Source organism: Eptesicus fuscus, chromosome 8 (assembly GCF_027574615.1).
Source record: "Eptesicus fuscus isolate TK198812 chromosome 8, DD_ASM_mEF_20220401, whole genome shotgun sequence".
Lineage (NCBI taxonomy): Eukaryota > Metazoa > Chordata > Mammalia > Chiroptera > Vespertilionidae > Eptesicus > Eptesicus fuscus.
In genome coordinates this window covers 68,763,670-68,835,758 of record NC_072480.1, presented here as the reverse complement: position 1 = coordinate 68,835,758, position 72,089 = coordinate 68,763,670, and positions in this window count along the sequence as shown.

The following is a 72,089-nucleotide window of genomic DNA, read 5'->3' as shown; positions in this document are numbered from 1 at the left end:
CTGCCTCGGAGATGGGAGAGGCTCCTGCCACCACCGCTACGCTTGCCAGCCCTGACCCTGGCTTCTCACCAGGGGGCAGCTCCTGCATTGAGCATCTGCCTCCTGGTGGTCAGTGTGCATCATAGCGACCAGTCGTTCTGGTTGTTCCACTGTAAAGGTCGCTCAGGCTTTTACTATATAGACTAGAGGCCCAGTGCATGAAATTCGTGTCCCTCAGCCCAGCCTGCACCCTCTCCAATCTGGGACCCCTTGAGTGATGTCCGACCGCCCACAGGGATCGGGCCTAAACAGGTGGTTGGACATCCCTCTCACAGTCCAGGACTGCTGGTTCCAAACCGCTCACCTGCCTCTGCCTGATTGCCCCTAACCGCTTCTGCCTGCCAACCTGATCACCCCCTAACCACTCCACTGCCAGCCTGATTGACACCTAACTGCTCCCCAGCCAGCCCAATTGCTCCTTACTGCCCTCCCCTGCAGGCCTGGTCCCCCCCAACTGTCCTCCCCTGATGGCCCAGTCACCCCTAACTGCCTTCCCCTGCTGGCCTGGTCACCTCTAACTGCCCTCCCCTGCAGGCCTGGGACCCCCCCACAACTGTCTTCCCCTGCAGGCCCAGTTCCCCCACAACTGCCCTCCCCTGATGGCCTGGTCTCCCCAACTGTCCTCCCCTACAGGCCTGGTCACCCCTAACTGCCCTCCCTGCTTGCCTTATTGCCCACAACTGCTCTCCCCTCCTGGCCTGATCTCCCCCAACTGCTCTCCTCTGCTGTCCCGGTCACCCCTAACTGCCCTCCCTGTTGGCCTGATCGCCCACAACTTCCCTCCCCTACAGGCCTGGTCCCCCCCCAACTGCCCTCCCCTGTAGGCCTGGCCCCCCCAACTGCCCTCCCTTGCTGGCCTGGTCACCCCCAACTGCCCACAACTGCCCTCCCCTGCCAGCCATCTTATGTCCACATGTGGGAAGCCATTTTTGACCACATGGGAGTGGCCATCTTGTGTCTTGGAGTGACAGTCAATTTACATATTACTCTTTTATTAGATAGGATACCTTATAAGTTAGCCTGGTGCACGAAACTCGTGCACTGGGGGTGGTGTCCCTCAGCCCAGCCTGCACCTTCTCACAGTTCGGGACCCCCCGTCCTTACCACCCGCCTCCTCGCTGCTCCTTACCACTTGGCACACTGCTCCTTAGTGCTGCCACAGAGGCAGGAGAGGCTCCCGCCACTGCCACTGTGCTCACCAGCCATGAGCCCTATCTTTCTGTGTAGTTGTCTGTGGGCCAACTGCTCTCTTCCTACTCATTTAGGGTGAGCAGCATGTGAGGGCAGAGTGTGCTATCTTGGAACACAGAGGGCTGCCTGGAGCTGAGGGGGGTGGCCGGGCCCTCAGGGTGAAAGGTAGATATAGAGGACTCTATCTCACCTAATTGTGGGACAGGCTGGCCGGCCTTCATCTGCCTGACCTGACCCCACCCAGGGAGGGACTGAGCAGGGTGTCTGCCTCTCCATCCTCCATCCTTCCATCTGTGACACCTGTCACCCTTGCCAGGCCTCCCCCAATGTGAGTTCAGCTCAATCCCTGAATGTAAAAGGGCATGGCGGGGGGCTCCACTCCAGTGCCCCCTGATTCCCAGTGACAGGACCTGATCTCAGGACGGTGGCCACAGCTGCAGAACATAGATCTATTTCAAGAAAAGTTGGGAATGCAGACTTTTGTATGAGCCCCTATTCCAAAAGGTGGCAGTTTATTCACATTGTGGCAAAGACACCTTCAAGAGTAACATAAGTGGGTAAAGTCAGGGCCAAACTGGGCCATTTCCTCATCCAATCTCTCTGAGGCACGTGGGCAGAACCAAGTCTCAGCTCTTCGCAGGACAGTTCTGTTTTTTTTTTTTTTTTAAGCCTAAAGGACAGTAGTCTGTCTCCATTCTCATTCTTTGAAATTTTTTCATCTTTGGATAAAAGGATAGGTACATTGGGGCAATCTTCTCGAGATACAATATTCCAGTTGCACCCATGTGATGACAACAGCAGCCCTCAGAGGGAGGGAACTGACAGATGGGGAACAGGGAATTCTGAAAACCAAAGCAAAGGTTCAGAACATGGAAGAAGTCCTTGGTGTTCTGCTGAGAAACTTGGACTCCTTCCTCTGTGGTCACACAACTGTCACATGCCAGGCAGTCACTCAGAAATATCTTCACATCAGCTAACTTATGGAATTCTCCCTTCTCTCCGTTCTCCTGTGCCAGACTCCGGACGTTGACTGTGGCACTCTCTTGGTCATCGTGTGTTGTTTTTTTTCAAAACGTTACAAAGTTTATATGAATATAACATACAAAGATGCAGCCTCTTTTGTAGGAATAGGGAAGGAAGGGGTGGTTAAGTAAGCCACATGGAGCTGCAGCAAGCACCAACTGTGGGGAGGGCTAAGGGGGAGAGGAGGTTGGTACTGGGACAAGGCCCTAGAGCCGTTGCTTGGGAAGTGGGGATCTGCTCTGATTGCCAAGTTCTGAGGCTGAACTAATTGGTCAAGCTGAGGCAGAGGTGGGTGGCCATATCAGCCATCTTTGGTGCTGTTTACCCTTTCCCACCCCAGCTCTGTTGTAAAACCCCAGAGCCCTGGATTCCAAAGGCTCCATTCAGAGCAGAGGCCCTGGAAGGGGTTGAGAGGAAGTGAGTAGGGCAAGTTTGAAAGCTGATATGCCGGTGTGCTGAGGGATGGCCGGAGACAGTGGTGAGAGGTAGCGGGAAAGGGCTCTCATACATACCCTTCTGTGTGGGCCACAGGTGAGGGAGGCCAAGGGAGTAGGATAGGGATGAGGCTTCATGGCCCCAGCCTCTTAGGCATCCCTGTCTGTCCTCTGCTGTGTACATGGAGGAAAGGGGCTGCCTTTGAGGAGGGGCCAGGCCAGGCCAGGTGACCATCTTGAGTTCTAGCTGAGGTGATGGTCCTCACCCTGAGATGCCTTCTAACTGGTGATGGACCCAGGCCTGACTCTAGCTGCCACAGCCAGGATCCAGGTGTTTGGTCGTCTGTCCAGTAGTGATGGCCCTAGGCTATTATTAGTATAGATACCTTATGAGTTAGAATATATTATTGCCCTTATTTGTCATGTAAGAAAGAGAGAGATTATGTAACTTGTCTATAGTCACAAAGCTAATGCATTACAGAGCCAGGGCCTCCCCTCAGGAAAACCAAATCTAATTCCAGTTCTTTACTTTTGTATTCAATTCTTTACTTTTCTGAAAATATCCTACCTAATGAAAAGGTAATATGCAAATTGACTGTACCATTGACACACCTACAAGCCACACCCACGAGCCACACCCACCAGCCAATCAGAGCAAATATGCAAATTAACCCAACCAAGATGGCTACAGCCACAGAGAGCAAGGTATCCCAGGTAACAGAGCAAGCCAAGCTTTCCGCGAGCTGTTGCAGGCCTAAGCCTCCACTCAAGCTACAGAGTTTCAATTATAGAAGGTAAACACATTCAAACAAATGGCGGCAGAATGGAGCTTGAGAGAGCAAGCCAGGGTTGCCGCCGGCAACAGGGGAAGCAAAGCTTTCCGCACACCCTGGCCGGGCCCAGCCTCCACTTAAGGCTACAAAGTTTCAATTATAGAAGGTGAATTAACTGCCACAGAAATGGCTGCCAGCCGCAGAGGGAGCAGCAGGCTTGGCTCCACTCCAGGCTACAAAGTTTCAATTGTAGAAGGAAAATAAATTCCAGATACCAGGGCCTCCGCTTGGGTTGCCAGGGGGCATGGCTGGCCTGCAAACCACCACAGGCCCCTCGCTCAGGCCACACCACGCCCCAAGGGAACCTCCACCCTGATCTGGGACACCCTTCAGGGCAAACCAGCTGGCCCCCATTCCTGCACCAGGCCTCTATCCTATCTAATAAAAGAGTAATATGCAGATTGACCATCACTCCAACACACAATATGTCTGCCCCCATGTGGTCAAAGATCCTGCCCCCTTGTGGACACAAGAGGGCCACTACAAGATGACCAGTTGGGAGGTACCCGGCCTGCAAGGGAGGACAGTTGGGAGGTACCCAGCCTGCAAGGGAGGGCAGTTGAGAGGGACCAGGCCTGCAAGAGAGGGCAGTTGCGGGTGATCAACCCTGCAGGAGAGGGCAGTTAGGGGTGACCAGGCCTGCAGAGGAGGGAAGTTGGGGGCAAACAGGCTGGCAGGGGAGCAGTTAAGCATCAACCAGGCTGGCAGTGGAGTGGTTAGGGGGTGATCAGGCTGGCAGGCAGAAGTGGTTAGGGGCAATCAGGAAGGCAGGCAGGCAAGCAGTTGGGAGCCAGCAGTCCTGGATTGTGAGAGGGATGTCCGATTGCCCGTTTAGGCCTGATCCTACCAGTATCAGGCCTAAATGGGCAGTCGGACATCCCTCGAGGGGTCCCAGATTGGAGAGGGTACAGGCTGGGCTGAGGGACAACCCACCTCTGTGCACAAATTTTGTGCACCGGGCTTCTAGTATGATTATATCAACATAACACTGGTCCATAGGCACTAAGATAATTATTTTTTATTTATTTTAATTATTATTTTTTATTTTTTTCCATTATCATTTATCTCCCCTATGCCCTGTCTCACCTCCACCCACCCGTCTTTCTTCTCAATCACTATACTGTTGTTCATGTCCTTGAGTTTTTTCTCCTCTTTTTTTCTTTTTTGCTCAATCCCTCCACTCCTCTCAATAACTCCAACCAGCACTGTCTGCTTGCTCTCTTTGAGTCTGTCTCTATTTTGCTTGTTAGTTAGGTTTGTTCATTAAGTTCCATATATGAGTGAAATCATATGGTTCTTATCTTTCTTTGACTGGCTTAATTTCACTTAGCATAATGTTCTCCAGATCCATTCTTTACTGAGTTTTATCATATCACTGAAGTGTTAGTCTAGCTAAAGTCTATATCCATTTCTGATTTACATTGAAATATCCATACAGACTAGCATAAGTTGCTTGTTGAATTAAAATTTTATTTTAAATAGAATAGTCACTACATTCATCCATAATCAGACTAGATTTTAAAATTATACATGTTTATTGATAAGCCATACTTATTTTTCATTTCTGCTCCACACTCTTGAACTATTTTAGCACAGGGTAGGGCAGGTCAATATTCATCATGTCAAAAGTTATCATAAAGATTATGAAACACACACAGGAAGATGACATAGACTTAATCATATAATAAAAATAAGAAGGACAATTTCAGTGTTAGGGTACAATTGGAATGCATTTAGAAAGTATTGATGAAACAGGGAAGGTGAGTTTGGCAGGTAATAGAGACAATCTATGACAATAGAAATTGAAGTGATGGAAATATGGTGGCCTGCTCCTGTCTTCCTAAAGCATTTATGTACACTAAATAAAATGGTCAGGTGATTTTGAGTTAGAAAAAAAATTAATAAGCACTTATAAAATTGAATAAGAAATAAAGCATTATTAACATTTCTTAATCTCATATAATCATGCAATTATCACACAACTATCTTAATTTGTTTATTACATATATATTTTATTTACCATTTAATATTTCTGTTAATATTACATATTGTTCTATTTAACTTTGTGTCCTTAATTTTCTTATATTTTCTGCATAATTTATTTTTATGTTCCTGTGTCATAATTTTCATGGTCATTCTATATTTTGTCATTTGTGTTGTTTGTGAAGTTGTACTGAGGAGTGTCATATTTGAATATATAGCAACTTACGACATTCAACTCTTAGAAAAGGAAGATCATATCTTTCTCCTGTTGAAACTTTCCATTGTTTCCTACAGCTTTCAAAATAAAAGCTAAAGTGCATTCCATGTCTTTTAGCCTTAAGTGGTGTGACTTGTGATTGCATCTTCAGCCACTTTCTCTTTGTTCACTCCATTGCAGTCCCACTGGCCACTTGCTTCCTCATTATTTTTCAATCACATCAAATGCCCTACAGCTTCAGGACCTCTACACTTGCTGTGTCCTGGTCCCACGATGCTCTCCCTCCAGGCATCTCATGACTTAATTCCTTCACTTGTTGAAGTCTCTTTGTCAATTTTATCATTTCAGGGATTGTTTCATTGCCACCCTTTCTAAACTGGCTTCGTGTCCCATTTTTTTTTTTATCTTCTTATTCTTCATTGGTCTTATTTATCTAGATGAAATATCCTAATGTATATTTTCTAATTGATTTCGTCCATCAGCATAATACTATCCCCATTCTAGTAGGCATTTTATCTTATACTAGAGGCCTGATGCACGAAATTTGTACAAGAGTAGGCCTTCACAGCCCCAGCTGCCTCAGCCCTGGCAGCCCCGGATTCGCCCGGAAGGTCGTCAGGATGATCGTTCCACTGTTCGGCCATTCAGTCTATTTGCATATTATGCTTTTATTATTATAGATTGATTGATCTAACCCTCACAGGTTAAATACAAACTTTATAAACAATAAGCAAAAATAGGTCATAAATGGATTAATCCAACCCTTATACCAATACCATTGTGGGGAATTCCCTTTCCTCTGTTATACGCCATCTTCTAGGAAAGCTTGTTAAAGTTGAAGTAGCAAGATTTGAGATCTTCACTCTTACTACTCCTTCCACTTTATAAAGCACTGTGTCCGTGGGCTTTGGATCTTGATCTACTTATGCAAAGTCGTAGTAGCAATGAGGTGTTTGTGATTCATTCAGGCTTCGGTACAGCCTGTGAAATGACAGTCCCTGCTCTGTGACAGCCAAAGGGATTGCTGTCTCTAGGCCTTTTGAAGCTCACCTGATTCTAACCACTTTAAAAGATTTGTAACATTCCTTCTGTGAGACTCCAAAGATACTTCCACTAAACTTCATTTTTTTTTTCTTAAAATAGGCAAGTGTGATTCAACCTCAATCTTAATAGTTAGCCTTAATCTGCTTGTCAGTTTCTCCATTAGCTTGTCTTACAAAGCTTCATCCTTTTAGGCACCATTATATCTAATAAGGGCAGTAATATAAGACTAAGGTATGCCATTTAGATTTAATGTTAATAGCTCACTAGTCACATAAATGTAGCTAAGGGTCCCAGTAAGTTGGAATGAATGCCTCCTAAGAGACTTTATATATTGAAATTCTTCCCATCAGCAGCAATTCGAATGTATAATTATTTTTGCACATGTGAAAAGTTACACCAATTAGTGATTATTGTGAAAAATATTAATTTTATACACAAAACAACTTTCAAGGGTTTTGAAAGATAATATAATGTAAAACTTGACAAATAATATGAAAGTTGGAAACTATGTAAGATAAATTTAGGATGCTTAAGGCAAGAGATGTTTGCAAAAGCTAAAGTGACAACATAAGGTATTATAATTGATATTAGATGATATTATTTTTTAATTATTTGGAATAGTAGCATTTACAACACTACATTGAATAATTTAAAGTACTGTACTGATTTTTTATTTATTGAATTCCATGTAGACTGTGAGTTATGGAAAAATAACTGTGCAATTTTTATATGAGTTAGGAAATAAAATGCACTGGCTATCTTAAAATTTTATAAAAATAAAAAACTACAAAAATCAAAATCCATTAATTTTAATCTAGAAATTTAAAAAGACATAAGACATAAAATATAGGTAGTAGGATAATTAAGTTATTTTACAATTTTTTTGAACTACTGATTTCAGCTGACTACAAACATCAGTGTTATAACACAAATTTTCAATATATTTAATTCAGGAAGAACTTAACTGCTAATAATTGCTGACTATTTGTGAACTAAGTTTTTTTTAACTTTGAGGAGTAAAATTGTAATAATAAAATGGCATTGCAATTAAATTTTCTCAAAAAGATTTTAGATTTTTTGTTTAATTCAAAGGTGATTTCATAAAGAAAGTTTTTATATTTAAACAGATATTAATTTCAGCACACAGCAATTTGTTAATTAGCCAAAATATGTGAAACACTTCACATTCAGCTTAAATACCTGGCTAAATATCCACAATCATAGATAATGTTAATAGCCACACTTAAGGAATATTTCTAACTTTCCTTTTTCATTTCTTTCTACAAAATACTGCATGAAAATGTCTTAAATATAAAATAACTGAATCATTTTTATGACAGACGTTTTTGTGGCTCTTGATATAAAGTGCAATATTGTTTTCCAAATGGTGCATGTTATATGCTACCTTCAGTATGTGATGTTCCAGCAGCTACACTACCACACTGTCAGCATTCAGCATTCCACTTATCCATTTTTGTGTTTGCCTAGTTGCTAATTTAGTAAGTTCATTAAAATAATCTCAATGTTGTTTTATGTTTCTTTATTAGCAAGAACAAATGTGTATTCAATAGTATCTTATATAATAAAAGGCTAAATGCAAATAGACTGAACTGCGGAACAACCGAACAACTGGTTCTTATGATGTGCGCTGATCACCAGGGGGCGCGTGCGGAACATGGTGGGCATCGGCCTTGGCAGGATGGTGGAGCAGGTGAGCGGGGGCACCCGACAAAGGCAGGGTGCCGGTCGCTCTCATCAGAGAGAGCCTCTGGTGGTTACTGAAAATTCTCTGCTACCGCACGCCATGGTCCGGCCCAGTGTTCAGATTTGCTGCTGGCGCTGGCCCTGCTTGCACCCACTGCCGACGCCCAGTGCTAGCCCTGATGGCTCAGTGCCATGAGTGGGTGCAAGCAGCGGCTGCCAGCCCTGATTGCACCTTAGGGCTTCTCCACCTCCCCCTGCTCCTGAGGGGCGATTGGGGCCAGCAGCCACCTCTCGCACCCACTACCGGCGACCAGGGCCAGTCCTGATTGCTCAGCACCATCAGTGGGTACGAGTGGCAGCTGCCTGCCCTGATCACTCCTTAGGGCTTCTCCACCTCCCCCTGCTCCTGAGGGATAATCGGGGCAGCAGCCTCTGCTTGCACCCGCTGCTGGTGCCGGTCCCAATCGCTCCACGAGGCTGCTGCCAGACAGGGGGTTGGGGTCCATGGTGGGAGGGGCTGGGCAGGGGCACAGAGGATGGGCTTAGACCTATCCCTGTGTCCACTGCATCCTTGTGTCCAACAGTTCCTTTCAAAGTGCACGAATTTGTGCACTGAGCCCCTAGTATGATATAATTCTTGAAAATTTAGGAATATATAATCCTAAAAATTAGATGTTTAAAATTTAAGTCCTCAATTGATATTTTTCTGATTGGCCAAACATACTAAAAATTCAATGTTTTATAACTTTTCTTTCTCCTGCTGTGTCTTTTATACATTCAGTTGCCTTTTATTTTGATTCAAATTTCATTTTTCTACGTTTTCAAAACTATTACTTAAAAATTATATGTCATCTGAGTTGGCTTATCTTATACAGGATGTCCCCCAAAAATGTATACACACTTTAAAAGCTGAAGAGAGCTCAATTTTGAAAGTGAAATATATTTTAATAAACCTTGCCTTTATAATTATTCAAAGTGTGTATGTACATTTTTGGGGACACCCTATATTTTCTCAGATATAATAAATCCTCTTCTAAGATATATTTGTATATATTCAAATTTATATCATTGTTCTTTATCTTTGTCACCTAAAAGTGTCTACAAGAGATAATTGATGAGCTCATTTGAGACTATTATGTAACTATAAAGTGTGTCATTGTTGTTGACCCAACCAGTTTCCCATAGATCCATATCATCTGTGAAGTTAAAACTAGTTAACTTGATATCATGTTGTACCTTAGTAACCATGCTAAGCCTACACATTTCACACAAACAGCAACAAGTCCCCAAAATAGTAGATTACTTTTATAAGTCAGTGTGTCTCTGAAATATCACCAGAGTTTGGTTTCATGGGACTTCCAATGTATATGTTGTAGAAAAAGTCCAAGTGTAGTAAACTAGGAAGGACATGAAAAATTGCACTTTTAAAAAAAATATATTTTATTTATTTTTTAGAGAGAGGAAGGGAGAGGGATAGAGAGCTAGAAACATCGATGAGAGAGAAACATCGACCAGCTGTCTCCTGCACACCCCCCTACTGGGGATGTGCCTGCAACCAAGGGACATGCCTTTGACCGGAATTGAACCTGGGACCTTTCAGTCCTCAGGCCAATGCTCTATCCACTGAGCCAAACTGGTTTCATCAAAAAATTGCACTTTATAACATATAGAGAGCCATTAGATATATTATTGAAAATGTATAATCTAGATCAGTAGTCAGCACATTTTTTCTATAAAGAACCGGATGGGAAATATTTTAAGTTTTGTTTGCCAAGAGGACAATATAAGTACCCTTTCAGTGGGTATTTTCACATGAAAAGAGAAAACAATTTTTTACAAATATTTAATTGACAAAATTTAAAATACAATAATGTTTTCCATTAGTTTTCTCCTTATGTCATAACACATTATCACATCTATAATAATAAAAGTATAATATGATAATTAGACCAGACATCCTTCCGGGCGTCCTTCTGTCCTTCAAGACGAAGCTGGGGCTGGGAGGGAAACCCAGGTCCCAGGTGCCAGAGGGAAGAAGGTGCCTGCAGCTGGGGGAAGGAAGGCCCACTCTTGCATGAATTTCGTGCATTGGGCCTCCAGTATTATCATAATAAAACACCTGCTTATTTCCTCACCAGGCAGTTCATCTGTTTCTCTGCCCTGAGAGTTAGGGCCAACAGCAAAACTTTGAGTATCAGCAAGACTATGTTCCTTTCTGAAAACTCTAGTGGAGAAATTTTACAAGTCATTCAGGGTGGTGATAGAATTTAGTTTCGTGTGATTGTTGAATAGAGGTCCCCATTTTCTTGCCATCTGTAGGCATTTTGGGTTTATTCTCAGCTGCTAGAGACCCTGGTGTCAATCTTTGGCTCAGATGTCCCTTCTTTCATCTTCAAATCCACCAATAAATGGCAAATTAAGTCCCTCTTATACTTAAAAATTTCTCTGACCTATTCTATCATTCTTAGCTTACAGAACTTACTAAAATAGGAATGAACAATAGTTTATAGATCCATGATCTGGAATAGTGTATAGGCATTGGAAATTCTGTTGATGAGTATTTAATCATATAAAATGTCTACAATAGATAGATAAACTAAAAGAGCATGTACTATTTTTCTAGTTTTATTTTTTTATTATTTTTTTAATATATTTTATTGATTTTTTACAGAGAGGAAGAGATAGGGATAGAGAGTTAGAAACATCGATGAGAGAGAAACATCGATCAGCTGCCTCTTGCACACCCCCTACTGGGGATGTGCCCGCAACCAAGGTACATGCCCTTGACCGGAATCGAACCTGGGACCCTTGAGTCTGCAAGCCGATGCTCTATCCACTGAGCCAAACCGGTTTTGGCTATTTTTCTAGTTTTATAAACAAAAATATTTGTAATACAAATTGATAGATTGATATCCCTATACAAACTGAAAAATATATAATGCATTGATAACAATAGCCATCTCTGATACAGAGTGACAGGTTAAGTTAATGTATTTTCATTATGCTTTTGTGTATTTGATAAAGATATGCAGTGTGTTTTTTCAGAAATCAGAAAAAAAATTTAAATGCTATAAAATAGTTCAGATTCAACAATATGGCATTATTTTTTTCACCATTAATTGCCTTACTTGAATAAGTAACATAGGAGATATCAAAATAGAATGGCATGTTTCACAGCAACTGTCTTAGGCAGCTAAATATGTAAAGAGCAGACCATTGTTAAACCCAACCAACAACACTACCCTGATTAAACAACAATGGGATGTGTTTGAACCATCTTGTATGGATGGTCCTGTGCTAGTTTTTACACCTCAGTTACCAAACCACTATAAAACCACCTTGCAAGTAGCATAATCTCTATATTGTAGTATTTTTTGTTTTCTTCTTACTATGAAACATGATTTTTTTAATGTATGAAAATATAAATGGAAACATGTTTCCTTGCACTGACAGAAAAAAAAAAAAATTTACTTCACTCTTAAAGCTGGGGATTCCTAACTCAGCCAGCCATCCACCTTGGTTCTGTAGCAATCAGATGATTATTTTTCACTTGGGAACCAAAAATGTCCCTGGTTCAGTTCCCTGTCAGGGCACATACCAAGGTTTCAGGTTTGAGCCCAGGTATAGTAGGCAACAGATCAATGTTTCTCTCTCACACTGATGTCTCTCTCTCTCTCTCTCTCTCTCTCTCTCTCTCTCTCTCTCTCTCTCTCTCTCTCTCTCTTTTCTCTCTTTCTCCACCCCCCTCTCCCTTCCTCTCTCTAAAATCATGAAAAACATATTTTAAAAAAGAAAGCCAAGAAAATAAAACAATAAAAAAACAATATTCTTGAAGAAAGACAGAAGTGAGAAAAGTAAAACCATGAAAAAGAACATCACCATACATGTGGGGATGCTTTGCAGGTGCTCGGAACTATGCACATGAAATTTGTTGGGAGGTCCATTTTGAAGATTAAGAATTAGAAAAGCTAATTGGTTAAACTGCAGACATGGGGTAGTTAGTTCTCAAAGACACAGAATATACTACAAAACAAGAAATAAGTTATTTACATAAACACAATTTATTACGTCAGGATGAATTTGTATACATTGTATACACACTAAACAATGTTGATGTGCAACAGATGTTGTAGAAAATAAATAGACTAGAAACAAACTGAAAAGTATCACAAGAAAACAAAATGGATGAAGACCTTAAAAATAGTTGTAAACAATATGTTGTAACTATTAAGTCCATGAAATCAATTGTAGTAGATTTACTTGTGAAGAAGCTGGTAAATGTTCTCAGAGAACATACCAGAATGTGAAGGGATTACATTGCATATAAAACTGTCTGCGATTATGGAACAGAGTCCTCATTTTCTTGCCAACCTCAGGTCAACTACAGGTCAGACCTGTAGTTCCTTTGAGAAGGAAGAATTGAGTTGTGACTTGTTCTATTCTATTCTAGGACACATTATTTGAGTTGGTATCTTGTGAAAATGCATAATATTTTGATTCTGGACCAATAGTTGATTCATTTTTTTAAATGAATTAATTTTATTTTTTATTGAATGTATTGGGGTGACATTGGTTAATAAAATTATATAGGTTTCAGATGTACAATTCTATAATACATCATCTGCATACTGTGTTATGTGTTCACCACCTCTACTCAAGTTTACTTTCATCATTATTACTCCCCATACTGTCTTTTACCTAACCCAATTCCCTTCCCCTCTGATAACCACCATACTATTGTCTGTGTCTGAGCTTTGTTGGTTTTTTTTTCTTAATCCCTTCACCTTAATCACCAGCCCAGTAACCCCCTCCACTCTGACAGCTCTCAGTCTGTTCTCTGTATCTGTGTCTATGAGTCTGCTTCCATTTTGTTTGTTAGTTTATCTTGTTCATTAGATTCCACATATAAGTGAAATCACATGGTACTTGTCTTCCTCTGGCTTATTTCACTTAGCATAAGTTCATTTTAAAATATGTCATATTTAGTCTTCAGATATTCATACGCAAGTACAGGGCTCAATATTCAGGTCAGGATTTGCAACAGGCAGACAGAGAGGTAACTGTAGGAGAGGAAGACTTGACATTTGGGCACCTTCTTGTTAGAAAAGGCTCAGGTAAAACCTTTACTAGTTAAGGAACTTCTAAAGTTGGTATAAGCTCCTCTGCAGTCCAGAAAAGTGCCTGGGGTTGAGGTCAGACAGCGGCTTGAAGGGAGAAAGGTGATGCTAACGGGGTTGCTTGGAGGGGACAAAGATATCTACCTTTTCTCAATATTTTGCCTAAGGCCATTCCAGTCCTGCCATTCAAAATCATCTTTTCTGTCATTTTGGCATTTTTGGTACACTGAAGAACCCATATGTAAGCTGGCAGGTAAATGTTTAATATTATACCTGACACTATGTTTTAACTTAGTAAAATACACAAATAAATAATTTATTATGTCAGATATTATAATCAAATAGCAAATAGCAAATGTAAATATATAACGTTATTTATTTTAAAATGAAATTTGCTCTAGCTCAATTGAATACAATTCAGGAATATACTTCATCTTGTGTAACCATAATTTTATTCAACTTTCAGGTTTCATCTGGAGAAATAAAATTTTGAATTTATGTCTCTATATACTCTCCAATGAGACAATCCAAAAATAAAAGTGCATCCTTAACATTCAATTCCATTGCTTTTAGCTGCACCAGAGCTTTCCCCCCATTTCAATGTAGCTTTTGTATGAACATGTGCAATAAAAAAGCTAATAAACTTAATAAATGGTTCAATTGCATGACTGCACCTGTGTGTTACCTTTATCCTCATTATCCATTTCCTCAAATGTTGTCCATTTCTTTGTCATCGTCACAGAACCCTATTGTAAGCCTAATAAATATTGCAATAAAAATAAATATTCTGAGAAAATATTACAGTGCAAACTGAAAATAGGTTTGTTGTAAATGTATGCACGTTTTTATCCACTCTGCCAACTACAAGTGTGCGGACGTTCTCCTGTTCACTTTAGATCTCCCATAGGAATAAGACCAACATTCTTATTTCTTATGAGCTTCATCCAAAAATATATTTGACTGGCTCAATGCCAGCAATTATTTTTTCTTCTCAATAGGATTGTTGAAAACTGATTCAGATAATACCATGTGCACACACACACACACACACACACACACACACACACATACATATTTTATATATATATTTGAGGCCCAGTGCATGAATTTGTGCACAGGTGCAGTCCCTCGACCTGGCCAGCAATCAAGGCCTATTGGGGGGCCAGCTGGCCAGGGAGAGGGACCCCAGGAGGTTGGTCAGCTGTGGAAGATTGGCTGTGGGAGCGCACTGACCACCAGGGAGCAGCTCCTGCATTGAGCATCTGGCCCCTGATGGTGAGTGCATGACATAGCGACTGGTTGACCAGTTGTTCTGGTTGTTCCAGTCACTTAGGCATATATATATACACACTAGAGGCCCAGTGCATGAAATTTGTGCACAGGGGTGTGTCCCTCAGCCCAGCCTGCACCCTCTCCAATCGGGGCCCCCTAATGCCTGATTGATGTCTAACTGCTTCCCTGCCAGCCTGTTTGCCCCCAACTTCCCTCCTCTGCTGGCCTGGTCACCCCTAACTGCCCTCCCCTGCAGGCTTGATCACCCCCAACTGCCCTCCCTTGCAGGCCTGGTCCCTCCCAACTGCCCTCTCCTGCTGGCCATCTTATGGCAGCCCTCTTGTGTCCACATGGGGGCAGCCATCTTTGACCACATGGGGCAGCCATCTTGTGTGTTGGAGTGATGGTCAATCTGCATATTACTCTTTAATTAGATAGGATAGAGGCCTGGTGCACAGGTGGGGGCCGGCTGGTTTGACCTGAAGGGTGTCCCGGATCAGGCTGGGGATTCCCTTGGGGTGTGGGGTGGCCTGGGCAAGGGGCCTGTGGTGGTTTGCTGGCCAGCCACACCCCCCAGTGACCCAAGAGGAGGCCCTGGTATCTGGGATTTATTTATCTTCTACAATTGAAACTTTGTAGCCTGAGTGGAGCCAATCCTTCTGCTCACTCCATGGTGGCAGCCATTTCTGTTAGGATTTATTTATCTTCTATAACTGAAACTTTGTAGCCTTAAGCGGAGGCCAAAGCAGGCCAGGGCTGCAGAAGCTAGGCTTCCTCCATCGCCGGGGGCAACCCTAGCCTCCTGCTCTTCCAGCTCCTGGCTGCCACCATTTTTGTTGGGATTTATTTATCTTCTATAATTGAAACTTTGTAGCTTTAAGCACAGGCCTGGGCCGGCCAGGGTGTGATGAAAGCTTGGCTTCCTCCATCACCAGGGAAACCCAAGCCTCCCTCCTGCTCTCTCTGTGGCCGCAGCCAACTTGATTGGGTTAATTTGCATACTCACTCCTGATTGGCTGGTGGGTGTGGTTTGTGGGTGTAGCAGAGTGATGGTTAATTTGCATATTACTCTTTTATTAGATAGGATATATCCTACATAATAAAAGCCTAATATGCTAAGTGTCCAGTCATCCAGTCATCTGTTCAACCAATCAAAGCATAATCCTATATAATAAAAGGCCAATATGCAAATCAACCAAATGGTGGAACGACCAGTCGTTATGATGCACACAGACCACCAGGGGGCAGATGCTCAACACAGGAGCTGCCCCCTGGTTGTCAGTGGTCAGTGAGCTCCCACAGGGGGAGTGTCGGGCTCACAGCTGATGAGTGCAGCGGCGGTGGCAGGAGCCTCTCTCGCCTCACAGTTGGACATTCCCAAAGGGCTCCCAGACTGTGACAGGACACAGGCTAGGCTGAGGGACCCTCTCCCAAGTGCACAAATTTCATGCATTGGGCCTCTAGTATATATTTATATATATATAAATATATATATATATATTTCTGAAACAATCCTCTGAAAGGATGTCTGCATGCTCAAAATAAAATATAAGATTAAGTTTTTATTGTCACAATTCAGGCATCAAAAATATTTTTTCTGACTTTCTATAGATATTGGCAAGCAATATTTTACTTTTAACTTTTAAACAATAAATATATTTTCAAACTGATATATATGTGTGGAGTCCAAATTTTGGTATGCTTAGAAAGGCAAAAATTTTCAATGACACTTAGTACTAAAACTCTATATCAGGCATTGGCAAGACATGAAAAATAACAGACTCATCCCCTCATATCTTATTAGTTTTGGTAAGAATAATTTAGATCCTTTTAGCTCAATAGAATTTTAAAACAAATGCACCATCTAGTTAGTCAATGCCACACTGTGTTTTCATTTAGTCTTTTACATGGGGCTGTTGGCAGCTGAATGATAGTGTACTCATTAACACTTTTGACAGTTCATACTGTCAGTCAAGGAAGATTTTCACTAGCTGCTTAAACGGCATGAGCAATGCGCAGTGAGGAAGAGGTGATCTCAGACTGACAGATCGTTTTGGAGAGCTTGTGTGGACTCTTTTCACTCTTTCCTGCTTTCCAAAAAAGGAGCTGAATTAATAAAGTTATTTGATGAAAATCTTGGCTAGATCTTATCTGGTCCTGCCAATAACCAATAGGGCACACTTACACTCTATATGTAGCATATATGAACATGAGGTTTAGTGTTTAGATTGGCTTGTGTAGAGAATAGGGTTGTTGTTGTGTTCTTTCCTTTTCAACACATTTTGTTCTGTTAACTAGAAACAAGACACCAAACAGCCAGATAATTTTAAGGATCTTAAAAGTAGGGAGTTGATTGATGTCTGTTCCTTTATATATAGTGAATAGTTTGTATATAGTAAAATTTCAAGCAAGGTGTATATAGAAATGTTCCACCATGTAAGTTTTATTTTCTTTCTACTTTAAGAGGTGACAAATTAATCTAACCATTTAAAAACTATATATCTCCAAAATTTCCTTCAGGATATCATTAAATTTCTCATTTATAATAAAAGTAGCCATCTATTTAGTGCTTGCTAAGTGCTAGCCCTTGTGCTGAGCACTGGACAAATGTGAATTCTTGCTTGTCTTTATAACTCCAGAACTTTATTTTCCTCAATTTTCAAATGAGGATATTTGTGCTTACACAAATTAAGTGACTTGACCAAATTTATAAAAATAGTACGTGGTAGGCACAGAGCAAGAGCCCTTGCTGTTGGGATCCCATAATATTACTATGCCTCCAGAGGGCATCTTTAGTCATGGTGGAATCCATTTGTTTATTTTTAAAAATTTAAATGTAAAATATATAAATATTTCAGAGAGGAAGGGAGGACAGAGTGATAGAAACATCAATGATGAGAAGAGAATAATTGATTGGCTGTCTCCTGCACACTCCCTACTGGGGATTGAGTCTGCAATCTGGGCATATGCCTGATCAGGAATCGAGTCCTAACCTGGAATCAAACCATGATCTCCTTGTTCCTAGGTGGATGCTCAACCAGTGAACCACACCAGCCAGGCTGTTTCTTTAATTTCTTGAGTGAATGCTCTTTTTGAGTGGTTTAGAGGCTATTGGTTTTTGCTCCCTTTGGTTCCTTTGTCCATCCCAACTGTTTATTCCTATGTTTCAGTTCCTATTTCATTTACTAAGTTAGAATACAGCCCTAATTGTAATAAAGACTACATCGATTTCACAATGTAAATGGAAACCTTATAAATACTTCTGACTTTAAATGATTCAAAGAATGGAATATAGTTCATTAGCTAAGTACTATGCAAAATTTATTATTAGACTGATGCCTGTCCTGAGAACATTTTTCAGAGCATATAACCTGCCAGAATTTTATTTAATGACTCTAATATGAATTTTCTAGAATAAGCTATGGTTTCTCCAGAATAGTTAGATAATGTAGTGACCTATGTTATTAAATATTTAAGTTAATTTGGAGAGATAATTCCCATATGTAGATTAATTATTTTATTTAACCTTTTGTATTAATAGATATCCTATATAATAAAACCCTAATATGCAAATCAACTAAAAGGCGGAATAACCAGCGAATGACCAGTTGCTGTGACATGGACTGACCACCAGGGGGCAGATGATCAATGCAGGAGCTGCCCCTGGTCAGGGCTGGCGAGCGGGCGGCGCCAGGCCACCAGCCAAAGCAGGTGCCAGTAGGGGCCCCCCAATTGCCCCGCCTGCCGGTCGTCCCACAGATAGGCCCTGATTGCCGGCCAGACCTAGGGTCCCTACCCTATATATTGGGGACAGTCTTTTAAATTTAAAAATTAAAACTTGGCAAGGCTATTCTAACACTGAAAAAATAGGATGATACGGCAATGACATGCATGGACTCTGGCTTGCACATTTTGTGGTCAGCCCTGATTCTGACACTTAAAACTGTGTGACAAAGCCAATTACTTAACTTCTCTCTGCTTCAGTTTTCCACCCATAAGATGGGGAAAATGGTACCACTGCCTTAGAAGGATCATGTTATGTACTACTTTTTATAATCAGGGCAAAAAATGTAGCTGCCCACACAACAGCAAGATGTTTTTCACCTGTATGAAAAGTATGGTCCCTGGTGCATGCAGTGCCTAAACCAGCAGTCGGACATCCCCTGAGGGGTCCTGGATTGTGAGAGGGCGCAGGCTGGGCTGAGGGACCCTTACCCCCCGTGCATGTATTTCGTGCACTGGGCCTCTAGTTTTGTATATAAAATAATTATACTTTTATGAAACATGTAATTATAAGTTAGTAAACAATAAATACTTCCAGTAGATACTTCTATTACTATAATCAGAACAAATATAAATATAATGGAATAATGTCAATGTGTTTGGAACAAAGTCTCCAAAATAGCATTTTCAAAAGTTATTTCCTTACAGGGGGACCTGAAAGTATGAGTCCCATAATCACATACATTGGTGATGCATCTATTAGTATACTGTAATACCCTGGAAATTTTTAAAGTGTTAGTTTATTTGACGTCCAATAAATTTTATAATAAAGGAACCCCTCCCTTTAATTTATAAATTTATTTTCCGTGCAAAATTGACCAAAGTAACTATTTTTTCTACTCTTAAAATCTACCAGAACTAGCAGCTAGCTTTCCCAGTAACTCAGTATAACAATTGTTCAAGGTGTTATTTCCTTAAACCAAAAGTTCTTAATATTACTTTATGCAAATATATCTCTATATATAAAAGATTATAACTTTTAATAATAGCTTATATTTAGGTTTCTGTTATTTGTATTTGTAGTTTTGATACCAGAATTTTATAGTTTTATTAAAAAAGGATATAAATGTTATTTGAAGATATTCCAGTTTTTGTAATATCATCATGACTAAGTTTCAGTATGGTACCTTCAATAATAGATAACAGTGTTTAAGGTGAAAATGATATGAAAATTTATTTTTTTATAAATTTTGAAAATTTTCTTAAGTCACAGATTGAAAATATCATACTTTTTGCAATGGATCAGAATTACATTCCTTTACTCACTCATTTAATGCTTCTTTTTATTACTTTTTTTTAATTCCCTGTTTTTTTAATATAATACCAAAACTAGCAATTGCTATAAATTACTCATGATGAAATTGTTTCTTAGTTTAATTTATTCTCATCCTAAAAAGTTTAGGTAAGAAACTCAAGCTTATATTAATTGTAACAGTGTTTTTAAATGTTCCTTTAACACACTAGAAAGTCATACATTAGGGGTATTCCTTTCTGAGTATGACTAAGAGGCAGAACCATGGATTGGAATGGTATATGTGGTTTTTGCAATCCCTGGGTTTGAATCTTAGATTTGGCACAGAAAAGTCATGAACCTTAGGTTAGTTATTTCATATCACTGAACCTCATTTTATAAATCTTTAAATTGGTTATGAAACCTAGATATATGTTGAGGCTTCTTTATCTTTTGAGAGTAAAAATATTTGATAATATTACAATCTTATCTCCTACAGAAAGCACAATACCAATTTTAAGCTTTCCATTAATCCCTGTTATAGGCTGAATTGTGTCCCCTTCCAAAAAAAATTGACATGTTAGTCCTAATTTGCATTGCCTAAAAATGTGAGCATAGATGGAGAGAGAATCATTAAAGATTTAAGTTAAAATGAAATCCTTGCGATGCACCCTAATCAAATATGACCAGTATCCTTATAGAAGAAGACATTTAGAAACAAACACACACAGAAGGAAGGCAATGTGAGGACATGCGAGAAGATAACAATCAATAGTTCAACCAAAGAGGCCTGGAACATATCCTTCCCTCCCACCCTCAGAAGGAACCAACCCTGCCAACACCTTCACCTTGGACTTCTAGCCTCCAGAACTGTGAGAAAGTAAAGCTCTGTTGTTTAAGACACCCAGACTGTGTACTTTGTTATGATAACCCTAGTAAACTCATACAATCCATGGTATTCAACATATAATGGTCACTTGGGGCAATTTCTATATACCACTGAATTCTGTCATCTATGTCTCTGTTTAAATGTTGTGAGGGAACTAGGTGGTAGACAGACTTGTTCTCAATTTTCTGTTTCATTTATCTACAGAAGGAAATAGTCTATATTCCTTGGTTTCTATAAAACCTACTCAGACAGCTTTTGAGATAATTTCAAGGTTAACATGGCAATATCAACAACCCAAAATTATGTCACATAAGTAGAAAAGGTAAGGATAAAATTTTATTTTATAACTATTATAAACCATTATCTTTTATGTTTTAATAGCTTTGTTTCTTCTCTACTACAAATTCATTCATGGGTTGTTGTGAGGACTAAAGATATGTGAAGTTGGTGATATATGAAGGGTTGATAATACATGCCCAAAGAATAAATAAATAGTTTATTGACTAACTATATAAGACATGCCTTGTCAGTTAATAATATTTTTATAATAAAATGATATTTGAATCACCATTGAAGGATGCACAGGAGAGGTTCTAGAAGAGAAAACATTGTACACAGTGATAATTCCACAGCAGGAAATGAAAAGTGCATGGGTATTAAGAAATTATGAGAAGTTAAGGGTATATTATGCACAGAAGTGTTGTTGATTGTATTAAACTGCTCATGCTGGCATAATAAAATACTATAGACTAGGTGGCTTAAACATCAGAAATTTATTTCTCACAGTTCTGGAGGCTGAAAGTCCAAAATGGGTCTTGACCAATTTGGTTCCTGGTGAGATATCTTTTCCTTGTCCTCATATGACAGAGAAAGGAAGCTCTGGCATCTTTGCCTTTTGTAATAAGGGCACTAGCCCTGTAAGATTGGGGCACCACCCTTATGGCCTCATTAACCTTTATCACTTCACAGGGCATGTGTCACATAAAGTCACACTGAGGGTTAGAGTTTCAACATGAATTTGGAGGACACAATTCAATTCATAGTACTCCCCACCTCTGACCCTTCAGATTTCATGTTCTTCTTAAGTGCAAAGTACATTCATTCCATCCCAAAATCCCAAAAGCATTAACTCATTTCAAGATCAATTCTCAAGTTCAAAGTCTCATTTAATGTCAATTAAATCAGATATGGGCGAGGCTCAAGTTACAGTAAGTCTGGAAGCAATAGTCCTCTCCAGTTAGGAGCTTGGAAATCATGTAAATTATGTTTTGCCAAAATACAATAGTAGAAAAGGCATAGGATAGACATTTTCCTTCCAAAAGGTATAAATAGGAATGAAGGAAGAGGTGATGGGTCCCAAACAAGACCAAACTTAGTAAGGAAAATGCCACAGGGAAGTCCTATATCCTAAGTGTGATATAGGATAACATCCTTTAACTTATATTTAGATTGTTTGCAAAATAATTTAACATTTGCGAAAAAAGGCAATTTAATAAGTACTTAACAATAGCTGAAGCTGAATGTCATAGTATCACATACTTACAATATGAAAGGCAGCATGGAGGCCCTGAAAATCTATCTTAATGGAATAATTGTCCAATTACTACCAAACAAGACTTGAGTAGGTTGGGCCAGCATATTCTGAATCCAGTGGAGAATCAAGTAGCTACTTCCCAAGCTGGAACCTTCTGTAACTTCTCTAATGTTCGCAGTTTCTTGTCACCAGTGATCCTGAGACAGGAACTGTGTAGCTTCTGAGACACAGAATGAGGTTGAGAGCCGGTGGCAATAAAAATCATTAGATGGATACTTAAATGAGCACATAATGCAAGAGACAAAAGTTCAAGATGAAGCAAGGGAAAACTGCCTCAAGTTGGAGCTATGAGAAGTTGAGTAGAAATAAGCCAAAAAAGGGAAACAAATATATGTCAGCAGGAGGAGATGAGGGAGAGCCAGGCAAAAAAGGATAGGCAGGGGGAGAGGAAGAAATACTCCGTAATTCAACTTAATTCTGTGAGATACCATGTCTCTGGGTTAGCGATTTCTCCCACTGGGGTTCGTACAGAACTCATAATGTGTTAGCTTAAGACTGCAACTGGATACGTAGAAACCTGACCCTGTCACAGGACTCTTTTCTGTTTTCCTGGCTTGCCAACTGTCCTAAAAAGCTGTGGCTCTTTATCGTTCATGGTTCCTCTGGTTTCTGCTGTTCTGCCTTGCAAGACAGCTGAGCCCCTGTCTAATCCGTTTGACCAGCCAGTCTCTGCTCTGTGTCCTGGACCCTTCTGTTCACTAGTAACAATTTACCACAGATACAGCCAACGTCCACCACTTACCAGTGCTTCCTTCACATTGAACTTGGCATTTTTTTATTAGCAGGTACATTTTTAATTGTTAATAATCATGAAACTTTTTATTATTCACAAGAATAATGCACACCCCTATGATGGCATTACATATTACACACAGTGCAAGACTAAGCAAGCATATACTCTAAAGTGTGCTCATCAATCCCCAGGCACAATGTGTTGCCAAAACTGCAGCTACTTTATCCTAGGATCCCTGGCCTCGGGCATGTGTGTAAGGTCACAGGGAAATGGAGGGAGAGAGGAACAGAACCAGGTGCAGCAAACGCCGTAGCATGCATTTTGTTTCACAGGGAGGGGGACATCAGCCAGCATTCCCTATCTCATATTTCCCTTCACTCCAACTTGGATTATCTCCCCAAAGGACATTTACAAATATCATGTCCTTGGCCTTAAATCTTTGAGCCCTTCCTATCCATATTCACATTTCTAACCAATAGCTCCCTAGGGAGAACTCCTCACCTGCAAAGGTTTTTCATATACCCCTTCCCACCCTAGCTGGCGCCCAGGTATGGTCCCTCTTTCATTTCCCCTCATAATCGTTGTGGCCACCTCTATCATAATCCTTAGGATGTTTTATGATTATTATATAGTTACCTGTCGGATTACCCAAGTTATGGTTAATCTCTAAGCATCTGCCGAAGAGGAGGCCTTCTGTAAAAATTTGCTGATTGAAGAAGTGAATAAAATAAACTAGCCCATAAAAAAGACAGTGTAACAATTATTTTATTCTGGTTCCTAATAATAAATAAGTTAGCATGGCATATTTTTAAAATATATTTTCATTTGTTTCAGAGAGGTATGGAGAGGAAGAGAGAGATAGACACATCAATGATGAGAGAGAATCATCTGCTGCTTCCTGCCTGCCCCCTATTGGGGATCGAGCCCACAACCCAGGCATGTGTCCTTGACCTGAATCAAACCTGGGACCCTTCAGTCCATAGGTGACCTTTCTACCCATTGAGCGAAACCGGCTAGGGCTAGCTTGGCATAATTTAACAGATTAATGTGTCATTACATATTTATATGAAGACTAATGTTTAACTCCAAAACCATAAAAGATTTGTAGGGTAACTGAAATAGAAAATGCTAATAAACAAGTGCAATTAAGCAAAAATCAAATAATCATGTCTCACTGGTAAAGTACTGTTATTTTTCATCTCTATTTTTTGTTTGTTTAAATAAGTTTGTAAACTGTTTTAAGCAGGGCGATTTCTTCCTTATTAAAATAATTTAACAAAATTTTGCACAGAGCCCATTATACAATAGAATAGTCATAAACCTATCTGGTACCCTACATACATATTCTTTCAGTTCTCCACCTCATGAAGGCCTCTGAGACTTGTAGTGAAAAGCAAGGGCTCCATCCAACACAACTGGAAAATAACCACCTACAATCTCTGAGGTCCTTTCTCATTCTCCATAGCTTTGAATCAAGAAAACTACATTTTGTCATAGGCAAATGTTCAATTGTTTATATATTGTATTACCCATCTACATTTCCAATGTTTTATTTTACTATTCTAAATAGTTAAGCTCACATTACTGGTAAGAATATAAATGGTAAAGCCAGTTTTCTTAGTTTATCTATGCCCAAACAAGTCTATTTGCTAACCCAGAGCTGTACAACTGATCACCCAGTAGCAGCTTCCAGCAATAGGCAACATTTCTCAAAGAACTAAAATAAAATTCTATAATATGTCCTCAAAACTTCATCCCATACCTGTGAAAAATACTTAGCCATACTAAAGCTTAGAAAAAGCCTAAAATATTTTAAATACTAAAATGCATTTCCCTTGTCACATCCAATCTAATTTCAGCTTTCATAAGCAAAGCTAGTCTATAATGGGGTGCTTATAGCAAAGTTGCCAGGTACTTCCATTCATTTTTATAGCTATTTGCAGTGTACTTTAATCACCTGAAGCACTAAACAATATGTCTGTGAAATGGAGTAAAATTTTGCATATACAGCCCCTTACAATATTCAAAATCATCCAACTTTGAAGCTTTTAGGGTTCATGTTGGAAACATTCTAGGATAAATGTGTTTGGAGCTTTACCAAATTCAATAACTTTCATAATGCTGTTTGAAACATTTGTTAAAGTCATAATGTGTGTAGGCATGCACATCCTTAAAATATATAGCAATGTTTTGTATTTATTGGATGTACAGAGATCAAAGCCTTTGTCATAAATGTTCTCAATAACACTCTCCTTGTTTGAAGCACTTTTTTGAGGTAGAAGTCCTAGCTTTCCTTTGTTTTCTTTTTTTCCTTTTAAGAGCATAAAAACACTTGCAAAAAGATTGACCTATGTTAATAGCATATTTAGAAACTTAACCAGTGCTTCTTAACATTAAATTTTACATGTACGGCTTTGATATAAACCATGTTCAAAATATTGAAGCTATTGTCTTACTTTATGAATGCAGTCTGCCAACATTTATTGCACACCTACCCTGTGAAGAATATTGCAGTAAATATAAAGCTTGCCAGAATATTAAATTTGCAGTTCAGTTTTCAGAATGTTTAGCAAAATCTTCATTTTTTCTTCCCAAATTTCACACTATGATTAGTAAGTATCTGTATATACATTATGTATTACAAAATATATCAAGCTTCACTGAGCTGAGAGTTTAAGTTCAATATTCTACACATTTTTGTTTGATGACTGTGTGTTGTAATGAATGAAATTCCAGGTCATAGTTGACTAAAAACCACACGGCCAAATGTTTAACACATAGGGTGTTAGTCCCTGTACAATGTAGAAAATTGAAAATCTTGACAATTTAGCCTTTATTTTGGCCAAGATAATTAACTAAAAGTTTCCCAAAGCTTTTAAACGGTCAGTGTTTCAAATGTGTAGAACCAATGAGAATGCATTTGCACAAAGCCAAGTCAGAGATCTACCCTCAAAACAATAGTTGATCTACCATAAGGTCATTGCAGATATTAAGATCTAAAGGTCTAATGAATAATGAATGTCTATAGTCACAAAACATTCTGTATAATGGGGTAAAGGGTATTTTTTATATTTTGCATCAATTAATTCTGATTCATTGTGTTGTCTATGGAAAAAGGGTTGAAATGCCTCACATAAATAAAGGTTAGGCTCCTTTATTCCACTCCATGACCTCCCACCAAAGAGGAATGTAGGTGCACAGTGAAAGGAAGGGTCTGTGCATATTGAAAAGAACCTGGTTGGGAACCAAAGGCAGGACTTCTCCAAGTTTGGACTAAAAGAGAGGATTTGGTTTTGAATTGTTTTGTGTGGCTCCCACTTAACCAGAAACAACTCTTGCTCAAAGACCAAAGATGAGACAGAGCAAGTTGGAAGATTGAAATGAGATGTTCTGATAAAGATATTTCAAGCACCAAATATGGAATCTCAGACGATTTGCAATTAATGGCTTTTTGTCAGAGAAGGAAAATTTCAGTCTAGTATGAATAGTTAAGAAATGTTCATTGAATTGGTATGAATATTCATTTAAAATATTGTACAGATGTCCTGAATTTAATTACATTTTAGGAGAAAAAGGAGAATCTCACAGAAGTCATAAGTGGTTGTTGAAATGTCCCACAGTAGAGTGTGTGCCTTTGCTGAGAAATGAAAGTTATATTATGTGCTACCTTTTCATCTGTTGCACGTCTTTACCAGCTGTGAAGACATGTCAGATGCCATTATTCTGTGAATTTTACTCTTTCTCAATTGCTAACCTCTTGTTGACAGTAATCAGAACTTGATGGAGGGGCCGATGCAGGTGATATATGATAGTTAGTGCTAGTGTGATGTAGTATGTGACAGCTTTAGTATTACATCCTGTAGGATGATACATCATCAAATAATATTTCAGATGATCCTTAGTCTTTCAGCAGAAATGTAATTGTTACTCATCTAATAATATTTCCAGATGGCATAGAGGTATGGGCTAAAAATAAAAACTAGGCTGAAAAAGTGAAGCCAAAGCAAAATGTGAAATAAAGAAAATTACCAGGGGTTGTGCAGAAGTGCAAAACTCTTTTCAAAATTAGGGTGGCAGAATATTGGTCATAGTGAACAAGTAAGCAAAAAGAAACATGTTTAGTGTTGTGGGGTAACATTTTGATACAATGGAAGGATAATTTCAAATGATTCCCTTGCAAGGTTTGTTTCTAAAAGGCAAGCACTGCAGTAAAGGTAAATAATGTTTTTCTTCATAAATTTCAGGATGGGGTACCCGGTTTGTGTAAATGGCATTGCTGCAGATGGCGTCTTATGATTAATGTCCGAATAATGCAATACACTATAAACTATTCTATTGTTTTTCACAAAATTTGGTATGTTAAAGAGCAAAATTCACACTTGTCATTGTAAAATAGCATATCTTTTTATTAACTGGCAATACAACTTCAACAGAGCATACCAATATATATATATATATTTTATTTATTCACCAATTTACTAACTCTTTTGGAAGATTCAGTGCATGGACACAACCTTCGATAATAGAGGGCATGGCCTTTTAAAGTATTAGACCTCTCTGTAATTACAGTGCTGCTTGATAACCAAGCCCATGACACCTACAAGATTCAATTTTCTAACTTACACACAAAGCTTAACAAGCAGATATTCTATGACAAATTCTGAATTACTAATCAGTGAAATAATTTCTTTTATGTTTTGAAGAATAAAAATAGTGAAGAAAAAATATTCTAAAATTTTTACAATCTCCAGAATCAATATTTACATTAAAACTTTCATAACTTAAGTTTATACTATATGACTAAAGAGAACTTATTTCTTACAAATTGGCAGATATTTTTTTTAATCCTCACCTGAGAATATTTTTCCATTGATTTTTAGGGAGAGTAGGAGAGAGAGGAAAAGACAGAGAGAAATATCGATGTGAGAGAAACACATCGATTGGTTGCCTTCTGCATGAACCCTAACCGAGAAACATGCCCTTGACCGGAATTGAACCCGGGATCCTTCAGACCACAGGCCGATGCTCTATCCACTGAGCCAAACAAGCTAGGGTAAATTTGCAGACTTTTTATTTCATTTCTTGGGAGACATATTCTCTTTGCTATTGTTCTTTTGTGGTGGTGGTGAGTGTTTTATTTGTTTTCTCAACTCAGTGAAACAGGACAATCACAGGTCTGAGACACCAACTCTAGATAATTTTCATAAAAAAAAAAAAAACAGCAGTAACTCAAAATTCTTATCATTTATATGGGAAATAAAAGTTATGAATATATAGTTTGACAAAATTTCTTTATTTAGATATTTTTTTCAATACTTACCAATCCAGCATTATTCATGTCTATGTTTCTACTTGACACCAGTTTCAGAGTAATCCTGGACTATGAGTAGCTTCAAAATATTATACATAGTTTTGTTTTTTTGTTTTCCACCTGAAAAATATACAACTAACATTGCTATCTTAGTTGCTATTTAATTCAAATTGGCTTCCAAAGACTTGTGTTGTACTTTTTCCTAAGTATTTGTCTATAATTACTCAATAGAAAGGAGTCAATTCAATCTAGCATTTTGACTTTAGGTTATATATATATATATATATATATATATATATATATATTATAATTACCTACTGATAATTAGTATCAAGAGAATCATTTTGGAATTCCAATTTTAGCCATTTTTTTCACTTGAAATTTACAGCAGAAATAATGCTAGAGGGTAACTTCAACTTGCAACTATTTTCTGAAAGACAGTATAACATTTTTACATGTCCAAGAGTAAAAATATATATGCAGGAAAACCGTATCTTAGCCCAATTAAGAATATATGGAATAATAACCTTTTATTCAAGAATGTACAAATATCCAGGGCAGGGAACTTAACCAAAACAAGATCTTCAGCTTCAAAAATAAGAGAGAAGAGAAAGAGACTGAGGGAAAGAGGAAGGGAGGGAAAGAGGGAGGGAATGAAAAGAAAGAAAGCAAAAAAGAAAGAAGAATAAATGAAGAAAGAGAAAGAAAGAAAGAAAGAAAGAAAGAAAGAAAAAAAGAAAGAAAGAAAGAAAGAAAGAAAGAAAGAAAGAAAGAAAGAAGGAAAGAAAGAAAGAAAGAAAGAAAGAAAGAAAGAAAGAAAGAAAGAAAGAAAGAAAGAAAGAAAGAAAGAAAGAGAAAGAGAAAAGAACTTTAACATCATTAGACGTCAAATATTGAAGTCTAGGAGTTTTATGGCTGGATAAAATTAGTGCCCCACTATGGATATTTCAGAATTTCATTCCAGGTGTGAATAACCTCAGAACAGGGAGACTTTCTGCAAAGTACATTAGCTCTAAATTACTAATAAAAAACAGATTTTATTCAAGGGCAGAGTTGGTTTGGGAATTGAAATTCCAAGACCGCACATTATTGTTCACTTAAGGATATTGTGTTAGGTAACAGTAAAGAAAAAGGGAGCAGTGGAAAGGCCAGTAGTCTTAACATCTAACACGAGAGCATGTTCTGAGTGTGAACCATAAAACCCAAAGGGACTGGAGTCTGGATGTCCGCCTGCTTGATCTAATCCCATAATGCAAGAAATGAAAGGCAGTTGACAGGAGCATGTCTATTTGTGTGTGTGTGTGTTTTTCCCTAAATTGCCCACTGTTTTCAGTTGTTCCGTGAGAGGTACGCATAGGCAGATTTATAGGTTGGGCTCCTATGTTTGTTTTCCTCCTCTAAAACAAAACAAAACTGATGAATTTTCATCTTCTTTCCTTTATGCCAGGATATTTTTCTGCTAATTTCACTGTCTTGAAGATATTGAAGCACATGAAAAGCAACACAGTATTTTACTTGATGTAGATTAGGAAACTGTTAATAAAATGAAAAAGAAGCCTTCTTGGAAAGCCTGCATCTACTCCAGACTTCCTTTCTGCTAACCAACCCCATCCAACGACCCAAGTTTATAACCATTTTTATGACATCATATCTTCTGACCTCATAACCAGAAAAATAATTCTTTGAACTCTGTGTAAAATATTGATGTCTTAAATAAAGATATCTTTTTCGAACACATTTCAAGGTTGTTGTTTTTTTTGTTTGTTTGTTTTTGTTTTGAAGTACAGAAACTTTACACAGAAGGTCAGAAACAGAAGAAATACTGAGACCTGTACAGGTTCTAAGTGTAGCCAATGAACTTCTAAGAAATCCAATTTAAAAATCATTGCATAAAGATGGGGTGGAGGAAGATGAGCTCCACAAGGAACATATTGAGGGTCTGGGTTTCTTTAGCACTTAAAATAGGGGTTTAATTGTTCCCAGCAATGGGCGCCTTTAGAGTTTGTGTGTTGACTAAGAATAGGGAGATATAAAATTAAACAAAGGAATGGAATTTTGATGTGAAAAAAATGATAGAAGTTCCTCATAATTCTGCTCTGGAATATGAAAACAAACAAACAACAAACACACATACAAAAATGCTTTCAAAACACACAATTTTGTCTGTGGCTTCAAGATAGTATAATACAACAGAAGTAATGCCACCTTCAGGAAGCTCTCCACTCCTGGATTTTATATACAGTCTAAGAGGGTTATTTAGCACCCAGGCATGAGTATATTAGTAATGTATACATTGCCTTTGTTTTTCAACTTCCTCTCTACAAATCTGCCCTCATGATTCTTTAGAGCGATTATCAAAATTTGGGACCAGGAATATTTGCATTTTTTTTAACATTCTTAAGCCTTTAAAAATACTTTGAAATAAAAAAATATATATATCATCCCTTATAGGTATTTAAAGACTACTGTTTTCTAGTCTAGAATATTGTGAGGCCTTTTTTTAAATTATTTTAGAATGTTGATGGAGATATAACTGATATATAGCATTATATTGTTTCAGGTATACAACATAATGATTTTATCTATGTATGTATTGTGAGATGGTTATGATAAGTCATAATAAGTTTAGTTAACATCTGTCACCAAACTCAACTTTTTTTCTTGTGATAAGAACTTTTAAGATCTGCTCTCAGTAATTTTGAAATATTCAATACAACATTATTAACTTTCATCATCATACTGTACATTATATTCCCAGGAATTACTTATTTAAGAGAGAGATGACCTAAGGGAGGATGGATAAAGATGAGAATAAATAATTTGAGCAAACCAGAAAACTAATAAGTGTCAGAAGAAGCATCTTCAAATTCATGTGAACTGGCCTAATGACCTTTTTTTCTCTGGCCAAAAAAAAAAAAAGGAATAAAAAAATCCCATGTATTGTTGCAAAGTGTGATAGAGATGAGGTGACTCAAGAGCAGACCTTCTTGCTCAAGCTCAGAAGATGAACTGAAGAGCTTTTAAGAAAGGTTGCAAATTCCATCAGGCTTAACATGTCTCACAAAATGTCTGCTTAGAGTTCCCCAAAAGACTGATGATAAATAAAACCAAGGATCATATACTTGCCAAAACCGGTTTGGCTCAGTGGATAGAGCGTCGGCCTTCGGACTGAAAGGTCCCAGGTTCGATTCCGGTCAAGGGCATGTACCGTGGTTGCGGGCACATCCCCAGTAGGGGGTGTGCAGGAGGCAGCTGATCGATGATTCTCTCTCATCGATGTTTCTAACTCTCTATCCCTCTCTCTTCCTCTCTGTAAAAATCAATAAAATATATTTTTAAAAAAAGGATCATATACTTAATAAGCTGTCAAATAAGAAGACTATGGATTGCCGCTTTTTTTTTAAGATAGGAATTATGAGGTATGCAAGATCATTAGCTCTTAGATCTAAATACATAATACTTGAGTATGAGACACTTTTAATGTCAGCTTACCATTGTTTATGAGTTTAAAAGTGATTCCAAGAGTGTGATTGAAGAATAAAACATGAGACAATGCATCTAACAGTGTATAATACTTTTACATAATTGATCCCAACAATTACTAGTTGTTCAATTGCTTAGAACATTGCCTGGTACCTTGAGAATTTCTGAAAATGTTATTAAATAAATAAAGTCTCCTTCTTCTCCATCTACTTAGAGTTCATGCTTCATGGACTTTGACGATATTTTTATCAATTCCTTAAACTCATTTTCTCACATTTTATTTTATCACACATATTTTAGAGTTTTGGGGGAAAAAGTATTTCTCTACCTGAGCCAGGACTTACACGCATTCCTGGGAACAATCACATAACCAGGTAGAGAGTGGTCAGTATAGAATTATGATCAGCAACCACAGATGAATTTTCAAACTGCCCAGCCTACCCACTTATTCTCTCACAATGTCTGCAGTGATTAGTTACAATGGTCCTCAATACTCATGTCTCTGGCCTCTCTTTTCTTTCATAGTAAACAGACTGCTTTGTTTCATACTTTACATCAGCATTTAAATATGCTTGGCTAATATTCGCATTCCCTTTTAGCAGTGAACAATAGCTTACTCTTCCTTTCAGAGACGAACTTCTAAAAATAATTTTCTAAACTTAACATTTCTATTTCCTCAGCTATAGTGACCTGACTATATTTTTTCTTAATCTGAACTGGATGTTGTTAAGCTTTGTTCTTCAGTCTTAATTTCCATTGATTTCTGTTTTCATGATATTCTTTTTTAATTTTTTTTTTTGTTTGAAGTATTACAAATAGTAGTACATATGTTTCCTTTTTTCCTCCATTGACCTGCCCCCGGCCTCCCCTACCCCCCAGTACATGCCCTTACCTGCTCCCCACCCCCAATGTCTTCTTGTATCCATTGGTTATGCTTATATGCATGCGTGCAAGTCCTTCGGTTGATCTCTTACAGCCGCCCCCTGCCCCCCCGCAAACTCCCCTGCCTTCCAACTGTAGTTAGTTTGACAGTCTGTTCAATGCTTCTTTGCCTCTGAATCTATTTTTCCCCCCATTTCTTTCCTTTAAAAAATCTTGCCTCTGCAGACTAGAAATAAACATATAATAACAAAAATAGTTTGAGTCCCAGTTTCAATGTCCAACAGTTCTGAGTCCCCATTTCAATGTCAAACAGTTCCTTATGTGTACATGTCAGCAATGATATCTGGATGGTGGGCACATGGTGGCAATGCAGGTCCGACCCTCTCTGGTTTGGTCCTAGGCAACCTGCAGTGATACACAGCTGCTGACTGCTAGCATGGCAAGGCATCATCAGCATCTTCCATCTCTGGACTGTTTCTCCTCTTGTCTTCGTGGTTGGAGCAGACCTGTCAATTCCTCTCTGTTGCAGGAATCCACATGGTATTGGAGTTGTTTTCTGAAAATATACAAACATATTATCGACCAAAAGTTAATAAAGGAATCTTTTCTATATAATTGATTTGGGATCCTTTTTATTTTTGCCCAAATGATTTTCCTTTGTCTTATTTAGACACCATGTTTGTTTTTCATGGGTGTCTTGCTGTTAGCATTAGAAATGAAAATTAATTTTGTAAAGTAAAAATTTTCTAGATGTAATTTACTTATAGGATATTCTTGCATTTTTATTTTGCCTTCAAATGCCTCTTCACAGTCCCTTTTCTTGGGATCATTGTTATGTAGTAAATTGTGTCCCCCTAATTCATATGTGGAAGCCCAATTCCCAGTGTTGCTGTATTTGGACATAAGACCTTTATAGAATCAATTAAGGTTAAATAAGGTCAGGAATAATAAAAAAAAGAAAAAAAAAGAAAACATCATTTTTTGTGTGTTTTTTGTTTGTTTGTTTTTTAAGTAGAAAAAAGAGAGAGAGAGAGCCAAGTTGCCAACACCTTAATATTGGACTTTCAACCTCCAGAACAGTGAGAAAATAAAGTTCTGCTCTTTAAGCCACCTGGTCTGTGTGGCAACCCCAGTAGATCACACAGTCATCTTCTTTGTATTTTTTAAATGTTACATTTTGCAATGTTCCACTTAAGACCATCTCTTCTCAATTTCTGCTTTTTCTCGATAGGTCTGATACTGTTGTAATAATCTGATTATTATATAAATGGTAATGAGTAAAGGGAAGACTAGATAATATAGGCATGCCATTTATACATCTTTCCTAATTTAGCACTCTCCAAGTCTGTTCCCTGCCAATCGATGGGGGAAGGAACTGGACAAAGGCAGTTTAGACACATGCCCAGTAAGGTCTGAGTGATGTCAGAGGGTGCCTACCTGTCTGTCAGTCACACCTGGGAGTGAGTCAGTGGCCAGAAAAGGCATGGCCGCTGCAAGGGTGTGAAACCTGAATATTTAAATTCTGAACAAAGGAATTTGCTCTCTTGGCTCTTGACTCTCCTACTTGCCTGCACTCCTGTGACTCTATTGCAGGGGGGAACACTCCCCTGCTTTTGCCCACATAGCTCATGGCCACGTGAAACCCACACAATGGACTGATGGACTTTAATTAACGTGAACTGGACCCAGCTGCAACATGGAACGGAAGCTCTGGATGCTGGCCTTGCTTTTGGCCCTGCTGAATCCTCTGCTACCTCTTTTTCAGGACTGGATTAAGAGGCATGGGACTTTGGAACCCAAGGAATGTAACTTTATGCAAATAAAGCCTTTTACCACATCTTCTCCAGGGAGCATCTGAAAATGCTTATTTTAGTGGTACCCCAAGAACCTCATACCTACTTGTGTCTGGGAAATCTGGCCCACTGATTTTTCTGGCAACAGATAGTTGCATACACTCTCCTGCCTTAAATTGTTATCTATGAAGATGACTTGTAAATTGGTATCTTCAACCTAATATTTATTTTAGCCTTCCAGCAGCCTACTGATTATCTTCACCCATGGGTGTTGAAAGTCCCTCAAGTTGAAAGTGTCTAAAAATGAATTTATCTCATACATTCTCTCCACAAAGTACTATTTCTCCCATTCTTTAAAATTATTATTAATTTTAGAGAAAGAGAGAGAAACACTGATTTATTTTTCCAGTTATTTATGCATTCATTGGTTGCTTCTTGTATCTGTCCTGACCAGTGATAGAACCCACAACCTTGGCATATGGTGATAACCTACTGAGTTACCTGGACAGGGCTATTTCCACCATTTCTGGTAATTTTATACCTGCACAAGCAAGAGACCTTTAAGGCAAACCTCTTCTCACATTCTCACTATGCTCCTATAACTGACAGAAAATCAAGCATCCAAGTCCTTAATTTCTACCTGGAAATCTTTCTCAAAACTGATTACTTCTTTCAGTTCATACTACCAATATCCAGCCATTTCTCCTACTATCAATTCTCATCTTGGCAACAGGTACAAATCCCTACCCTGTTTCACTTTCTCCATCATTCTCCTCCTTTCCTTCCCCACTGGTAAATATAAACCTGATAATGTCTAACTCCAGCTTAAAATGCTTTAAATCCTTTCCAATATCTCAGAGCTTACCTGCTTTATATGACTCCATTTGATGTACCTCTTTTCTGCAAAACTTCCTTTTTTAATTCATATCCCATCAGTTCTTTTTCCCATCTATTTTTCTTATTTAAAGAAGGAATTCTCTTAACCTGTAAAATAAGTGAATTTTAAACAATAAACAAGTTTATCTAGGTAATATGTTTTAAAAACTCATATTATATAGATTTGAAATATAAAGTTTATAAAATATGGATATCTATAACAACCTAGGCACTAGAGATATAAAGATAGTGGCACAGCCTTAACTGGTTTGGCTCAGTGGATAGAGCTGCAGACTGAAAGGTCCCAGGTTTGATTCCGGTCAAGGGCATGTACCTTGGTTGTGGGCACATCCCCAGTAGGAGGTTGCAGGAGGCAGCTGATTGATGTTTCTCTCCCATCAATGTTTCTAACTCTCTATCCTTCTCCCTTCCTCTCTGTAAAAAAATCAATAAAATGTATTTTTTAAAAAGATAGTGGCACAAAATAAGGACAAGTATATATTAGTTTATATATTAGTGATGTTTTCTTGGTTGCAAGCAAAAAAAAAAAAGAGAGAGAGAGAGACTCATTAATTTTTGAGGAAAGAGGGCTGTCAGGAGCCAAGAGTTGGTCAAAGGATTAACTCTGACCTTACTTCAGTAAGTTACTGAAACTAGGCCCACCTCCTCTTGCCTGAGGACAAAGCATTCTTTCCATAGTTGCCCTTCAACCGCCATATTCTTTATCTATAGTCAGCACCCTTTATGACCTTAGTCAATTATCTAAGTCCACATGACCCGTTCAGCCCCCACCCCTCCTAGGCATCTCCCCTTCTAGAAACCACATATAAGGAACGCTGTAAAAAATAAAATTTGGAGTCTTGATCAGAAACCCTTTTGTCTTGCCTCCATTCTTCTGCGTCCCTTGTCTGTCTCTCATTCTCTTAGGTGTGCCGCCTCGGTACCCCCGTTAGAAGACCCCGCTGGCCGGGGCAGAGGGCACTGTAGTAGCACACACAATTAGAATAAGGACTTAACAGTGAAGCCAGAGAGTTGGGGAAAACATCAGAATAACACTAGAAAATACAGCAAGGAGTTTGTAGATTTTGCCTTGAGAATTCTGCCTTAGGTGTGGCTTAGCATAGTGACTCCAGGCTGTGTGTCTCTGCAGTAGTTGGGGATGAGAACTCAAGTATCGGCCCTGAATCAAATATTTCTTAGTGCTGTGGAGCACAGGACATTGACACTGGGGCCATTCCTCCCTGTTTATAACACAGTCATTTCTAGAGAACAAGGACTCATTTTCATTTAGCAATACCCTGATTGGGTCTACTACACTAGTTGGTATTTGGGCAAGTGTTGTGTTTTGTTTTTTTTTTTTGTTTCTTATAATAAGTACCAGACAATTTTGGTCTTTCATATTTGGGGATTTAATGAATAAGTGACCTCTTTAGAGTAGAATTTAGCAAGTAATGTTGGGAAGGGTATCATATTAAAAGAGTTTAATTAATTATTCTAATTATAAGCTACAAAAGAAGAAAAGTGTGAAAGCTTGCTTCGTGGTACAACATAATTCTTTCTATGTTTATTCAAGATGATTTATAATAAAGCTTGTGCAGAAAGAGGAGCCCACTTTTTCTATATTTATAATTGTATTGAGCACCTAAATATTTCATTTTCTAAATAGGTATTTGAAGAGGAACTGTAGATTGTTTTGTCTTCCTAGACATGGATTTTGGCCTAGCCCTAATACATGCCCACCTGCTGGGGCAGCAGTCATCAGCATGCCATGAAAATGCAAGACTGCTGAGTTATGATATTGCATGCCCTTGCCTCCAAGCCCACCCTCCCACTCCCCTCTACCTCTCCACACACCCTTACCTGGAAGCTCCATGGGAGCCTTTTATTATTGAAAGGGCTCTGAGAATATAAACCATATGGTCATGCTTAATATCTTAAAGATGTACACATGCTCCCTTCTTGTTTAATGTCCTCTTGGTAATTTGGGCAGACACTTGCTGTGATGCAACATGAGTCATCTGAAAGGTATGGATCTCAATACCTCAGTACCTCTCAAAAATATCATAGAACATTTACATAACACACTTATAGATCTCTGTGAAGAAAACAAACATATTTCACCTAAAATCAAGTGATTGGTGAATATGTGCCTGATGTCTTTGTCTTTCCTAGCAGGATTTGTTGATTTTTATTCAAACAGGGAAAAGTTATTTTAACTATGCAAATGAGATGTCCTCAAATCTAATCAATTTGCAATGTGATAAAATAATCTGTTGCCTTGTCAATTTACCAAGGTGTTTTTGCCATTTGAGGACTGCAAATTGTTTAATTTATTATCATTTAAGCTGAATTAGATGGAATGTGATTAAATGGTCTAAAATATAATAAAAATATACTGAGCTAAATAAATTAAAACAAGAGGAATTTTTAAATTTTTCCATTTTATTTTTTTAATGAGCTCAGTACCAACAACATTAAATTTTAATGTCAGGTCTGTGCCCTTGACCAGAATTGAACACAGGACCCTTCAGTCAGTGGGCCGATGCTCTATCCATTGAGCCAAACAATCTAGGGTTTATATACTCATTTATCACATGTCTGTCATGACCTAGATTTTGGCATTGCCTCACTAATTTTGACATTGCCTTTCCCTTCATTTAAAATGCTGACATTATTAAAGATTTCTTATTGCTTATGGCTTCTGGGATCACAGTTATAAATACCAATTGCTTCAAGAGAAAGAATCAGAAATATAATCATGATTACAAACTTTGATTCTTTTTTTTTTTTTACATTTGTTCTATGCTAGGGTTCTTGTCCCAGCCTTACAAAGGGTTCAGCAATCTGAAGAAAGGAGCTGATGCGTAGATTTAAGGAGTCCAAGGATGAAAGATAATTTTGAGAGGCATTGGGGGTCAGAGGATCTTCAGCTAAAGGAGTTGAAAGACTACCCCTTGACTAAGGACCCCTTGCTATTTATGAACATAATTTGTCTTAAGGCAAGGTGGAGATAATATACTTCAAAGGGTAGGGTTTACAGAAATTGGGGAATACCCTACAGCTGTTCAGGTGTTTGGCCAACAGGAGGCAATAAAATGCCCTGAGCTGTCTGGCAGCAGACAATCCTATTCAGGTTTGGAGGAAGTGCTGTTTAGCCATTTCCAACAAGTAAAATACATATTTGACTCAGCCCTTGTTGAGTCTCCCAAGTCCCATCAACCTTTTGATGGAACTCTTGTAATTATTACATGCTGGAATTGGTTCCTGGCAGTTCTATATCTATGTCCACATAAATATATCTGAATAATGCAGATTTAAAATAAATAATCACATATCACCCAATTGGAGAAGGCATAATTTAGGATTCGATGTATCTACAAGTGACATAAAAATCAACACTGAGTTTAAACAAGATAGAAGATTTAGTTTATTTTCCCTGTCACACTAACAGAGTTCAGAGAGCCATCCAAAGATGCTGAGGCACTGCCCACAGCAGAGACCTTACTTTCTCTGACCTTGTTGCTCTGTTATGCATCATTTTATTCCCAAGATCATTTCATGGTGAGAGGTGGCAGATGGAGTTTGAGCCATTTGACCTACAGTAGTCAGCAAAAGTTACTGAGAAGTGCTTACTCTCTTCCAAAAGAGCACAACGTGGCTTTATCCCCAATGGACAGACTAGTCATGGCACACAAAGCTCCAAGAACATATAGGCAATGTACCCAAATACATGTATAGGGATATGTTTTTGCACAGAAAAGTGTAAGAGATAATAATCAGAATCTTCCCAATTTTTCAAATTTTATATCATCTATTAGTGAGAATGCAAAATTGCTATGGAAAACAGTATGGAGGTTCCTCAAAGTAGTAAAAATAGAATTACCATATGATCCAACATCTAGATGTTTATCCAAAAGAATTGAAATCAGTATCAAAGAGATATTAACATCTCCATGTTTATTGGGGCACTAATCACAGTAGACAAGATGTAGAAACAACCTCAATATTCAATGAACTAATGAATGACTAAAAAAATGTGCTATAGACATACAATGGGATACTATTCAGCCTTAAAGAAAAAGAAATCCTGCATTATGAGACAATATGGATAAAGCTTGAGACTATTATGCTAAGAGAAATAAGTAAATCACTAAAAAATAAGACAAATTTAAAATATAAAAATGAGTAAGTGCAAAAAAATGAGAGGATGGAGTATTATATCTATTTTTGTCAAGCCTAGTACACAGTTTCTAAGGTTTGAATTAAAAAGACCTCTGTTGTGTTTTGAAGCATCAACTTCAAATACTAAGGGAAGATTTTTGTCCCCTTGATTCATGATGTAGCAATGAACAAAGGTTATGCTTCCATGAGTGACACTTTCAACTGCTTTATTCCCTAAAGAATTTTCCAAATGATGGACATGAATAAATGAATAAATGAAACTTAAGTGAAAGGTACTATCTTCTCAGACAAAGAGACAGAAGTACTTCAGGTCTGACAAAATGTCATGAACTGAAGAGTAGGAAATATAAGAAAAGCAACATAGCCCTAGCCAGTTTGGCTCAGTGGATAGAGCATCAGCCTGCGGACTGAAGGGTCTCAGGTTCGATTCCGGTCAAGGACATGTACCTTGGTTGCAGGCACATCCCCAAGTAGGGGGTGTGCAAGAGGCAGCTGATCGATGTTTCTCTCTCATTGATGTTTCCAACTCTCTATCCCTCTCCCTTTCTCTATGTAAAAAATCAATAAAATATATTTTTAAGAAAAGAAAAGCAACATAAAAACCTGGATATAAATATTCCTCAAATTGTTGATTTACCCCTAAACTGGAAATGTACTCACTGGATTTGAAGAAACCCAGCATAAATCAACAACTAGAAAGCCAAAGAGCAGAAAGCAATTTTAGCAATTTATCACTCTTGATGTTCGCTACCAGCCAAAAGGATGGTGTCTTGGTCAATATTTCAGGACTAAGAGGAAGGACTGTACATAGGAAGCATCTATGCCCTAAGTGAAAACAAACCTAAAGTGATCAGTCCTAATAAAACCAAATCTGCCACACATAAAGTCTCAATGATGGTAAGCACAATTGAAAAAAAAAAAAAAGCCATCATGAGAAAAAATTTAAATTTCATTTAAAAATGATTGTATATAATCAGACTAAAAAATGCAGGTTTTGGAACCATTAGATATAGAACAAAATAGAAATTGTCAGCACTCAGTACATGCTGGGTGAATTTGTGGTAACAGACAATAAAACCAAACTTTAAGAGGATCAAGGTGACCCACTAGTTTTCTTGCTGCCAGAAAGATATTTAAAAATAAAAGTGAATATATTTGTTTAAATTTACATGTATGTATTTAGCATTATATTTTTGTCACACTAAAGCCACTTAAGTTTATTTTATTGCAGGTGAAAAACAAACTGGTTTTCCTGCTCTTTGTACACAGAAGTGGTGTAATACTATTGAATACTGACTAAACTATTCATCAAAAATTGCAGGAATCAACACCTAGTAGATTTTAACAATAATGGAAAGTTTAAGGACAAAACATTTGAAAGGGCTGCTTACACTGTTTCTTCAAAATAAAAAATAAAATAAAAAAAGAAAGTTCACCATAAATGAAAGTCTTTAGTTGAATATAGACTCCACTTATATTAGGAGTGATTGTGGGAAAATGTATAAAACTTGGACAAATAGGATACATGTTAATTGCTTATTATTTTGAATGAATTGCCAGATTCCCAGCCACATTATGCTGTCACCTGGAAAATAAACATTTCTGATTTCAGTGATTATGTACTTAAATATCTTTCAAATAAAATAAACATGGTTTGTTAAGTACATCATATTTTATAAGTTGTTTGTTAAAAGAAAAAGGATGTTTCTAGGTTTAAGGATGATAGATCAATCCATTGTGATTTATGAACTTACCACTCTGATTCAAAATTCAGTCTGAAGATAGCTATGTGATAATTACACATTGTTTTTCTGAAATATTTCAGATGAGATTTCTCTTTATGCACCTATTATCTACAACTTTATGTCTCATTCTGATTGTAAAACAATGTAAATTTTTTATGCAGTATAAAGTGGAACTTGGAAAATATCAAAGTAGTTTAATCAATGAAGACCCCAAACTGATTATTTTAGATTGGGGCAGGGCGGGGAGGGGGGTCCCTCAGCCCGGATTGTGAGAGGGTGCAGGCCAGACTAAGGGATCCCACCAGGGCCCAGGAGGGACGCGTGAGGTTAACCAGCCAGGGAGGGACCGCAGGAGGGCTCCAGGGCATGTCCAGACCATCTCGCTCAGTCCTGATCACCTGACCCCAGCAGCAAGCTAACCTACCAGTCCAAGTGTCTGCTCCCTGGCGGTCAGTGCACATCATAGCAAGCAGTTGAGTGGCCTTAGCATATCATTAGCATATTACACTTTGATTGGTTGAACAGCTGACCAGACAACCAGACACTTAGCATACTAAGCTTTTATAATATAGGATTATAAAATAAAACTAATCTTGAATTATAGATTTTACTAACTTAATTGTCAATATTGGTAAAAAGCTACCTTCTGCTCCACATAGTGTATAAGTATGAAAAGGAAGCTGCTATTTTGTGGCTATAAGGCCAAAAATTGTTTATAATATTCTGTCAATCTACTACTATATATAACTATATCTTATAAAATGTTCAGAGTAGGATCAATTAACTTATTATAATAGGCCTGTATTTTCCTCATCAAAAGAATATGTTAGACAATCATCCAAATAGATTAGATTACTAATATATTCTCTTTATATGTTTTAGATAAATGTTTAAAATTTTTGCAATTCACTTACTGGATATGAACAGCTTCAAAGACCCCATGCACTTGTGTTATTGAATTCTAAGTTAAGTGTGTACACCAAGACAGGTTCAGTGCTTATGTATTTTGGGCATGTAATGAATGTTTTCTGTTTATCAAAATAAGAAATGGATGACATAAAATTAATAAAACAAAATAGTTCCATATCTCCTTGAAATTCTCCCCATTTATTCAGATCATTTTTTAACCCTCACCTGAGGATATTTTGTAGAGAGAGTGGAAGGGAAGGAGGAGGGGGAGAGATAGAGAGATAAATATCTATGTGAGAGGGACACATCAATTGGTTGCCTCCCCCACATGACCTGACCAGGGAGAATCGAAACTACAACAGAGGTATGTGCCCTTCAGGGGGAATGGAAATTGAGACACTTCGGTGTGTAAGCTGATGCTCTAACCACTTAGATAACTGGTCATTCCCCATTTATTTATTCAGTAAAAGTTTCAGCTACTATGTGCCAGACATTGTTGTACTCCCTAATGAATACAGACAGAAATTCTTTGCATGGGAGAGAAAAACAGTAGGAAAAATGTTAACTCTACTTTAGCTTAGAAATTGATTATTACAATGGAGGAAAGTAAAGTAGAGAAGGGACACCAGGTGGCCATTGGGGATTTAAGTTTTACTGTAAAATGCCATCTCAATGAGGCTTCCCCAAGTCACTCACTGTAAATTCAAACCTCACTCAAGCCAATCCGCTGAGTGAGGCTTGAATTTACAGTGAGTGACTTGGGGAAGCCTCATTGAGATGGCATTTTACAGTAAAACTTAAAAGTGGAACTGCCTTATGACTTATATATTACACTTCTGGGATCTGAAGAAATCCAAAACACTAATTCAAAAGAATATATGCCCCAGTATGTTTATTATTTACAATAGCCATGATATGGAAGCAAAAGAAGTGTCCATCAATAGATAATCAGATAAAGAAAATGTAGTGCAAATATACAATGGAATATAACTCAGCCATAAAAAAGAATAAATTTGGCATTTGCTACAGCATAGATGGACCTAAAGGGCAATAAGTCAGACTGAGCAAGACAAAGCACATATTATTTCATTTATATGTGGAATCTAAAAAACAAGATTAACATACAAACAAAATTTAAGTAGACGCATAAATACAGAGAACAGAGGGGAGGGTGGTTGGGAAACTGAGCGAAAAAGATGAAGGGGTTAAGACATACAAATTAGCAGTTACAAAATAGTTACAGTGATGTAAAATACAGCACAGAGAATATCCAATATAATAAAAGCTTAATATGCTAAGTGTCCGACTGTTCAACCTTTCGACCAGTCGCTATGATGTACACTAACCACCAGGGGCAGACCCTCTGACCTGTAGGTTAACTTGCTGATAGCACTGCAGAGGCCCCTTCTGTGCTTCACCAGTCTGGCCAATTGGGACTGGGTGAGATGACCATGGAGCCCTCCCATGGTCCCTGCTCGCCCTTATCATGCACCAATAGGGTCCCTAGGCTTGGCCTGTGTCCTCTGGCAATCCAGGACACCTCGGGGGATGTCTGAGAGCTGGTTTCAGCCCGATCCCCACAGGCCAGGCCGAGGGACCTCACTGGTGCATGAATCCATGCACCAGGCTTGTAGTAGTCAATAATCTTGCAATCCCTACGTATGGTGCCAGGTGGGGACCACTTCACCTATGACTATCCAACCACTATGCTTTACACCTGAATCTAATGAAAACTAATATCAAATGTAAACTGTAATTAAAAAAAAAAAAACAACTTAAAGGAAGAAGAGGCAGTGAACTAGCCGGGGATTTGGGAAGACGGATTTACAGGCAGGAGGAAAGGCAAGTGGGAAGGCCCTGAGCTGAGTCTGTCTGGCATGTCAGAACTGCAGGGTGGAGTATAAAGAGAGCAGGATAAAGGAGCACTAAATCAGAAGGAGATGAAGTCAGAGATTATGGAGAATCAGAAGTAAGGCCTGACAGGGCAGCATAAAGTCTTCGTTTTTTACTCTGAGATGAGAAACTACAGGTAGACTTTTATGCAGAAGAAGACCCAGGCACTCTTAAGCAATCAGACTATATTTCTGTAGTCCTTCATTCTCCTAGTTTCCCAGATGACTATTTCATGCTTTATTTTCTTTTTTATCCTTAAAACTTTTTTTTTTGTCTTCGCTATAATCATTGGTGCCCCACCTTCATTCTAAAGAAATGACTTATTTCATGAAAAAAGCCAGAAAGTCCCAAGAAAGATCTCACACACACCCAAGTATGGCCACATCTGCCCATCTTCTGTCTCCACTGTCACTATGAGGGAAGTAGCCTTGCTCCTCTCCAAGGCCAACCCCTCCACAAGTGTGTCAGGCTCTACCCTCTCTTGAGGGCAGATCCACCGTGTCTCTTCCTTCTTCTTCCTAGACCATTTGTGGTTTCTTATTTTCTTGTGTATTCTCTCTACTTTGGGACAGGGAGAGGCTGTGCAAAGCCATAGATAAGGTAATGAAAGTGAGAATAATGACAGTGATCTGAGAGCCTGGGGTTTCCTGTGGTGATGACCATAAATCAGGGTTCAGGGCATAATAGGGCTCATTTGATTGTCTTCTGGTGCTAGTTTTGAGAAGATGCAGAGTTTAGAGGGCAGGGAGGATGGATTGGGGTTTTGGGTTTCACTCCTTTCAGCATAGATTCAAAGACAAGCAGAGGGGAGACAACAGACAAGGAGACCATGGGCTTCAGTAATGATCACCGGGTGTTACCTTGAACTTTCTAATTCTGAGTTATCATTGCAGTGTCTTCTATAGTGTTTACTGACCCAGAGTAATAATAGAGAAAAACTACTACCCCTTCTCATGGCTTGGTCCAGGAATAAAGGTAGCAGTCCTTGGCCAAGTAAAACACTCTGGGCCTCACCATAGAGAAGATGGATAAAGGCAGAGTTTTTCCAGGTGAAGCACAGAAGGGGCCTCTGCAGTGCTATCTCCCAATTTCCACTCAGGAGGAATTTTTGGAGGTGCCAGGGACTCTCAGAAATTGCTTGGGAACCTCTCAAATAAATGAATTGGTGACAGGAAAACAGACACATGGCTATGAGTTGATAGAAATGCTGTTGTAATATTTACATAACAAAGGTACATAATATTATTAATACATATGCATATAATCCTGTAATTGGAAATGTTGATGGTTTCCTCCTTCCAAATAGAGAATAGTGGAAATATCTGCTGGGACAAATAGTGCAGTAAAGGCACTAAAAATGAAGGGTGACATTTTCTGCAAAAATAAGTACTCTAGGGTAAAATACTGAAATAGGAAGAGGATCTAATGCTGAAATTCTCTCCACCATTCCCTAAAGACACATGTGTTTTGAACCTTGGTATAAGAGACAGATAAATGTGAGAAGAGAGAAAACACTTACTCCTGGGATTCACTACTTTTCGGGTTATAGTGACTGAATTCCATGGAGGTCAGAGCAGCAAAATCATTCTTGTCTCTGATATAGTGGGAATCATGTTTCTTACTTAAGATCTGTAAAAACAGTAGGTCTCAGACATCACCATTCAGAAATGGACGACATGATGAAAAATTCAAAACAACTATGTAAATATAGCACAATATAATTGTAAAATAACGATATAAGTTAAAAAACTTAGAATTGCCTAATAACATGAATTCAACAAAGTAAGAAAACATATAAAAATAGATACTAGGGGATGTTGTAGGTGAAGGTCCCAAGCTGATTACTGCAAACAACTAGAAAACAGCTATATAGATTTACTAAATACTGAGTTAAAATACTGAATAGTGATTCTCAAATTCCAACATTCTCCAGAATTACCCAGAGGTATGGTTATATAACACAGAATGCTAATAAATTAAAATACACACACACACACACAAACTGTGGGTCCCACCCTTATTTTACCTGATTCAGTAGATCTGAGGCAAGCCATGAATTCATTTCTACTTTGAACAAGTTCCTAGATGATGCTGATCCTGGTGTGGTGACCATTTTCTGAACTCTATTCATACAGGGGTTAAAGAAAATTACAGGAAATGCTATTGAAATGAAAAATAATCAATGTAAACACCTAACAACATACAGGGACCCCTCAGGGGATGTCGGACTACCGGTTTCAGCCTGATCCCCACAGGCCAGGCCGAGGGACCCTACCGGTGCACAAAACTGTGCACTGGGCCTCTAGTATGCATATAAGATCTTTGGTTAATCTCTTACTGCCATCTCTCCTCCCCACTTCCCTCTGAGATTCATCAGCCTGTTCCATGTTTCTATGCCTGTGCACTAAGCATCTGCCCCCTAGTGGTCAGTGTGCGTCATAGTTACTGGTTGAACAGTTGAATGGTCGAATGGTCGCTTAGGCTTTTACATATACTAGAGGCCCAGTGCATGAAATGTGTGCATGGAGGGGGGTTCCTCAGCCCGGCCTGCACCCTCTCCAATCTGGGAATCCTCAGGGGATGTCTGACTGCCAGTTTAGGCCTGATCCCACAGTTAGACATCCCTCTCGAAATCTGGGATGACTGGCTCCTAACCACTCACCTGCCTGCCTGCCTGATCACCCCTAACCCTCTGCCTGCCTGCCTGCCTGATCACCCCTAACCCCTCTGCCGGCCAGCCTGATCACCTTTACCTTGTCCTCCTGCCGGCCTGACCACTCCTACCTTGTCCCCCTGCCTGCCTGATCGCCCCTAACCTCTCTGCCTGTCTGCCTGATCGCCCCCAACTGCTTCTGCCTGCCTGATTGCCCCCAAATGCCCTCCCCTGCCAGCCTGATCGCCCCTAACTGCCTCTGCCTCTGCCCCCACCACCATGGCTTTTTCTGGAAGGAAGTCAGACGTCTGGAAGATGGCCGGTTGACCCTGTCTAATTAGCATATACCCTTTTATTAGTATAGATATATTATGTAGAATAGGATTGCTTAAATGGGGTGGGGGGAGCCTTTTTCAGCAGGAGGAGATGCTTTTGGCAGACAAAAACACATAATCCCTATATCTGGACTGATAGCCAGCCATATGCACTACACTGCCAAACCGGTCATTAAAAAATTGAATCACTTTCTTACACCTTACACCAAACAGCTGTTGGCCTTAAAACCCCTCCTCAGCCCCCATCTTAGTTTCTGCCTTCGCAGTTCACCCAGAGTAGGTTCTGATTGGTCGGTTTCTATGCCAGTCAGCATCTCCAGGCCTGATCATAGAGGCAGGACTGATCAGCAGCCACCCCAGGCTGCTGGCAAGCGGACTGAACCGCTGACCTCTGGGAGAGAGAGAGAGGCCTCGCCAGCAGCCCCTGCTGCTGCTGATCAGCACCGCCTCTCTCTCCGAGAGGTCAGCTGTTCAGCCCGCTCACCTGCTGCATGCACAGCATGGTGTTTGGTCGAGCCTTCGGTTGTTTTGGATGTTATGACCCTGGCTCTTTATATGTATAGATAGGCATATATATATCTGCAATATTGAAACAATGTAAGTAAAATTAGTAATACCTCAAGGGGAATAAAAAATTAAGAGGAAAATTTATCTAAAGATGTCATGCAAATGAACAAAATTTCCTGAAAAAGGAAGCATAATCAGAATGTATTTTAAAATATATCTTATAATTTACTTTAAAATTGACTTTTGTCTTATTATGAGACTACAAATAAAATGTACACCATAAATATAATTACTTAAGGCAATTAGATGTGATTTTAAAACTAACATGTAAACATTTGCTTTCTTCTTATTATTATTTTTTAGAATAACATGTAAACATTTGCTTTCTTCTTATTATTATTTTTTACCTAGTTGGTAATGGCAAGCCATTTCCAGGACTAAAAATCAAGCTGCCTCAGACAGAGCTGAACAACAATACAGAGAGAGCCCCCACCCATCCACCCATTGCCAGTTCCATAGGAAGTAATTGTGAAGCAAGAACATTATATTCTGCCAAGATCATCACATATAAAGGTACAACTTAATACTATCAAATATGGACAAACTTGGCACCAAGAAAAATAAATAGCTTTTGTTAGTGAAATCTGGTCAAAGAGCAGTTAAATGAAAACAACTCAACAGTTGAGAAACCATGATAAAATGAGTTATCTTTGGTGTGAATCAATGTAAATATAAAAGCAATACTAAATAACAGTGAGAACTACAGTTATAGAATAACAATGTTACAGACCTTGAAAATGTAAGAAGTGATAAAATTTACAGAATTGAAATGTGAGGAGGAAGTGAGAATATATTAATGTCTTGTTTATCATAGTGTATAGGTTAATATTGGTATGTGATGATAAATAAAAACACAGTGATCCTAAATGATTAATGTATTTAATAAAGTATTTTCTTAATATCAGAATATATCTCATGTGAGAACTCTTACGTTCAGTAATTTTTTCAGCTTTCAGTATTTATCTTTCTGTTAATATCAAATCAAATTAATATAACAAACATAATGTAATACGTTATTTTAAAGCATTATATGTATGACTAGAGGCCCAGTGCATGAATCCATGCATTGGTGGGGTCTGGCCTGCCCAGCCCCAATCGGGGTGGATTGGGGCTGAGCCTGTCTGGAAGAGGAGATGGTGGGAGGTTGGTCAACCAGCCTGCACTGATTGGGGCCCTATCAACGGATCAGGGCCAGGCTGGCTGGGGGGAGGGGCTGTGGGAGATTGGCTGGTGGGCCCTGCCCCTAATTGGGGAGAAGAGGGTGATTGGAGGTGGGGCCGGCTGTGCGGAGAGGCTGAGGGCAGTGGGCCAACCAGCCCCACCACCTAATTGGGTAGGGGGCTGATCAGGGGCCAGCAGCCTGGGGGAGGGGCCACGGGTGGTTGGCTGGTCAGCCCCTCTCCTGATTGGTGTGGGAGGGGAGTGATTGGGGGTGGAGCTGACTGGGGGGAGGGGCTGTGGGCCAATTGGGGTGGTACGGGCTGATGGGGGTAGGGCTGGCCATGGGGAGGGGCTGTGGATGTTGGGCCAGCCTGCCGGCCCCACCCCTGAATGGAGTGGAGGGCCTGATTGGGGGCCCAGTGGCTGGGGGGAGGGCCATGGGTGGTTGGCCAGCTGGCCCTGGCCCTGATCAGAGTGGGTGGCTGATCTGGGGTGGGGCTAGTGGGGAGGAGGGGCTCCAGGAGGTTGGGAGGCTGGCCCCACTGGGGTAGGGGGTTGATCAGGGGCAAGACCAACTGAGGGGAGGGGATGCAGGCCAATCAAGGAAAAGGCTGCTGGCAAGAGGGGCTGAAGCGGGGGTTGGCCAGCCACCCCACCTTCAATTGGGGTGGGAGAGCCGATCAGGGGTGAGCTGACCAGGGGAGGGACTTCAGGCCTATCATGGTGGGGTGGGCTGATCAGGGGTGAGGCTGGCTGGTGGCCCGCTCTTGATTGGGGTGGGAGAGTCTGATCAGGTTGGCCGGCTGGCCCCACCCTCTGATCGGGCTGGTTCGCTGGCCACAGCAACTGGTCGTTATGGTCATTATGGCTGTTACAGTCGCTGGCTTTTTTATATATATAGGTAACATTTAAAATATACTTTTAACTATCTTTCTTTCTACATTATTATTATTTTTCAGGTTTATTTTTAACTTTTCAATTGCAGTTTACATACAATATTATATTAGTTTCAGGTGTACAACACAGTGGTTAGACATTTATATTAGCTACAAAGTGATCACCTGGGTAAGTGTAGTACCCATCTGACACCATACATAGCTATTATATTATTATTGACTGTATTACCTATGCTGTTCTTTACATCCATTACTGGTTTTATAACTGGCAATTAGTACTTCTTAATCCAAAATATATATTTTTATGTTTTTTATCAGTATATACTTATAAAGACTTTTGGAATGTTGTGTATCTAATTTTAATCTCTATATTTCTGGGGGAGTGCGGAGAAGCATGAGACTTGGTTGGAAAGTTTGTACAGAGGACATTCTGAGAAAAGGGAAGTGTGCAGAAGGCCTCCTGCCCTGTTTATCAGAATTTCAACTTAGGGGAGTGTCCCTACTTAGCCCATGACCTTTCAAACAAGTCAGTACATGTGCAGACCCCCAGGTGTTTACTGGAATCCTTATACTTAATCTTTGGGTGTCCTTGCTTAAAGGACATTACAAACACATGTGTCCTCCCAAAATTACTTACCCCATTGATTGTATCCAAAAGATAAACTTTATCTCAAACTGCTGTTAACAATCAAAGCCTCAGGAGGCCAGCAATTGAGGCTGTCTGGTTCCTTAAGTCAGGCAGTCCCTTAGCCCTCTCTTTCACAGCAAACAGTTGTGTCAGAGTAATCAGTTATCCATTGCTCAGGGTACGCTGCTCAGTCCCAGGAGTGGAGAGATTATAGAAATAGTTTTCTTCCTTTATCTTCTAGTACATTTTACGTTTCTTAAATTCTTTATGGTGAGTATGTTTATTTTACACATAAAACATTTTTTAAAGAAAATGGAAATAAAATTTAAACAAAAATATATTGGGGAAAACACCTAATTGAACCAAAAATTCCAATGTAAATAACTTAGTTGCACAAATCATTAGAAATATCTCCAGAGCATGTCCTATTTACAATTAAGCTATGTGGAACTCAACAATATAATCACGCAAAGTTAAAAGTTTAAGTGTGTGTGTGTGTGAATGTGAATTCATATTGGTTATGGCAGTGAGGTTCTTGAGAAGAAAGCCAAAAAATTTTAAAAAGTAATTTTTGGTATCTGAATAATATTGTTTAGAAGAACTAGATGCACTCTGGTGTTTTTAATAACTTTTATATTTAACAGGAGACTATCACTGCTAACTATAAACTTACAGGATATAAATATATATATAACACAAAAATAGAGCAGCTCTCTTCAGAATAGAGAAATAAAGAACTTCATGCACTTAATGTATTTCTTGCCATTGGGGTGGGCCTGAAGGGACTTCTGTGTACCACCAAGTTCTCGGAACACAACTGTAGCATATCTGCTTCATTTGCAAGTCATCAGTCTGAGGAGGCTCCCTTGCCTATCCAGTCCTAATTCACTTAATACTTTTAACTTAGAGAGTTCTGTATTTTAAAAAAATTCTATTCCAGCATTAGCATATCATGAATACATATGAGCAACAAAACAACTGATATAGGAAAATAAATAAATCATATAGATAATGAATAATTTGAAATATTTCAATATAATCCAGTGTGTGTGTGTGTGTGTGTGTGTGTGTGTGTGTGTGTGTGTAAATCTACGCATATATACATTTATTTTAGTTAGTGGAAGCTTCAATCAGTAATTCTTTGTTGCACTTTACCTAATAAATATTAATTTGATTAATTCTGTGATTTTAATTCATTTCAGCAACTCCCTTATATTGTTTAGACATGGGCATCATTCATGAAAATGAATTCACAGACATAGCATGGTTCTACATTGACTATTTTTTTTTAATACAGAACAATTATGTAACTTCACATTACAGAATTCTTTGCAAATTGGATAATATTGCCAGCCAGATAAGAACACTGGGCAATTTAAGGAGAACACATGCTATCAGAATTAGCCTAAATTTTATATTTTTTCTCAAAAAATTTATACCATGTCAAGAATATAAAAATGTAAGTTAATTGTGGATAAAAAGCATGGAAAAATCTAATTGTTAAAGTAGTGAGTGTTCTTATTACTTCAACAATAAACAGAATTTTGTAGATTTCATAAATCTTCTCAAAGAAGACTTAATATCTAAACCAGTGTTGTTGTTTTTGCTGTTTACAAAAGCAGATAAATGTTTATCAGTGAAGCCCAAATGTTGTCTCTTCAATTTTACTTTGAAACATGCATTTTTCTAACTTAGACAAATATCGTGGAACTGTATAATGTCATTCAAGGATAAGTTTCTTGGAGAACACAATAAAAAATAAAAGGGTATTATAAATTATATAAACTAGAGTTGTGTTCATACTATTATATCTCTTTATGAGAATGTGATAATCCATAGATAAGGGTGCTGCTTAGAAATCACATAGCTGGAATTATATCACATAGAAACTGTATTAGTTTGTTAAAGCTGCTATGACAGAATACCACAAACTGAGTCACTAAACAACAAAAACATATTGTGCCATTTTTCCTGAAGGCTCAAAGCCCAAGGTAAAGGTATTGGAATGGTTGGATTCTTCTGGAGTTTGTTAGGGAGAATTTGTTCTATAACTTTCTCTTAATTTTTGGTGATTTGCTCCCAATCTTTGGTGTCCTTGCTTTGGTGTATCACCCCAATCTGTGCCTTTGTCTTCACCTGGCATTTTTCCCATGTGCCTGTCTGTGTCCAAACACCCCTTTTTTTTATAAGGATACTGGTCTTGGTCCTGGCTAGTGTGGCTCAGTTGGTTGGGTGCTGTTCCATGCCCCAAAAAGCCACTGGCTCAATTCCCAGTGAGAGTATGTGCCTGGGATGCAGGCTACATCCCCAGTATAGGGCAAGCAGGAGCCAGCCAATAGATGTTCCTGTCTCACATCAATGTTTCTCTCTAGATCTCTCCTGCTCCCTTTGTCTCTCTAAAATCAATAAAAACATAAAAAAAAAATAAAATAAAATAAAATAAAGGTTAGTCTTCAAAAGGTAGAATCAGGGGCAAAAGTAGAAGGAGGAATTAAATCAGCTCTACTATATTTTTTTCATATTTTTAACAGATTTATTGATATACTAGAAGCCCAGTGCACAAAATTCATGCATGTGGGTGTGTGTCCCTCAGCCCAGCCTTCACCCTCTCCAATCTGGGACCCCTCAAGGGATGTCTGACTGCCTGTTTAGGCTCTTTTATTAGATAGAATAGAGGCCTGGTGCACAGATGGGAGCCGGCTGGTTTGCCCTGAAGGGTGTCCCGGATCATGGTGGGGGTTCACTTGGGGTGTGGGGTGGCCTGGGCAAGGGGCCTGTGGTGGTTTGTAAGCCAGCCACACCCCCTGGCAACCCAAGCAGAGGCCCTGGGATCTGGGATTTATTTATCTTCTATAATTGAAACTTTGTTGCCTTGAGTGGAGGCCTGGGCCAGCCAGGGCAGGTGGAAAGCTTGGCTTCCTCCATTTCTGGGGAAACCCAAGCCTCCTGCTCGCTCTGTGGCTACAGCCATTTTTGTTGGGATTTATTTATCTTCTATAATTGAAACTTTGTAGCCTTGAGCAGAGGCCAAGGCAGGCTAGGAAGCTTGGCTTCCTCCATCGCCGGGGACAACTCAAGCCTCCTTCTCTCTCTAGCTCCGTGGCTGCCACCATTTTTGTTGGGATTTATCTTCTATAATTAAAACTTTGTAGCCTTGAATGGAGTTCAGGACCAGCCAGGGTGTGCGGGAAGCTTGGCTTCCTCCATTGCCAGGGAAACCCAAGCCTCCTGCTCTCTCTGTGGCTGCAGCCATCTTGGTTGGATAAATTTGCATACTCACTCCTGATTGGCTGGTGGGCATGGCTTGTGGGTGTAGCAGAGGTACAGTCAATTTGCATATTACTCTTTTATCAGATAGTATAAGTAGGGAATTAGATTTTTAGGGAAACTGCAGCAACAATTTAATGAATTTCCATTTGCCATTAAGCCCATGTGTAAAAGTACTGGGATTCTTGGCAACTTCACCTGCAGTCCATTGCAGGAGGAAGGATGAGAAGAGGTTAGGTCTTCCAAGTGAGGAGAGCTTATAGGAGGCAGCCCTGGGACACTGACCAGGATTGGAAAAGTAGGTCTGACATTGTGCATTGAGATGAATTCACATCAAGCCACATTTCAGTCTAGCTGACCATGTATTTCTCAGATTTACCCAAATGATGGAATCAGAAGTGATCTGGCTGGCTCAAGAAAGTTTCCTTCTTTTTCTGACCTTATTCCTCCATGATTCCTGTGCCAACCAGGAACAATAACACAAACACTACATTGTGCCACTTCTCCATAACCAAGCCTTAGATGAGCACTGGGAAGATTAGAACAAATCCTCTCACTCAAGAACATTGGTAATATTGAGTAAGGAACTTGCCCAACTTAGTATAGGATATTGGGTGTACCTTACCCTTTGAGTTGTTCACTGTCCAGGCAGAAAGGGTGGTCACAATTGTCTCCCCTGGTTTTCCAAAGGTCATGAACCCTGATGAGTAATGATCTTGCATTTCAAGAATGCAAAGGACTGTAAACATCTGGAGCTAACCTTACCTGGTAACTTGAAGATTAAAACTTAGGGAATATTTTACTTGTTCAATTCAAAAACCTATGGCTCAAGTACTAGAATTTTATCAGTGGAGGAGATGAGAATCTAGTGGTTCATCAGGTGACCAAAAGGATGTATGATTTGGCTGCAATGAAATTTGGTAAAATATTTTCGCTGATCAGCTTGCATCCTAGAATAGGCACATTGGTAGCATGAGAAGCCAGTCCTACTTTGGAGTGATTATAACCAAACCTCTAGTGGGTGGGGTGTGGCACTCAGGCAATTTGATGCACCAATAAAGAGCTTATATACACCAACAAAAATGTTGACATTGCTCTTAGGCCACTATGACTAATGAATATTGATATTGTTTATGCAAAATAAGACTATTATCCAGTATTAAGGCATACTTCTCATTCCAGAGTCTTATTAACTTGCACAAATAAAACACCACAATGTGGATGAACAGGTAGGGGAGTGACACCATAGCTAAGTGTTAGAGGCAAGGCATTCATAAATAGAAGGATTTGCATTAAAGGAGAGCTCATGTGGTGATATACATACACAGTGAGGGTCTTGATAGCTCACCATTTTACAAGTGTTGTACATTACCAAGCTCAGAGACCCCTTATTGGCTCCTGTCCCATGAAGGGAACTCCTCCTTCTCACATACTTATGTTTCTATAAGTCTGAAACCAGGACAACGTCCACCAGTAGTTCTAATAACTAAGTCCTATCTACTAGACAAAAAGAAAATATTTGCCTCTTATGGCAGGCATTACAAATTGGGTTCTAGTTATGGATGGAAAATTGGGCTCCACTCTCAAACATAACTATTGGTTATGTGAATCATGTACATGTAATTGAGGGGTAGGTCAGGAACTGTTCCTAGGATTAATCTAATAAGAGACTATGTAAAATCTATTTTAGAATCAAGGGAAATTTTCTAAAAAAATTAATATTTTAATATACAAATTTCATTTAAGTGTTAACAAGAGTCAAACAATATTATGGCAGATGACACAGAGTCCCAAGAGAAAGGGGTCAAAAGAAATGTAATTCACATGTAGTTCTCCAAATCCACAGAGCCTCGAGTTCTGCTGTCGCTGAGAGGAATAAAACTATGTGCTGTTTCAGGAGGAAAGTGCTTCTGTAACTAATATCTTGGACAGCTCTCACAACTCATAGGATTTAGCAAAACACATGCATAAGGAAGTGACTAAAGTTATAGTCATTGAAAATGTGACACTGGTTTTCCTTCATTTTGGGGACATGAAACTTACATGTTAAAAGATTTCTTGTTATTGTTTTTTTGTTTTGTTTTTTATGGTAGGACAAAAGGTTTTTTAAATTGTTACTTAATGGGAGACATCTCCTGTATTTCAGGTCATCAAAGGTTTTAGTGGTTTGAAGAGAGAAATGACTTCCCTTGGCTTCTAGTATGGGGTTGTATAGGTCATGAATGAGTCAGTTCCTTGCATAGATCCTTGTCTCCATGGAAAGCTTTTTGAATATGCTAAAGGGGTCTGGGCTTTGTAATTCAGCTAAAAAACCAACACTCAAACTTCAAAGTTTAATTGGAATGACTGTTAGTGCATGATGTTCCCAGAGTGTTGTTTCTGCTAATTCACTACAAAGTTAACATGGGTTCTATATATGATGCTAAAGACCTCATATCCAGAAAGATAAACTGATCATTTAGTTTTCCTAGAGGAATAGTTTCCAAATTCTGTTTCTCTGAGGCACAATACTATTCTGAAGGGCCATTTGAACTCTGGCCTAGAGCAGGCACACAATGGACTTTTGCGACCCATTCTGTATTATACTACCTCACCAAGCAATGAGTAAAACACACACACAGAGGCATATACAATCTTGAAGAACATTACACTAACATCTCTAAATTATATCACTTTCTTAAGTCAGATCATATGATATCTACATAGCTAGGTCCCATTATGTTAGCCTTTACAGAAATGTATCATTTTGTGATACATTTTGAACATTACATGTATAGTGTTCAAAATTTAGGATGTAATAAAAATAACTTGCAAAACTCGTAATTTCTTTGATTGTGGTAAAACACTGTACAACATAAAATTTACCATTTTAATCATTTTAAGTGTATAGTTCAGTGGCATTAAGCACGTTGACAGTGTTGTGCAAGTGCCCCTGCCATCCATCCCCAGAACTTGTTCATCTTCTCTCACTGAAACTCTGTACCCATTAAACACTAACTCCCCATTCACTCCTGTCCCCAGCCCCTGAAAACCATCATTATACTTTTCTGTCTTAATAAATTTGCCTCTTTTAGGTACTTTATATAAGTACAATCATACAGTATTAGAACTTTTATGTTTGGCTTATTTCATTTATCATGGTGTCTTCAAAGTTTATTCACATTATAGCAAGTGATATATTTCATTTATTTTTAAGGTTAGGGAATAATATTCCATTGTATGTATGAAACAGATTTTGTTTATCCACTCTTCTATGAAGGATATTATGGTTGCTTCCACCCTTTTACTATTGTGAAAAATGCTGCCATTAATATGAGTGTGAAAATATTTGTCTGAGTCTCTGCTTGACTTTTTGGGAGGTATATATCTAGAAGTGGAACTGCTGGTTCATATGGTAAATTCTCTGTTTAATTTTCTTTAATTATCACTATAGAGTTCTTCACATCTATTGCACCATTTTATGTTCCTACTTATACTGTTTTTATGACAAATACTTTCTAAATATTTGCTGTGGTATATTTATACATATAACTACATCTATACTCCTATCCACATCAATATTTTCTTTTAATGAAGAAAGAGCATGAGGAAGATTTCTTGCATTAAGAAATTATCAGCCATAGCTTTTCTTTTCCAGAGTGACCTGTTTGTTTATTTTGCCTACATTGGGCACTATGAGTCATGTATTTATGTTTTTCTTTTGGCTTTGATCTGTTTCAAGGAGAGAGCCAAAATTTCAGCCCACACCTAGCAAACCCACACCTAGCACTTTATGTGTAATTTTTCCCTGGCTTCAACTTACTTTCATACTTATTTTTTCTTCCCAAATTTGCTCAATTTCCTTTTAATCATAAACCACATGAATATGTGTAAGCACTTGGAGCATGGCAGGACACATAAATAAACACATAATATTTAATTGCTTTATATTAATTTATTTTCACTTGAAATATTTGGAGTTTGAAAAACATATCTCCATCTTACCTTTTTCCAAATAGAGTTACAATTGTCATGGAGATGGAATTTGTTTGATGTGATTATACTCACTTAGATGAATGGCAATATATAAAGGTTGAAATCTGGTAGAAAAAATCAAAGTGAGAAAAAATACAAAATCAACTTTTTACCTTTCTATCAATTGCTAAGAAGTGTATGTATATTTTTAAACCCCACATTGTTGAATGAATTATTTTCATGGATAAAAAGAACATCGTGTTTCCTCATCATTGCATAAGCTTCATATTTTACGTTTTCAATGAACTTATGTGAACAGGCGAGGGAAAAAGTGTTTAAAGGTGTTTCATTTTTTGAAGTGCTAAAATAAACGTTTAGGGTGGATTTCTATGAGTATTTTCAGGAAGTCTTCTCTTGGGAACACCTGGGAACTATTGAGTATAATTATAGTAGAGCTTCCACTGAGCTCAATGCACGTGCATGTGTGTACACATCTTCCCATCTCTCCTGAGCAAAGACAATGTGTGACCTTGAGTCATACAAAATTCTGGAAGGAACTATGTTGATCTGTATAGGTTTTTATGAGCTCATAGATTTAGGGCTCAAAAAGGCACAAATATGGAATTCATGACATTGATTATTACAGGCCACAACAATTTTAAATTGTTCTTTTCTTTAAAATTAAATTAATTATGACCTTTATATATCTTTGTAGAAATCAGTTCATATTACACTTAAAGGTTCAAGCCCTTTCTATTTCTGTATATAAATTAGCAATTACTGAAAGACATTTAATTGTAAATATTAAGAAAAATGGTATATACATGTATGTTAGGTATATTAATTTATAACTAATCCATATAGGCTTATTATCTTGACTATTTATTATATGTCTATATTTATATCTATAGATGTAGATATTGTGAAGATACTGTTCTTGTGGGTTTTGGCCTGGTTAGAAAGCACTTGACAAAGCTTGGATTATCAAGAAATTGGCAGAATCACATGTAAGCCTCATAAGGATGTGTGATGCAAATATTCTTCCTGCACTGAGTCAGTTGAGCATTATCAGCCCTAAGGTTTACTTTAGAGACAATTGCCAATAGCCCCATTAATGTAGGGAGTCAGAAATCCACTCTGGGAAGGGAGTGATAAGTCAGAAACCAGGATAGCACCAAATGTACCAGAAAATGAGGGGTATCAAATTTGATTTTTAAATAATAGAAAATTAGGTGTAACTGAGAAAATAGATTTACCACATGAAGTACCAATGTCATAATTTATTCCCCACTGATGAATTGCTTAAGTTGTTTGTGCTTCCCTCTAGTAATCAGCATACCGTTGTCTTCGTCTATGAGCTAAGAGGGTTTTGTTTGTCTATTTTTTTGTTTTTGCTTAATCCATTTACATTTATTCACCTAGCCCCACACCAGAGGGGAAGGGGGGTGGGAAGAGGTAGAAGAAGGTATAGGGGAGATAAATGGTAATGGAAGTAGATTTTACTTGAGGTGGTGGACACACAGTACAATACACAAATGATGTGTTAAATAATTGTACATTGGAAACAGATATACTTTTATAAACCAATGTCATCCCAATAAATTTAATAAAAAGGAAAAAAAAAAGTTGTCCATACCTTTTTGAGCAGGATATTCTTATTTATTTCTTAATTTAAAAATTACCCAACCACCCTCAGTGTCCATAAGATTAACTCAGTCCAAGAGTTCAGTCAGATTTAGAAGGGAACAGAAGACCCCAAAGGGTTAGCTTAAGCCATCCATTCCGCATCTGCCACACTGAGCCCTGACAAATTCTCCAGCACCTGTGAGCACTCAGGACAGTGTTAACTAGTTGGCTCTTATCCAACCAATGGCTACATGATGGTAATTAGTTATTATGGTGCTCTTAATCATATCTGTAGTCCCATTCCTCAGACCATGCTATTGAGCAAGAAGAGCTTAGCCAGGTGGCCTAATAGCCTCAGATAATGCTGTATTTCCTCTTAATCCACTCTAGTAGAGAATGACCATTCTTCCAGAATCAATCTCTGTCTTTGCCTCATTCTAAAACTGAAGACTGGGTACTCCTTCATATTCTCCCCTAAATCATCTCCCTGAAATCATGGTTAATTAGAGGTAATATTTTATGAGCACTCCACAGAGGATAAAGTTACTTCTTTAGTCATTAATTCTACATTCTCCTTTTTTCTATAAAAGCCCATAAAAGAAGGGAACTGTTTGATAAATTGCTAAGTGAACACCTGTGTCAGAATCATAATATTATCAATACCTTAGGAATGCCCAAAGCGACACCCTCCATGTCTTACAGATAATCACTATCCTCCCCTTGATGGTACTTACATTGTTCCTAGTCTTTTTTATTTGATTGTTAAAGTGTGCATCTCCAAGCAATATAGTTTTGCTTCCCTGTTTTGTACTTTATATAAATTGAATAATATAGTATAATAAAATACAGTATTTATTCTTCTAAACAACTAATTTTGTTCAGCATTATGTTTGTGAGATTGACCCATGTTTTTATTTGCTCCTATAGTTACCATTCAGCAGTCCACGTGCAGTTTCCTATTTGATGACTATATCAATATTTAATTATCCATTTTACTTTGCTAGATGTTTTATCATACTTTTATATTGCTATTTCAAATAATGTTTATTTTGCTTGTGAGTTTTTTCACATATGCATACATTTCTACATTTTTTTCACATATACATACATTAGGTATACACTAAGAAATATAATTATTAGATAACTAGAGGCACAGGGCATGAAATTCATGCATGGGGAGTGTCTCCTCAGCCCAACCTGCACCATCTCCAATCTGGGACACCTTGGGGGATGACTCTCATAATCCAGGACCACTGGCTCCTAACTGCTCACCTGCCTGCCTTCCTGATCGCCCCTAACTGCCCCCCCAGCCAGCCTGATCACCCCTAACCACCTTTGCCTGCTGGCCTGATCACCCCTAACTGCCCCTTCTGTCGGCCAGGTCACCCCCAACTGCCCCACCCTGCTGGCCTGGTAACCCCTTACTGCCCCCCCCCCCAGCCTGGTCACCCAAAACTTCCCCTGCTGGCCTGGTCACCCCCAACTGCCCCCCCTGCTGGCCTGGTCACTCCCAACTGCCCCCCGGCCAACCTGGTTGCCCTCTCACTGCCCCCCCCCCCCTGCTGGCCTGGCCACCCCATGCAGCCTGCTGTTCAGCCATTTGGTCATCCCTCACTAACCCCCCTGCCGGCCTGGTTGCCCCATGCAGCCTGCTGTTCAGTCATTACTGTGAGGGCATCCTGACCAATTTGCATATTACCCTTTTATTAGTATAGATGGGATAAGTTATTTTAATTTAGAGGTTAATGTCAAACACTATTCTAAAATTATTGTACTGATTTCAGATCTCACCAGCAGTATATGTGAACAAGATTTCCATTTTTGTAACATTCTCACCAAATGTCAGACTATGATTTTGTGGACAAAATGATAGATTTGTAGTAGTATTTCATTGTGGTGTTAATTATGTGCTTCTCATTACAAATTTCATTGAACAGCTTTTTGAATGTCTATTGGCCAATTGAATTTCTTGTTGGTGAAGTGCTGTTAAAATTGTTTATACAAATGTTTATTGTCTCTGTCATAATAACTTTTAGGTGTTTTTTATATATTCTGAAAATGGGCTGTTTATCTATTTTATGTTCTGAGATGTCTTTTTTTACTCCATGATTTGAGTTTTTATGTTTTTAATGGTGTCTTTCAAGTGAAAAGAAGTTTTTAATTAGAAAGTAATGAGGTTTATCTATGTTATCCTTTAGATTTGTGCTTTTTTGTTTTTTGTTTTTTTGCTTTTCTGTTCTGTTTAATAAATCTCATTTATCCTGACATTAGGAATATATTATCTCATATTTGGAACTGCAAAATACTAGGCTAGATTTTTATTATATTGTAGGACAAGAAAATACTTTATTTTTCAATACAGGTAACTACTTCTTCCTAACACCATATACTGGAAGTTTGTTCTTTATCCCACTTCCTTGCAGTGCATATTTGTCATAAATCAATATGCAGGGCTTTATATAGATCTTTATTTTGCTCTACTGGTTCTATCTTCACATTAATACCTACTCTCTTCTTTAATTACCATAATATTATGATAAATCTTCATGTTCTGTATAGAAATTTTTCCACGTTAATCTTCTTCATGACCTTCCTGCTTACTTTTATGTTTTGAAATCCATATACATTTTTGAAGTATCTTATTATGGCTCATTAATATACTAGCTGGGATTTTAATGTATATAACATATTAGGCATAATTTATATCTTTATAAAATTATCTTTCTTCCATGAACATGTCTTATTTTGTCACTTATTTAGGTTATCAGTAGTTTCTGTCCATAATGATTAACATTTTTTGATTAGAAATATTAAACAACTTTTATTAGCTTTATTCTTAGCCATTTATATTTTTGTTGATAGTATGAATAGTGTCTCTTGAAAATTTTACATTTGCTAGCTCTTAGTGCTGCCATATAAAAAGGCATATGCATTTCAGATGTTAACCTTCTTTCCAATAACCTTGCTAAATTCCCTTATTATTTCTAAAATTTCCTGTAATTTTTGTATTTTTAGGTGAAGAATTATAACACAAGAATAATTATAGTTATAATTTTATTATTTATTTTTCAATCTTCATATTTTCTATTTATTTTACTTTCTTACTGTACTGACCAGGACAAAATTGGCATCACTGTGATAGGAGAGATACTTATTATATCTATTATGTAAAATAAATACATTCAATATTTCATTATCAGATATTATATTTGCATTATCGTTTTTTAACTTATTTTTATGGGACTATAAAGCTTCAGTTTTTCTCCAGTTTACCAAAATATTCATTTAAGTATATCTGACTTTTTTTTAACTGTTTTTTATATACTAAGATGACCATACAATTTTTCACTTTTAATAATGAAAAAAATTTAATTGATAGATGTTTGAAAGTTAAACTACCATTGAATTGTTGGCGGTAGGAAGAATAAAATAAAATAAAAATCTTTCCACAATGTATTACTCTACCTATATATTTCAGGAATTAGTTTGTTGATATTTTCTCTGCCTATTTTGTTTTTCAATTTAATTAGCAAAGATGTTTGGCTTTTAGTTTTCTTTAACTTAATATTCTTATCAAGTTTTGGAATAATGGTTATTTTAACCTTTTTTGTTTAATCTTTTGAGTTTCTAGAAGAAATTGGATTCTTCTTGGTTATTTTTACCTATATTTAGTAGTTTTTCAATAAAATTCTCTAAATATTTAAAGGTTAATATTAATTATGGCTTTATTTTCTTAAATAATTATGTCACTATTTAGATATTCTATTTCCTACTTATCTGATTTCTATAAGTTTTATATTTTTAATGTTTCCAGTTTATTTTTATTATTTATTTATTTGTTTATTTCTTTATTTATTTATTTACTAGAGGCCTTGTGCATGGATTTGTGCACCAGTGGGGTCCCTCAGCCTGGCCTGTGGGGATCGGGCCGAATCCGTGCACCAGGCCTCTAGTATGCATATAAGATTTTTGGTTAATCTCTTCTCGCTCTCCCCCCTCCCTCCTTCCCTCTATTCATCAGTCTGTTCCATCTTTCCCTGTCTGTGCATTGAGTGTCTGCCCCCTGGTGGTCAGTGTGTGTCATAGCTACTGGTCGAATGGTTGAAAGGTCGAAATGTCACATAGGCTTTTATATATATTGATGTACTGCAGTGATATTATTCTTAAATATTCTTTTTTAAATATTAATGTTATATATGTTCAAATTTATTTTTAATTATTTATTGTTGAAAGTATTACATATTTCCCCTTTTCTCCCGTTTTCCTTTCCCAGCATGTCCCCGCCCCTTAGCCCAGGCCTTCATACCCACCCCACATTGTGTGTGTCCATTCGTTATGCTTATATGCATACAAGTTCTTTGGTTGATATTCTTACTATCCTCTTAATGATGGTAATTTCTGTGGTGATGGCTCACATGTTATTTTTCATCTAAGCTATTGTGTGCTTTCCTTCTGGTTTTATTTGTCTTCCCCAATAATTTGCCAATGGTATTCATCTTTTGAAAGACTATATTTTAGTCTGTAGATATTTTCAACTGTGTAATCACTTTTTAGTTCTTAAATTTATGCTCATGCCATTTTTGGTTCAATTTTGTATTTTTGTTTTGTTAGGTTTTTAAGTAGATGTTTAATCCATTAGTGTTCAGTCTACTTTTTATTTAATTTTATTTAATTTATACAATAACACCATAATTATATCTCTAAGGCTGAATTAATTCCATCCTAAAAGTTTGATTATGTATTTACATACCTATTCAGTTCAAAATGTTTTCTAGTTTGGGTTTTGACTCATCTTTTCTTCATATATAATTTGTAACTATAAATACACACACAAATAATGTGTTTACATTATTTTCTAAGGAAATAAAGTTTTAACTTCTTTCAGTTATTTCTGACTTTTGGGTGGCATTATTAACAAAATATATTACTAATTGTTTACATGATGTGACTATCTTCAGATGTTCTTTGAGGCATCCCATCTTCAAATTTTGAAAATGTAAAGTGTAATCTTGAAAATGATATATGTTCTTAGGTTGTTGGGTTTCGTATTCATTATATAATAATTATGCCAAATTTTTAGATACTCCTATTTCAAATTATTTTTCAGCATTATATAATACTACAGTATTTCTGTAATGATGTAAAATTTCTATATTCTAAAGTGTCTAATATGGTAATGTGTTCATGAGAGTTTGAATTATGGATTGTGTAAATATATTTTTAATTTATTTAAGCTTTATTTGATTTAGCTACATGTAGCTTAGTAGTTACCAAATTAAACTGGAGTAGTTTTGTATCTGTATTAAATTTTTAACTGTTTCTCCTGGTATGTTCAATTAGAAATGGCTAAAAATCACCCAATATCAATGCTTATATTACAACTATCCATTTTAGTTTATATAATCTGATGTCATGTTTTAGTTTCATATCAATTGAGAACTATATTTTCTTGGTAAATTAATTTTCAGTGTATCAAATGAACCCCTTTATCTGTAGAAATTACTTAGGTATTAATTTTTTTCTGATGTTAACATGACTTCCTCAACTTTTTAAAAAAACCAGTGTGTCTATGATTTCTATCGTTTTATTGTCAACATCTTTATGTTTTGGTGTCTATTGTAAACAACATATACTGTTTACATTTAATTCAGTTAGAATGTAGTCCTATAAAATTTAAAGTATTTCATCCACGTATTTTCAGTATAAAACTTGTTCATATTGATTTATTTCTGATGACTATTTTCTCATCATTACTTTCTTTTTTCTCTCTGTGCACACACACAACACAGACACACAAACCATCTAGAGGTAATAATGTTTCCTAAACTTATCTAGAGGTAAGTTTTACTACTAGAGGTAACAATATGTTTCCTAAACTTATCAGAAGCTAATATAATTTTTAAATTTGCTCTCCTCACAGCAATTATGAAAAACTTCTAAGAATATTTGTTCTTGTCTCTAGTTTTATTATATTCTATATTTTACACTTTGTAAGATTTCAAAACTCATAAAGCATCATTATTATTTTTAGTAGTTCATAATCAGTTAGTTTTACAAACATATTTTTCATTTTCAGTTCAGTCTACTTTTATCTGCATCTCTAAAATTTAATCTAGGAATTTTTTTCTTCTACCTAAGGAAACAGGTCAGTTTTCCCCATGAGTATGTATATACTAGAGGTAAATTCATTTCTCCTTTGCCTAAACTAAGTTTTCCTTCCTTCTTAAAAAGAAACCTTGCTAGGTATAGCATTGTAAGATGGAAGTTAATTAATCTTTTTCAAACATTTGTCTCTGGCTTTGCTTCTGTTGTGTAATTAGCTGTAAGGCTTATTTTGGTTCTTTGAAGGTCACCTCTTTTACTTCAGCTGCTTTTAATATTCTCTTCTTTCTCCCTCCCTCCCTCTTTCTACAGATTTACTACATATTTCTCAATATGAATTTTCCCTTTTAAAATTTAATCTATGTCAGTATGCATATGTCTTCTTGAATTCATAAATTGATATTTTTCATTTTTTCAAAAAGTCTCATGCATTAAATCTTCAAATATTGCGTCTACTCCACATTTTATGCTCCCTTTTCTGGGGCTGCAAATAATTTCCTGTCAACTTTTCTCTTTGTATTTATGTCTCTTGTCCTCTTTTTTCTATTTTGTATCATTTTATCTCTCGCTGCTACATTTTGGTTATTTTTTTTCTGTAACTGTCTTCCAGGATAGTAGGAATTAATATGCTATTTAACACATCCTCTTGGTTGTAAATTATGGTTATTTTTGTTTTCTCATATTCATAAAACTGTCATCATTTCATTTTACGATTTTGAAATTATTTGGCACTTATAAAATTCTACTTGATTATTTTAATATATTCGACTTACAAAAGAGATGCTGAATCTGTCTTCATATGCTCTTCACCCAAATTCCCCTTATGCTAACAACTCATGTCATCGCAGAACATTTATCAAAAGGAAGAAATTAATCTTGCTCTTACACCATTAACGAAAGCAAAACACTGATTTATATTTAACTAGATTTTCCCATGGATGTTCTTTCTCTGTTCCAGGATCCCATCCTAGAGCCTGCATTGCAGTTACATTTTGTCAGTCTGGCATTGTCTTTCGTGTCCTTGACATTTGTAGTGATTACAGACGTGTTATATTGTAGAATGTTCTTTCATTTGGGTTTGTCTGTTTTCTTATGATGAGATTGAGGTAATGCGTTATTGGAAAGGAGCTACCTAGGACACCTTCGTTTTCCTCCCCACGGATGGTGATGAGCCCAGGCTAAGCACCAATCAATTGATTTGGGGTGCTTTTCCCTGTGAGAACACAGAGCAAGGAGCTTAACATGTGCCCCAGAGAGTAGCTGCCAGGAGATGGCATGCTTCCTCAGCCTGGTGCCTGGAGAGTGGAGGCTGAGTGAGAAAGCTAAGGCGGCCTGACCGGGGGAGGGAAGGAGGATGGCAGGCATTTCTTCTCCCTTTAATCCACATCTGGGATTGAATGGGCACTCCTTCCTACACTGCCTAATGTTTAGTAAATGTTCAGACTCAGAGGTACTTACTTTTATAAAATGATTCAGGATGCATTGCCTCCATGCCTCTGCTCAAAGCCTTCGGTGCTTCAGCTCCCCCTGTGCCTACTTCCCTACGAGACCAGAGATAGGGGAAACCAATAAATTCAAAAATTATGGGTTCTGCTCTTTCCTTAATTTTTCTGAGTTACTCAGAATAGTACATCTGACCTTGGTCCTTCTTGGAGACAAAGAGATCTCAATTTCACTAATAATTATCTCTTTTATTTTTTCTTAAAACAGATGAGGTTGAGTAGAAGGGCAGGGAGACACTGGGGTGATGAATGGAGAGGGTGATTCTATGCCAATATGATTTTAATTTCTTTTTAATTTAGTGCAGCCACCTTCTAGGGTTCAATTAAACAGATTTTGGTTATTTTGTTAACACAAAGCTATATACTTAAACACAAAGTTTTCATTGCTGACACTATTTCATATTTGTAGATTGTTTGACTCCGGAGCCACAGCCACACTGTCTTTCAGAGGGGGGGTCCTATCAGTTTGCATGTGGTTGAAAAAGTGTCCCTTGTATTTGGAGGGAATGAGCAATAACCAAGTCACCATTTTGATGTCTCATTCTGATTCTCCCCTTCCTCACCCAGCATCATTTAAAGGCAGACTAGTGAGAACTACTCCCTCCTGGTCCCCTCTATCCAGTACTCTGACAAAGCCTTAGCTACCAGATCTCAGGGTGTCTTCTCTTATTCCGAAACCAAGTCCATTGGATCCTCCTACTTTCTACTGCAGAAATTTATGTCTCTTTCAGCATCTCATCCTATCTAATAAAAGGGTAATATGCAAATTGATTGTACCTCCACTACAACCACCAGCCACGCCCACTAGCCAATCAGGAGTGAGTATGCAAATTAGCCCAACCAAGATGGCTGCGGCCACAGAGAGAGCAGAAGGCTTGGGTTTCCCTGTCAATGGAGGAAGCCAAGCTTTCCGCTTGCCCTGGCCTGCCTTGGGCTCTGCTTAAGGCTACAAAGTTTCAATTATAGAAGATAAATAAATCCCAACAAAAATGGCTGCAGCCACAGAATGAGCAGGAGGCTTGGCTCTGCTCAAGGCTACAAAATTTCAATTATATAAATAAATAAATCCCAGATACTGGGCCTCCACTTGAGTCACCAGGGGGCATGGCCAGCCTGCAAACTACCACAGGCCCCTCACCCAGGCTGCCCCATCCCCCAAGGGAATCCCCACCCTGATCTGGGACATCCTTCAGGGCAAACCAGTCAGCCGGCACCTGTGCACCAGGCCTCTATCCTATCTAATCCTATCTAATAAAAGAATAATATGCAAATTGACTGTAACTCCAGCACACAAGATGGCTGCCCCCATGTGGTCAAAGATGGCTGCCACCATGTGGACACAAGATGGCCACGACAAGATGGCCAGCAGGGGAGGGCAGTTGGGATGGACCAGGCCTGAAGGGGAGGGCAGTTAGGGGTGACCAGGCCTGCAGGGGAAGGCAGTTAGGAGTGACCAGACCTGCATGAGAAGGCAGTTAGGGGCAAACAGGCTGGCAGGAGAGCAGTTTGGCTACAATCAGGGGAGTGGTTAGGGGGTGATCAGGCTGGCAGGCAGAAGCGGTTAGGGGCAATCAGGAAGGCAGGCAGGCGAGCAGTTGGGAGCCAGCAGTCCTGGATTGTGAGAAGGATGACTGACTGCCCGTTTAGGCCCGATCCAAGTAGGGGTCGCAGATTGGAGAGGGTGCAGGCTGGGCTGAGGGACACACACCCCGTGCATGATTTTCGTGCACCGGGCCTCTAGTCCTAACTAATAAAAGGGAAATATGCTAATTAACCATACCTATTCTACACCCACAAAACACGCCCACCAGCCAATCAGGAGCGAATATGCAAATTAACCCAACCAAGATGGCTGCAGCCAAGGAGCTGCAGCAAGCAGGAAGCTTAGGTTTCCCCAGCAATGGGGGAAGCCATGCTTCCATGCCACCCTGGCCGTCCCAGGCCTACACTCAATGCTACAAAGTTTCAATTATGGAAGATAAATAAATCCCAACAAAAATGTCTGCAGCCACAGAACAAGCAGGAGGCTTTGCTCTGTTCAAGGCTACAAAGTTTCAATTATATAACATAAATAAACCCCAGATACCAGGGCATCCGCTTGGGTCACCGGGGGGCATGGCCAGCCTGCAAACCACCAAAGGCCCCTCACCCAGGCCGCCCCATCCCCCAAGGGAACCCCCACCCTAATCTGGGACATCCTTCAGAGCAAACCAGCCAGCCCCCACCCATGCACCAGGCTTCTATCCTATCTAATAAAAGAGTAATATGCAGATTGATCATCACTCTAACACACAAGATGGCTGCTCCCATGTGGTCAAAGATGGCTGCCCCCATGTGGACACAAGATGGCCGTGACAAGATGGCCAGCAGGGGAGGGCAGTTGGGAGGGACCAGGTCTGCAAGGGAGGGCAGTTAGGGGCAATCAGGCTGGCAGGGGAGCAGTTAGGCATCAATCAGGCTGTCAGGGGAGTGGTTAGGGGGTGATCAGGCTGGCAGGCAGAAGTGGTTAGGGGAAATCAGGAAGGCAAGCAGGCAAGCAGTTGGGAGCCAGCAGTCCTATATTGTGAGAGGGATGTCTGACTTCCCGTTTAGGTCCGATCCTACCTGGATTGGGCATAAATGGGCAGTCGGACATCCCTTGAGGGGTCCGATTGGAGGGTGAGCAGGCTGGGCTGAGGGACACACACACACACACCCCAGTGCACGAATTTCATGCACCAGGCCTCTAGTGCTCGTTATAAAAACCTTCAGAGTCTCTGATTTCACTTTATCTTACTAATGGATAAATTCATCTCTTACTGTTTGGAGAATGCTGGCAGAAGACATGGGACTCCTGGGTCTCAGACAGCACATTATTACTCATGGCACAGGGAGCAGCATCAGTATGATGTGTTTGTTGCCCTTGCCCTCCACCACAGGCCACGTGGTGGGCCCATGTAGCTAGCAGAGCATAGAGAAGAAGGATCAATTATTTTAGAGCACTGTTGTTTTGTAACAAGCAGCAAGCACACTTACTTTTTATCCCAGAGAGAGATATCATATTATCCTTCAAGTTTGCTCTGTGCAAACACAAACTGGAACAGCATGCCAGATAAATAGTGGCCGGAGACTTATATCATAAGCACACCCAGCAAAAGTGTACAGGGTCATACAGGCCTGTAGCAGATTGCCTGTCCCAACAGTTTGTTGCATGAACAGCCAGACAGGAAAAGATGGATTCAAAAGGACAATTTGGGAAAAGAGCAAAATGATTATCTCTTTATTGAATCCCACTCAATGTTTAAATCAATTATATTTACAAATTGCATGCATATATGACTCTTGTTCTCTTAAGTGTATTAGAAAACATTAACTAAATTAAAATATTTTTAAATGAGAGAAAATAAATATAAGATGGATATCTAATGTTGTTTCCCATGTAGTAGTAGACCATCATGCTGATGCCATTATAAATACCTGGTTATTATTTATAGAAAATGAATAAAGGGATGGCTAGATAATATAGGCATGCCATTTATACAGCTTTACCAGAAAGCTGCAGTTAACATTCTCCAAGTCTGTTCCCCACAGATCACTGAGGGAAGGGACTGGACAATAGACACATGCCCAATAGGTCTGAGACACATGGGAAGATGCTTATCTGTCAGTCACACCTGGGCGGGAGTCAGTGGCCAGAAGTGGCCACTGCAAGGGTCTTGGAATCTGAGATGCTTAACTCCCGAACAAAGGAACTCTCTCTTGGATCTCTCCTAACTGCTCACCTGCTGGCTTGCCTGATCGCACCTAACTGCCTCCCCCTGATTGCCTGGTCACCCCCAACTGCCCCCCCCTGCTGGCCTAGTCATGCCCAACTGCCCCCCCCACTGGCCTGGTTGCCCCTAACTGTGCCCCTCCCTGGCCAGCAAGGTCACCCCTTACTACCTCCCCATGCAGCCTGCTGTTCAGTCATTTGGTTGTCCCTCACTATCCACCCTGCCGGCCTGGTTGCCCCATGCAGCCTGCTGCTCAGTCGATTGGTTGCCCTTCACTAATGCCCCTGCCGACCTAATCGCCTCACGCAGCCTGTTGGGTCGCTGTTCAGTTGCGATGGTCGCTTAGGATTTTATATATATATATATGATAATAACCAGAGAATCCCTCAGCCTCAGCACACATGTACTAGAAGTGAATGGTCCAATCTAAAACTTGATTATTTGTTCCAAAGAAACAATTTGAAATCCAAAGCTGCTTTTACATCAAAGGTAGTCCAGGTTTTATTACATCACTAGAGGCCCGGTGCATGAAATTCATGCATGTGGGGGTGTGTCCCTCAGCCCAGCCTGCAGACTCTCCGATCTGAGACCCCTCGAGGGATGTCAGACTGCCCGTTTAGGCCCGATCCTGGTGGGATCGGGCCTAAACGGGCAGTCTGACATCCCTCTCACAATCCAGGACTGCTGGCTCCCAACTGCTTGCCTTCCTGATTGCCCCTAACTGCTTCTGCCTGCCAGCCTGATCACCCCTTAACCACACCCCTGACAGCCTGATTGATGCCTAACTGCTCCCCTGCCAGCCTGATTGCCCCTAACTGCCCTCCCTCTGCAGGCCTGGTCACCCCTAACTGCCCTCCTCTGTAGGCTTGATTGCCCCTAACTGCCATCCCTTGCAGGCCTGGTCCCTCCCAACTGCCCTTCCCTGCTGGCCTGATCACCCACAACTGCCCTCCCTTGCAGACCTGGTCCCTCCCAACTGCCCTCCCCTGCTGGCCATCTTGTCGCGGCCATCTTGTGTCCACATGGGGGCAGCCATCTTTGACCACATGGGGGCAGCCATCTTGTGTGCTGGAGTGATGGTCAATTTGCATTTTACTACTTTATTAGATAGGATTGCTTATCTGGTGAATGTGTACACTTTGTTCCAGTCTTTCAGCTGAATCCATTCTTGTCACAAAAACATAGTTGGATGGAATATCAGGCAAAATCAGACAAAGGGGTTGGATTTCAATAAACTCCTCATGTTATTTCAGTAAAATAACTATACATCACTTCCTCTTCTCCTCCCCTCCCCTTCTATCATCTCCTCAGTTACAAGAAAAAATCTACCCCAGGAACAAAATTACCAGTAAAATATGTAATGCTGAACCATGGCATAAAAATTAACAGACATATAATATAACAGCAGATACAATAAGCCATAAAGTTCTTGTTTTTAAATAATAACTTAAAACTTGGTCTAGACTCTGGATTTATCAGTTTGCA